This window comes from Aquarana catesbeiana, linkage group LG03 (assembly GCF_042186555.1).
Source record: "Aquarana catesbeiana isolate 2022-GZ linkage group LG03, ASM4218655v1, whole genome shotgun sequence".
Classification (NCBI taxonomy): Eukaryota; Metazoa; Chordata; class Amphibia; order Anura; family Ranidae; genus Aquarana; species Aquarana catesbeiana.
In genome coordinates this window covers 501,040,048-501,100,995 of record NC_133326.1, presented here as the reverse complement: position 1 = coordinate 501,100,995, position 60,948 = coordinate 501,040,048, and the positions used below count along the sequence as shown (strand labels likewise).

Below are 60,948 nucleotides of genomic sequence, written 5' to 3'. Positions count from 1 at the left end.
CTCTGACATTTTACCTCAGAACACCTCTTCCAGCTCACTTCCTCCAGCACACTTCTTCACTATCCATTTTTAGTAATCCTGTCACACCATCAGAACATGACTAGGCCTCACTCTGAATAAGTCCCAGTGTCTTTAATTGATAGCCCTTTGTAGGCTGGGGCCTGAAGTACCCCTTTGTGGTAGCATTCGATTCACTTGAGAAGAATAAATGTAGATTACTGATTACTGGAGTACTGATCCCAGCAAGTCTGACTGCCCTCCTGGCTGCAGCGACTTGACAAAAAAACTCCCACAGTCTCTCCCTCTGGCTCTACATCCAGCTCTCCTGGCATGCCTCCACTGTGCTTTCCACTCACCGACGCCTGCCCTGGATCCTTCCTGAATGACTTTACACCGGACGTAAGGACCAACTGTCTCCTCCAGCTCCTGTTCCAGGACACCTCTCCATGATCATGTAAGGAGAGGCTCCCTCCCAGCTCCCGAGCTCCCCGCCTGAGGTACACCCCCCCCCCCCCCCCAGAAAGGGGGTTCCCTCAGACACGACAGTCTAACACTCCATCATCCAGTTCACCCAGCCGACAACTCCTCCCCCAGCAGGCTGATCATGGGTATATGTAGGAGGCCTGCTCCCTGCCAATCCTAGTTGGGAATTGGTCAGAGTTCCTCACATGTACCCCATGTCACTCCAGCTCTCTGCCCTGCCCCTTTTCCAGAACATTCTCCCTGGAAACAGAGGAGGCGCCCAAGAGCCGAAGTACGTGCCAGTCACCTACTGCTATACTAAACCACTCCCCCCACCCCCAGATCAAAAACTAACAGGCCTAGCTCACAGGTCACAGCATAGGCCTGCTTAAATTTACCTGCGCTGACAGCTTACACAAAAACCTACACTAGCACCTACCTAAGGTAGCGGGTGCTACACACACAAGTGTAGCATAGCGTATGTGCATGTGAGGGCAGTCTTTGCCTGCTCAGGGGATGCACAGGTGTTCAAGCAGCTGCATGGACACAACCACTACACATAATTTGAGAGCTGTGTGGGTACACAGCCTCGAATAGCAGCTGTGTCTGTGCAGCTGCTGCATGCCAAGTGACATGAATGGGACTGCCTGTATGGAACACCTGTGCATCCCTGAGCAGGCAAAGATGGCCCTCACACAGACATATGCTATAAAACGCCCATGTGAACAGAACATGGCCTAATACTGCACCACCTTCTGCCACACCCATAACGCACCTGGACAGCAAACTACGTTGTGGTTGTGTTTTACTGCAGTGCACCATCAGTACATAGCTCCCAACTGTCCGTGAAGAACTGTTCCTAATTTGGAGCAAAGTCCCTCTGTCCCTCTTTCCTCCTCATTTTTCCCTCATTTTGGTCTGATCTATATAGTTCAGCCCTCAAAAATTCCACTCGCCTGCTCGCACTACTTACTGGTAGGGATGAGCCGAACACCCCCCTGTTCGGTTCGCACCAGAACATGCGAACAGGAAAAAAAGTTCGTTCGAACACCGTTAAAGTCTATGGGACACGAACATGAATAATCAAAAGTGCTAATTTTAAAGGCTTATATGCAAGTTATTGTCATAAAAAGTATTTGGGGACCTGGGTCCTGCCCCAGGGGACATGGATCAATGCAAAAAAAAGTTTTAAAAACGGCCGTTTTTTCAGGAGCAGTGATTTTAATAATGCTTAAAGTCAAACAATAAAAGTGTAATAACCCTTTAAATTTCGTAGCTGGGGGGTGTCTATAGTATGCCTGTAAAGAGGCGCATGTTTCCCATGTTTAGAACAGTCTGACAGCAAAATGACATTTCGAAGGAAAAAAGCCATTTAAAACTACTCGCGGCTATTGCATTGCCGGTCCGACAATACACATAGAAGTTCATTGATAAAAACGGCATGGGAATTCCCCACAGGGGAACCCCGAACCAAAATTTAAAACAAAATGACGTGGGGGTCCCCCTAAATTCCATACCAGGCCCTTCAGGTCTGGTATGGATATTAAGGGGAACCCCTGCCAAAAATGTAAAAAAAAAAATGACGTGGGGGTCCCCCTAAATTCCGTACCAGACCCTTCAGGTCTGGTACGGATTTTAAGGGGAACCCCGCGCCAAAAAAAAAAAAAAAACGGCGTGGGGTCCCCCCAAGAATCCATACCAGACCCTTATCCGAGCACGCAACCTGGCAGGCCGCAGGAAAAGAGGGGGGGACGAGAGAGCGCCCCCCCCCCTCCTGAACCGTACCAGGCCACATGCCCTCAACATTGGGAGGGTGCTTTGGGGTAGCCCCCCAAAACACCTTGTCCCCATGTTGATGAGGACAAGGGCCTCATCCCCACAACCCTGGCCGGTGGTTGTGGGGGTCTGCGGGTGGGGGGCTTATCGGAATCTGGAAGCCCCCTTTAACAAGAGGACCCCCAGATCTCACCCCCCCCTGTGTGAAATGGTGAGGGGGTACTTGTACCCCTACCATTTCACTAAAAAACTGTCAAAAATGTTAAAATGACAAGAGACAGTTTTTGACAATTCCTTTATTGAAATGCTTCTTCTTTCTTCTATCTTCCTTCATCTTCTTCTTCTGGTTCTTCTGGCTCTTCTGGTTCTTCCTCCAGCGTTCTTGTCCAGCATCTCCTCCGCGGCGTCTTCTGTCTTTTTCTCCTCGGGCCGCTCCGCACCCATGGCATGGGGGGAGGCTCCCGCTCTTCATCTTCTTCATCTTCTTTTCTTCTCTTCTTCTCTTCTCCTCTTCTTCATTTTCTTCTCCGGACCGCTCCGCACCCATGCTGGCATGGAGGGAGGCTCCCGCTGTGTGACGGCGTCTCCTTGTCTGACAGTTCTTAAATAACGGGGGGGCGGGGCATGACGGGACTTCCCTGTGGCATTCCCCGTGACGTCACAGGGAAGTCCCGTCAAGTCACCGTGTGTCAGAGGGGGGCGGGGTCACCGGGTGGCCCCGCCCCCGTTATTTAAGAACCGTCAGGCGAGGAGAAGCCGAAGAAGAAGAAGAGAAGAAAAGAAGAAGGTGAAGAGAAGAGCGGGAGCCTCCCCCCATGCCATGGGTGCGGAGCGGCCCGAGGAGAAGAAGATAGAAGACGCTGCGGAGGAGATGCTGGACGAGAACGCCGGAGGAAGAACCAGAAGAGCCAGCAGAACCAGAAGATGAAGGAAGATAGAAGAAAGAAGAAGCATTTAAATAAAGGAATTGTCAAAAACTGTCTCTTGTCATTTTAACATTTTTGACAGTTTTTTAGTGAAATGGTAGGGGTACAAGTACCCCCTTACCATTTCACACAGGGGGGGGCCGGGATCTGGGGGTCCCCTTGTTAAAGGGGGCTTCCAGATTCCGATAAGCCCCCCGCCCGCAGACCCCCACAACCACCGGCCAGGGTTGTGGGCATGAGGCACTTGTCCTCATCAACATGGGGACAAGGTGTTTTGGGGAGCTACCCCAAAGCACCCTCCCAATGTTGAGGGCATGTGGCCTGGTACGGTTCAGGAGGGGGGGAGCCGCTCTCTCGTCCCCCCCTCTTTTCCTGTGGCCTGCCAGGTTGCGTGCTCGGATAAGGGTCTGGTATGGATTCTTGGGGGGACCCCACGCCGTTTTTTTTTGTTTTTTTTTGGCGCGGGGTTCCCCTTAAAATCCATACCGAATTTAGGGGGACCCCCACGTCATTTTTTTTTTAAATTTTGGCAGGGGTTCCCCTTAATATCCATACCAGACCTGAAGGGCCTGGTATGGAATTTAGGGGGACCCCCACGTCATTTTTTTTTTTAAATTTTGGTTCGGGGTTCCCCTGTGGGGAATTCCCATGCTGTTTTTATCAATGAACTTCTATGTGTATTGTCGGACCGGCAATGCAATAGCCGCGAGTAGTTTTAAATGGCTTTTTTTCCTTCGAAATGTCATTTTGCTGTCAGACTGTTCTAAACACGGGAAACATGCGCCCCTTTACAGGCATACTATAGACACCCCCGAGCTACGAAATTTAAAGGGATATTACACTTTTATTGTTTGACTTTAAGCATTATTAAAATCACTGCTCCTGAAAAAACGGTCATTTTTAAAACTTTTTTTTGCATTGATCCATGTCCCCTGGGGCAGGACCCAGGTCCCCAAACCCTTTTTATGACAATAACTTGCATATAAGCCTTTAAAATTAGCACTTTTGATTTCTCCCATAGACTTTTAAGGGTGTTCCGCGGCATTCGAATTTGCCGCGAACACCCCAAATTGTTCGCTGTTCAGCGAACTTGCGAACAGCCAATGTTCGACTCGAACTCGAAGCTCATCCCTAAATACTGGTATTTACAAATTTAGGCAGTAGAGGGCAGCAGATCCCTACAGTTCCTTAACCTGAAAAATGTAAATGCATACAGCCACTACATTTAAGAACTGGTAATCTGCAATACATTAGATTAGATTTTCATGAAGACTTGTAAAAATACTGAGGGATCCACTTGGGGGGGGGGGTAGGGTGAAGGTGGGGCCTTCAGGTAAGGCACTGTTCTATGGAGTTGACTTACTAAAGGCAAATGCCCTTTGCTCTTTGCGAAGTGCATTTGAACTCTGCAAGAGCAGTTGTTTCACAGCTTGGTAAATGAGCAAAAGCTCTGCTGACCTCCATCATCCAATCATGTGCAAGCAAAAATGCTTTATTTTTATTTTCCTTGCACGTGGTTGGGTACTATTTGCATAGTGACGCTTTACCTCGTTTACTAAGCTCTGGTGCAAAGTGCACAGTCTATTTGCCTTTAGTAAATCACCCCCCCCCCCATGCTCCAAAAACTAACAATGTCCATCTGTGTTGCTCAGAACCGAAAAATCAGCCTGCCTGCCCTGACCATTGGCAATTATAACACACTGAAGTGCTATACACAGGATTTAATTTTGATTAGTTCTTATATGTATGTAACTAGTAAAAGAAACTCTGTTGCCAGACCTTTTATTTAAACAACAATCTTCTGTGACAAGACAGGGCTGTGTCACAGTGTCAGAACGGTTAGAAGTAAACCAGGGTTCTAAACCATGTGGTTGAGTGGCTGTGGGATGTTTGTTATGAGCTGAGAGAACTGCCTTTGCAGTTTTCTCAAGGATTGGTAAATCCTGGTATGGGTTCTGGAGCCCAGAGTCTTTCTTGAGTACTGGGCACAGTAAAGCCTCCAGCCCCGGCTCCACAATTTGCAACCAGCATTCTGATTGGGCAGGTGTGCTCAGCCCCTTTAGTATAAGTGGCAGCTATAACCCAGGGCTTCATTCTCCCAAAGGAGACCATTGTGCTGCCAGGGAGGTGTGGGATGCATGTCTGTCTGTACTGACCAGGCCAACACCTGGAGATACATTTACTGCAGGAGCAGCATGTGAATATTGTTGGTTTCTGGCATAAGTGTCTGTGTTTTAATAGGCTGTGAGCCAGTGTAGGCAACTTTATAACCATGGGGTTATTTTCGCTTTGAATGCTGTAAAGCATTTAGAATACGAAAACCCCTGTGTAACTATCCTAATATAGGGAAATTTACCTTTGAGTAAAAGTGGGCAAAAAGCTCTGAAACATTCTTGACTAGCTGGACTGGAGTTTATGAAAAGTTCTACACTTGGGGGGGCAGGAGGCGGAGCCTAGCGGAGCAGACATGCATTGTTAGAGCTCCACACCGCTGAGGAGAGAAGAGAAGGACAAAGCGGAGCCTGCAGGTTAAAAAGGTATCCATTTGAACCTTTTTGCCCCAGGGAACAAACTGTGAAAGTTTGGGCAGGAAATATGGTACTGGGAGGAAACCGTGGCAGAAATAAAAATCACCTCACAAAGAGCTCACAGGCACTCACTGCAGCTGAAGCAGCTCCAGTCACCTCACAAGATACAGCATCAGGGCGCTCTCACAGACAGAAAATGTCACAGCAAGACTCTCCATTTGAGTCAGATACAGAACAAATTCTCTCACAAACTTCTCCACAAGCCTCCTCAGTATCCCCAGTAATATTATTACAATTTGAAAAGATGCTTCATAAGGCTTTAAAACAAACCTCAGACCAAATAACAAAAAGCCTAACCAAAGAAATAAGAGAGCTGGGAAACCGCACCGCAGCCTTAGAAATAAAAATGGATGAAATTGAAATTACAACCCAAGAAAATATAACAGAATTGGAACAATTAAAAAAAGAGAATTTAATACTTCAAACTAAGCTCGAAGATTACGAAAATAGAGCCAGACGTTCAAACTTGCGCATAAGGGGAATACCTGAAACTGTGACAGACCTGCAATCTACTATTACTGCTCTATTACAAGAACTAAAGCCAGATATCCCTATTGAACGTTTAGAACTGGACAGAGTACACAGAGCCCTCACAGCCAAAAAGAAAGATGGACCCCCACGTGATATAATCACAAAATTTCATTATTACAGAACGAAAGAACAAATACTAATTGCTGCAAGAGAAAAAAAGGAACTTAATTTTCAAGGACACAATTATCAAATTTTTGCTGACCTATCCCAACTTACTATTACTAAAAGACGATCCATGAAACCCCAACTAATGGAACTGCAACGCCACAACATTATGTATCAATGGGGCTTCCCCTTTTCAGTCAGATTTAACTACCAAGGTACAATTTACAGAAGCAGATCAGCAGATGAACTACAACAAACCCTTTTAAAATTAAATCTGACAGAACCCACAAGCAGCAACACTCCCACACGCAGAAGAATGGCGTCATCTTCACCTCCAGGCAGCACCCAGAAAATTTCAGAACAAAATGGGAATCATCATTCTCACAAAAGAGGCCGTTATGCCACATCATCCATGGACCAAGAAGATTCAATGGACTGACATCCTAATTCCTGATATCTCTTCATTTATTATACTAAGAGATGGTTCTCTATAAAAAAACCTGTATTTATAACTGAATGTAACTGCATTCTGATAGTCACACACTGTGTGGGATCATGTTACATTCCAGTTATATTGCTTATTACTTCTGATTCATATAGCCTTAGAATATATAAGTGAAATAAGGAAATTCTTGTTCAGTTATATATTATCAGGTAATAACAATAGATTTATTACTTTTTAGGACAAATATGTTCAATAATCCAGAAGTAATGGAAGCTTTTTCTTTCTTTTCTTAAAACAAATATATTATTACCTAACTAGTTCCTAGAATTATGTTTTTGTTTATTCTAATCTGAAGCAATACAACCTCAATTTTATGAGTTAACATATCTAAACAGTTACATATGAATAAAATATGTAATTGTTTACTCTAAAAGGGTTAAAATCCCAAAATAATTCAAACTATCTTCATCAATACCAAAGTTATTAACAGTACTTTTCTAACTGAATTATTTAGCCTAGGGCAAGACTAACCATATACAACCACCCTGGAATAAATAATTTCAACAAAAACTATATTCTGCACTCCAATTAAGGAAACATCATTTTGATGTCTTTTGACATAGCACTTCTCTCCTGTAAGCAGAAGATCCGTGTACCCCCATTAGCCCTCCTCATTCTCCCAACCATATTATGTGGGAGTGTGACGAAGGCACTTATTCCCCTGAGAGAGATATTTATTCTCTTTCACGGGTAAATTGTGATTACTTGCAAAAAATAATTTATACAATGTATCATCTAATCTCATATGTTTTTTGTTTACTCTTTACTCCAGAATTCACTGGTTTCTTTTCTATCTATTCATCTCTTCAGTCCACACAGGTTGATCTGCGCAGTCAGCTCTGCATAACAAAAAGTAAGTCAAAACTATTTGATCTATTGCCATGGCACCACTGAATATACTTTCCCTGAATGTTCAGGGAATAAATGTCCCTCAAAAAAGGACCAAAGCCTTCCGTACTTTCCATAACAAGAAGGCTCACATAGTATGCCTCCAAGAAACACACTTCACCAAAGATTCTACTCCAAAATATATTTCTCCTTTTTATCAACAAATTTACACGGCTTCTGCCTGTACCAAGCAAAGGGGAACTCTAATTGCATTTCACCGATCCACACCATTTACCTTATCATCAGAAATTAAAGACCCAGAAGGTAGATACCTGATACTCATGGGTTATATAATGGATACAGCAATCACGGTGATTTCCTACTACGCTCCTAACAAACAACCTACACCATTCCTCTCACATATATTACAAGTGATTAATACACACAAAATAGGAACAGTGATAATGTGTGGGGATTCAAACCAGGTCCTCCTCCCATTTCTAGATAAATCACCTTTTACACCATCCAAAATAACCTCTAGATTACCTTTTTCTCAACTTCTTTCCAAATACAATCTGGTAGATTCATGGAGAGAAAGTAACCCAATGAAAAAGAAATTCACTTATTTCTCGCACCCTCATCAAACCTTCACCAGAATAGATCATATTTTTCTAACAATAGGAATGATACCAGAAATTATTGCATCAGATATAATTCCGATTCCGTGGTCTGACCATAATGCAGTATACACTACTATAGCCTCAGCCATACCAAAAGCGCATGACCCAACGTAGTACTTACCGGACATAATGCTCAAACACCCACTACATCAGAAGGCCATTGAACAAGCTTTAAAGGAATACATATCAATTAATAATACAACAGACATCTCCCCAATAACACTGTGGGAAGCTCATAAGCCTGTCTTGCCTGGTACAATACAAAGACAAATGGCACTATTTAAATGGGAACGCAAAAATCTAGCAAAAAAACTAGAACTCAATTTTAATGCAGCCTACATATCATTTCAAGATAATCCATCCCAGAGTACAAAATCTGATCTGGAAAAATCTAGATTGGAATACGATCTATTTCTCACTGAGTCAGTTGATAAATCCCTCAAACGCTCCAAACACAATTTCTACATGAATACAAACAAACCAGGTACATATTTGGCTCGGGCATTAAATTCAACTAACAAATCTTTCAAACCAATACGTTTGAAATTATCAAAAAATGTTTACACTTGTAATCCAGTTAAAATAGTCCATAAATTTCACTCACATCTCGCAACTTTATACAAGACAAACAATGAATTTAATCCTACAGAGGCTGAATCCTTCTTCTCAAAAATAACCTTACCTGAGTTATCTCAAAATCAAAAAAGCAGTTTGGATGAGCCTATAACTATAGATGAAGTTGCTAACGCCATAAAAGACCTAAAACTTAACAAAAGACCAGGCCCAGACGGCTACTCGGCTTTATACTATAAAACATTCTCAGAAATACTCTCTCCCATTCTCACTGAAACTTTTAACAAACTTCTAGATGGACATTCTTTTCAGCAAGAAACACTAATGGCAATTGTTTGTATGATCCCAAAACCCCTTTCTGATGATACTTCCTGTGTGAATTATCGGCCTATCTCTCTGTTAAACCTCGATATTAAATTATTAGCAAAAATAATAGTAAAACGCCTCAATAGCATTATAGGAAAATTAATACATAGAGATCAAGTAGGCTTCATGCCAAATAGACAGGCAGGCGATAATATACGCAGGGCAGTGTTATTGGCACATATTGCTAAAAAACGGAAAATCCCTTTATGTTTTCTATCTCTCGATATTAAGAGGGCATTTGACACAGTATCCTGGCAATATATGCAATATTCATTACAAAAATGGGGTTTTGGACCCCACTTTTTAACATGGATCAAAGCATTATATAATAAACCCAAAGCCTATATAAAATATGCTGGATACAAATCTGAAGCCTTTAATATCGAAAGAGGTACCCGACAGGGTTGCCCATTATCTCCCTTATTATTTGCCCTTATACTCGAACCCATGGCCCAATACATCAGAACAAACCAAACTATAACTGGCATTGAAGTAGGAGGTATTACACACAAATTATGTATATTTGCAGACGATATATTACTTTTTCTATCATCACCACAGGTCTCTGGTCCTAACTTAATACCAGCTCTTGATGGATTTGCAGCCCTATCCGGCCTTATGATTAATCCTAAGAAATGCCTAGTGCTTAATATTTCACTCACAAACATGGAATTGATCCCGGCTAGGGCTTCACTCCCATTCACATGGGCAGAAAAATCAATCCCATATCTTGGAATTCATTTAACAGCATCTCATTCTGACTTATTCTCAACCAATTATCCTCCTGTATTAAGACAGATCACAAATCTAATAAAACAATGGTCGCAACTTCCTTTATCCTGGATAGGGAAGATTAATGCAATCAAAATGACTATTCTACCCAAATTGCTTTATCTATTCAGAGTCCTCCCTATTCCAATTCCTTCCTATTTTTTGAGAATAGTACAAAAAAGAGCAACTTCGTTTATATGGGGCTCTTCTAAACCACGTATACCTATACACACACTACATCTTCCCAAAAATAAAGGAGGCCTGGGATACCCTAATTTTACTAACTACTACAGAGCAGCACATTTGGCCAGTCTGTCCAAATACCATGCAAAACAGGAAATCCCATTATGGGTATTTATAGAGGCTTCAGAAAATGACCCTCTATTAATATCAAATTTATTATGGCTTGATCCTAAAGACCGCTTTAAAATTCATAATCCCATAACTAAACACTTCTTATCTCTCTGGGATAAACTAAAAACCAAATATCAGTTACAATCTCCACACAATCCTCTCCTTTCTTTTATCAGAAATCCGGCCTTTTATCCGGCATGGATCTACCCAAATTCTTTTAAAGCTTGGACAACATCAGGCATTCAGACACTAAATGACTTCATAGCATCTAAATCATTCCTTTCATTCCCATCGCTTAGAGAAAAATATGATCTACCAAACTCTGCGATATTTAGATATCTCCAAATCAAAAATTTCTATACACCATTCCTAAAGGGGGATACACCATTATCCCAATTATCCATTTTTGAATCAATCTGTACAAAAGATCCATTTGCTATAGGTACAATTTCATCACTTTATAATCAATTATATGGAGTAGCAAATCTTAATAGACCCTCTTACGTTCAGAGGTGGGAGGAGGACCTGGGACAAACTTTAGAAGACACGGACTGGTCTAACATATGGCTCACATCTAAGTCATCTTCACCCAACATCTTAGCACTAGAGACAAATTATAAAGTCCTAACTCGCTGGTACCTTGTACCCGCTAGAGTGGCAAAATATTCACCTAATACCTCAGCTCTTTGTTTTCGAGGATGCCCAGAAATAGGCACACATTTACACATATGGTGGACGTGCCCAGTAATCCAAACCTTCTGGAAGGAAGTCTTCGTGATTGCATCTAAAATATTTAAAAAAATAATACAACCAGATCCATATTTAACTTTACTTAATCTAAAACCGGAATGGTTAACACTCTCTCAATTCAAACTTATGATCCAACTAATAACGGCTGCAAAACAAACAGTGGCCAAGGCATGGAAATCTCCTACATTGGTACTAGCAGAAACAATTCACAGAATGAATAATACAATGTCCCATGCTAAGATGGTAGCCATCGATCAAAATCAAATTCCAAAATTTGAAAAACTTTGGCATCCTTGGATAAAACAACAGTTCCTGTCAAACTTCAATAACTCTGTCCTGTTGCCATGGTAACAGATTAAATGACTTACAGAGACACCCATTCTAAGGCTTCAAAGAGAACTAAAAAGAATTACAAACTGACGAGCGGGACAACCTTGTGGACCATACCTCTGCCTTTCAACCCTTTTTCTTCTTTCTCTTTCCTTTTCTCCACCTTACGATTAAAGCTCATTATCAGAATTTATTTGACCTATATACACTCTACTTGTAAACAATATGTATAGTAGGTATAAATCATTTAAATACCTACAAAAGTAACTAAGGAAATGATATATATCTTTAATTTAGGTTTACGTGAACCCAATGTTTAATATTTGAAATTTCATGATATTTACCTATATAAACCCTACTGTAAAACAATGAGCTTACTTTATAGATCCTTGTAAACTTACTTTATGTATCTTTATAACATTGTATACTCAATAAACTTCTTTTGACAAGGAAAAGTTCTACACTTGAAGTAAACTCTCACTTCCCATAGATTGTATGTGCACTTAACATATTTTTTTTAAGAATACATTTTATTAAGTATTTACATGTAAATACACATACAAAAAAGACTCTATAAAAGGTGCATAGATGCAAAAGGTCAAAAGGTAGGAGGTTGTCTCAGTAGAACACCTTGATTTTGAAGCAAGTATAATATGCATGTCATACGAAAGACTAAATGCGTGATGAAGTAGAAAAGTCAATCTAATGCTGGCCATACACTAAACGAAAAATCGGCCGAAATTCAGTCATTTAGACAGGTCGTTCGTTTTTTGGCCAGTTAATGGGCACAAAATCGATAATCGTTGGGATGTTTTTGAGCCGAAAAACGAAGGACAAGTTTGGAAATTTTCTGCCGAACGAACGATAAATTGAAAGGTTAATGTGTTTCCTGTCCGAACTGTCTGCACTAGGTATATTTAACCACTTGACCACTGGGCACTTAAACCCCCTTCCTAACCAGACCAATTTTCAGCTTTCATTGCTCTTACACTTTGAATGACAATTACTTAGTCATGCAACACTGTACCCATTTGAAATGTTTGTCCTTTTTTTTTCACACAAATAGAGCTTTCTTTTGGTGGTATTTAATCACTGCTGGGTTTTTTATTTTTTGCGCTATAAATCAAAAAAGACTGAAAATTCAGTAAAAAAAAAGTGGCAAGTATTGGCAGAGTATTGGCAGAGTATTGCATAATATTGGCAGAGTATTGGGAGTATTGCATAGTATGGCAGAGTATGGGCACTGAGTAGCGCTGTCGGCTGGATCTGTGGTGCCCACAGTGCTACAAACAATCTCTCCTTCTCTCCTCTCACTCTCTCACACTGTACCGATCGGTATAGAGAGGAGAGGGAGGAACCAGCGTCATACCATGACGCCGGTTTGTTTACAAGTGATGCTCTGTCATTTGATGGAGCGATCACGTGGTAAACGGCCGCTGTCAGCGGCCATTTACCGTGATCCATGATGCGGCGGGTCCCCCGAACCCAGCGGTCATGGATGTTCCTGGGGGTAGCGCGGGAGCGTGATTCTGTGAGGACGTCCATGGACACCCACCCAGAATAAGCCGATCGCACTGTAGCCGTCTTTCGGCTATGGCCCAGTCGGCATGTGGTTAAAAAACAACTAATAAAAAATGCAATCATTATGTCCGCTGAACGATTTATCAGTCATTACATGATGGCACTATCGTTTGCAGCCGAATATTCGTTTATCGAAAATGGGTTCATGCGATTTTTCGTATAGTGTATGGCCAGCATAGATATACAAAATTTCCATGAAATTCAAGTCCCGGTCTTATAGGCTAGCTGTTGGGTCCCTTATCTACATAATGTGGTTAGGCTCCTCAACCTATTCTCGAGTGTTGGGGCTTATTGTTGATCTCCAATGCCTAGGGATCAGGGATTGATCTACAGATAGGGGTATCCTAGGAGGTGCTTCTTTGCCCTGGTAACTAAACCTGGGGTCTCTGGCCAGGCAGTGCCTGTGATTTAATGACGTGATTGAAAAATTGTTCCCTAATATAGTCTAATATCAGTGTTGTGATTGTTACATTATTGGGTGTTGTTGGTTACAATGTCAGCAAGCCCAGCAGACTCAAAGCTGTCACTCAAAGAGCTTCATAAAAGGTTATGTAGAGAGGTGAGGGGTGGGGTGGAGGAGCTGGGTCATTACAGAGTGTAATTAGACACTCCTAGAAAAGGAAAGGACTATGACTTGCAAAGTGGGATGGGTCTATACTAGGTAATTGACACTTGACCTGGAGTAGTCAGATTTTCTAGCAAGTTCAAAGCTACATTGCACAAAAAAGAAAGAAAAAGCGCTACAAGTTGCATGTAAAATACATGGTTTTCAGAGCTTTTACCTGCATTTTTAAAGTTAATTGAGTCTCATTATATGCATAGGGGCCCCATAAAGATTAAGGCCTAGAGATGGGAAGAGCTGGAAAAAAGAAAGTAAGTAAGTAAGATATCTATGACATGGCATTCAAACTTTATAACATTAAGACCTTAATGAAAGATTTCTGAGACTGTAAAGTCTTAAATTATTGCAAGTTCCCTCTGCTGAAGACAAGCAAATCCTGGAATACAGTTCAAGTAACACAGTACTTCACAATGCAGTTCTCAAACAAGAGAAATATGCATTTCTGCCACTCTGGGTACTGCAGGGGAAAGGCTCCAATTTAGTTTGCTTGTGGGCTCCATCTTGTACCTCCTACAGTTGGGTGATTGTTGGGCTACAGTAGATAATAGTTTCTGTTCTCTCAGGCCTTAATTGACAGGTAAGAGGGTACATTTGTCTGACAAATGTGTTTATCTTTTTTAACCTTTAAATGACTCCTATTAGTGTTCTCCTCCATCACAGCATAATATATGCCTATAGTATGCTCAGTAAACAGTTTTTTTCTTTTCCCCCTATCAATAAAATGGTGAGACCAACATCTAGAGCTGGGAAACATTTATGCTCACGCCAGGGTACTAGGTGTAATCCTAGACTCTGACTTGTCATTTCAGCCTCAAATCCAATCATTGTCAAAAGTTTGTAGACTTCACCTCCGTAACATCTCTAAAATTTGCCCCTTTTTAACAAATGAAACCACCAAGCTCCTCATTCACTCCCTTCGTATTTCTCGACTTGACTATTGCAACTCCCTTCTCATTGGCCTGCCTCTCCATAGGCTATCCCCTCTTCAGTCTATCATGAATGCTGCTGCCAGACTTATACACCTTACCAACCACTCAGGGTCTGCCAACCCTCTCCTCGAATCCCTACACTGGCTCCCAATCACCCAGCGAATTAAATTCAAAATACTAACCACAACATACAAAGCCATTCACAACTCTGCCCCGAGCTACATCACCAAGGTTGTCTCCAAATATCACCCAAATTGTTCTCTCCGCTCTTTTCAAGACCTCCTACTCTCAAGCTCCCTCGTCTCCTCCTCCCATGCTTGTCTCCAGAGCCTCTCCCATCCTCTGGAACTCGCTACCTCAACCTGTCCGGCTATCCCCTACTCTTGCTACCTTCAGGCGAACCCTGAAAACTCATCTCTTCAGCGAAGCCTATCACGTCTCCAACTAAACTTCTACCACTTTCATCAGCTCATTCCCCACAGTTACAACCTTTTGTTACAACTTGCCCCACCCTATTAGATTGTAAGCTCTTCTGAGCAGGACTCTCTTAATCCTCTTGAATTTTATTGTATTATAACTGTATTGTCTCCCTTTTATATTGTAAAGCACTGTGTAAACTGTTGGCGCTATATAAATCCTGTATAATAATTTCTGCTGAGAGAAAAGCTGCACTTTGCAAATGTTGTGAGAAGAAATATTCTTTTCCAAATGCTACAAGAATGACTGAATGAATTGATGAGGACCATAATGATAGTATGAATAGCTTTTCCCTCCAGAGCTCTTGTTCCAGAAATATTCTTTCTGCTGCTTTTGAATCATCACAATGGGGGTTATTTACTAAAAGCAAATCCACTTTGCACTACAAGTGTAAACTACAAGTGCAAAGTTCATTTGAAATTGCACTGAAAGTGCACTTGTAAGTGCAGTCACTGTAGATCCGAGGGGGACATGCAAGGAAGATAAAAAACAGCATTTTAGCTTGCACATGATTGGATAATAAAATCAGCAGAGCTTCCCCTCATTTCAGATCTACCCCTCAGATTTACAGCGACTGCACTTCCAAGTGCACTTTCAGTGCAAATTCAAGTGCACTTTGCATTTGTAGTGTGCACTTGTAGTGCAAAGTGGATTTGCCTTTAGTCAATAACCCCCATTGTGATGATTCAAAAGCAGCAGAAAGAATATTTCTGGAACGAGAACTCTGGAGGGAAAAGCTATTCACGCTTTCATTATGGTCCTCATCATTTGATTCCATAAAGTATGTTTATACTATACCTCCCCCCCCCCCCCCTGTCTGCTGGGAAACAAATGGATCCCAGAGACAGCAGGGACCATCCGGATTGCACAGCCGCAAGGCTTCACTTCCTGATTCCCTTACCGAAGATGGCGGCGGCAGCACCCGAGAGCCGAGCGACTAGATGCGTTTAGCGCTTGAGCGTTTTTCATTTCATTAGCCAGAATAAACTATTATTCTGGCCAATGAAATGAATAAATGCTCAATCGCTTGATGCACCTAAACGTGCTTGCAAAAACAGCTTAAAGCGGATTTCCACCCAAAAATGGAACTTCCGCTTTAAGGGAAGGTGACCCCCTGACATGCCACATTTGGTATGTCATTTTTTTGGGGGTGGAGGGGGATCGGAAACCCTCTTTTTAGAGGGTTCCAGCTCCCACTTCCTCCCGAGGCTCCGCGGCGCCGGAAACAGGTTCACCTCTACCCTCTCTCTCTCGGCAATCATCTGGGACACGTCACAGGTCCCAGATGATTGCCCAGTCAGTGAAGCCACAGCCGGGCGCCCACAGTGACAATGCTGGCACCACAGAGAGGAGGGGGAGACGAGCGGGGCTTCGTTCCCCCGCATTGCTGGACCCTGGGACAGGTAAATGTTCGATTATTAAAAGTCAGCAGCTGCAGTATTTGTAGCTGCTGACATTTAATTTCTTTTTTTTTTAAGTGGAACTCCGCTTTAAGTGCATTTTCAAAGCTGCTTTTCTCCTACTGGGAATAAAGTGTTTACAAGACCACCAGTGTCCATGTACCCAGGGACGGACTGACCGGACGGTCCATTCGGCTGTGGCCCAAGGGCCCGGGTGCTGAAGGGGGCCCTCTCAGAGCCATGTCTTGGGCCCAAGGCCTGGAGGGGAAGCTTTCTAACAGACTGTCTAATGGACACTGTTAGAGAGAGAGACCCGCCTCCAGGTCCCATAAAAAGAAAAAGGCAGAAGTTGTACTTTGTGCAAAATGTAGGGGCGGGGTCAGGGGTGGGTCATGGGCAGAGCCTGACATTGAGGGGACACTGGTCATGGCTGCATTGGGGACACTGGTCATGGCTGTATTGGGGACACTTGTCATGGCTGCATTGAGGGGGCACTGGTCATGGCTGCATTGAGGGGACAATGGTCATGGCTGCAATGAGGGGGCACTGGTCATGGCTGCATTGGGGACACTGGTCATGGCTGCATTGAAGGGACACTGGTCATGGCTGCAATGAGGGGACACTGGTCATGGCTGCATTGAGGGGACACTGGTCATGGCTGCATTGATGGGAAACTGATCATGGCTGCATTGAGGGGACACTGATCATGGCTGCATTGAGGGGACACTGGTCATGGCTGCATTGAGGGGACACTGGTCGTGGCTGCATTGAGGGGACACTGGTCGTGGCTGCATTGAGGGGACACTGGTCATGGCTGCATTGAGGGGACACTGGTCATGGCTGCATTGAGGGGACACTGATCATGGCTACAATGAGGGGACACTTGTCATGGCTGCATTGAGGGGACACTGGTCATGGCTGCATTGAGGGGACACTGGTCATGGCTGCATTGAGGGGACACTGGTCATGGCTGCAATGAGGGGGCACTGGTCATGGCTGCATTGGGGACACTGGTCATGGCTGCATTGAGGGGACACTGGTCATGGCTGCATTGATGGGAAACTGATCATGGCTCCATTGAGGGGACACTGATCATGGCTGCATTGAGGGGACACTGGTCATGGCTGCATTGATGGGACACTGGTCGTGGCTGCATTGAGGGGACACTGGTCGTGGCTGCATTGAGGGGACACTGGTCATGGCTGCATTGAGGGGACACTGGTCATGGCTGCATTGAGGGGACACTGGTCATGGCTACAATGAGGGGACTCTTGTCATAGCTGCATTGAGGGGACACTGGTCATGGCTGCATTGAGGGGACACTGGTCATGGCTACAATGAGGGGACTCTTGTCATAGCTGCATTGAGGGGACACTGGTCATGGCTGCATTGAGGGGACACTGGTCATGGCTGCATTGAGGGGACACTGGTCATGGCTGCATTGAGGGGACACTGGTCATGGCTGCATTGAGGGGACACTGGTCATGGCTGCATTGAGGGGACACTGGTCATGGCTGCATTGAGGGGACACTGATCATGGCTGCATTGAGGGGACACCGGTCATGGCTGCATTGAGGGGACACTGGTCATGGCTGCATTGATGGGAAACTGATCATGGCTGCATTGAGGGGACACTGGTCATGGCTGCATTGATGGGACACTGGTCATGGCTGCATTGATGGGACACTGGTCATGGCTGCATTGAGGGGACACTGGTCATGGCTGCATTGAGGGGACACTGGTCATGGCTGCATTGAGGGGACACTGGTCATGGCTGCATTGAGGGGACACTGGTCTTGGCTGCATTGAGGGGAACTGATCATAGCTGCATTGAGGGGAAACTGACCATGGCTGCATTGAGGGGACACTGGTCATGGCTGCATTGAGGGGACACTGATCAGGCTGCATTGCGGGGACACTGATCATGGCTGCATTGAGGGGACACTGGTCATGGTTGCATTGAGGGGACACTGGTCATGGCTGCATTGAGGGGACACTGGTCATGGCTGCAATGAAGGGACACTGATCATGGCTGCATTGAGGGGACACTGGTCATGGCTGCATTGAGGGGACACTGGTCTTGGCTGCATTGAGGGGAAACTGATCATGGCTGCATTGAGGGGACACTGGTCATGGCTGCATTGAGGGGACACTGATCAGGCTGCATTGCGGGGACACTGATCAGGCTGCATTAAGGTGGGCACAGATCAGGCTGCATTGAGGTGGGCACAGATCAGGCTGCATTGAGGGGGCACTGGTCATTGCTGCATTGAGGGAAAACTGACCAGGCTGCATTGAGGGGCACAGATCAGGCTGCAATGAGGGGACCCTGATTAGGCTGCATTGAGGGGACATTGATGAGGCTGCATTGGTGGGCACTGGTGAGGTTGCATTGAGGGGCACTGGTGAGGCTGCATTGATGGGCACTGAAGGGGGCAATTTCTAACAGACTCTCAAATAGACACAGAGAGGACCCTGCAAAAATGCATTCGCACTGGGCCTGCTGCAAACCTTCTAGTTCTACCGTCCCGGATAGGGCAAAGGCCGCTGCCTGCTTCCAAGTCCCTCCCTTGCCTCGACAAATAGTGCCCGGAACAGCAGAAGAGGAGAGGACACACCAGCCAGCCATAGCAGGGCCAGGGTGCCAGCCAGCGACGCCGGTGACCCACCCACAGCAGGGCCAGGGTTCCAGCCAACCACCCATGGAGAACCACCCACAGCAGGGCCAGGGTGCCAGCCAGCTACCCATGGTGACTCAGCCACACCAGGGAGCCAGCCACCCACCCACAGAGGACACGGGAACCAGCCAGCTATGTGTATACTATATAATACATATTCTCACACACACTGCTCAGGGAAGTGTATCATACCTCCCAACTTTTTGAGATGGGAATGAGGGACACCTATCAGCAAAAGTTATGCAGGCATTGGACACACCCCTGGCCACGCCCCCGTAAAGGAGAATTGTACAAAAAAACAAGATTGGTTAAACCCACAAGTGCTTTTTTTTTACCACTACTATTCCTTTATATTGGCTTTTGGAATTTACAAATGCAGCAATTTAGAAATCAGATAAAAGGTTTAGTGCTGGAAAACACTTTTGGATAGCTAAAAAGTGCATTTTATATACATCTATACGGATCAGACTAAAATGAGGGACAAATGAGGAGGAATAAGGGGCATTGCTCCAAATCAGGGACCGTTGGGACCTATGGTGTATTCGTACTGCATACACAGCCTCTGACACAGAAGAACTGGCAGGCAGTGATCACGTCCAGGTATCAATAGCTTAAAATCAACTTCCGCCATTTTGGTTACTGGCAAACCCTCAATATCTTCGATAACAATTTTTTAATCCACCCGAAACACTACACAATCAATTATCGCATATGTTTTAGTCACTAATATGTCACGTCATTTAATACAGCATGCGACTTGTTCGTTATTAAGAGTATAAAGGAGAGGTAGTGGTTTCCCGAGCACTTCCGGTGGAGGGAGTGACCTTTGCCCCCCTCCGCCTCTCTTCCTTCCTTTCCTGTAGCGGCTCCTCGAGAAGACGTAGCAGTAAGTGCGGCCTGTCCGTGTAATCCTACGGAATCTGGTGTGGTGGAGGGGCCATACCGGCTGGGTCCCGGTGCTTATGATGGGGGAAGGTCCCCTGTATATATCCCGGGGGGTATGGTGCTGGGGGGAGGCGGTAGTGGAGTTATGTGGGATCTAGAAGGCCGGGCCTAATGTAGCTTCACCCTGCAGGGTACAGCAGGCCAGGCCGAGTACTGAAGGGAGACTGGGCTGTATGAGGGGGTCTGCTCTGCTCTGTATGAGGGGACCTACTCTGTGAGAAGGAGCTGTTTATATTGTTATGGCTGGAAGTAGGCCTGTATACCTGGGGGAGATTTCATAGGGGTTGTCATGTCCCAACTACAACATGGACGTCCTTCTATTAGATGTATGTGGGAGAAGCCTGTCCACCAAGCTGTTCCAATTAGTTAATAAACAGATCTGTACTCCATTCAATAATGGAGGATGCTGGGCAGTGTGACTTTAATATAAAGGATTTATATAGTGCCAACAGTTTGTGCAGCACTTTACTACAGCATGAGGGTAGACAGTAAAGCTACTATACAATATAATACTAAGTATGTAGAGATTGAATCTAATATCTCAGTCCAGCTCCAACATGAATCCCTTTTTTTTCTATGGATTCAGCTTCATGTGGATTCTGGACCAGCTGCAACCTGAGGTTTAGCGCTGGTTTACACCATTTCTGTGTTTCTGCATGTGTTTTGGACCTGCATTTGGCATGTGATCAGTTGTGTTACACGTTTGTACATTTATGTTCACCGTGCATTCCATTGCAAAAAAAAAAAAAAGCTGCATAATGTATTTTTTAAATACCGGTAAACATGAAAGTACTGTAACAATGCGAGTTGGACTTATTGGAGTACATTCATCTTTCTTGGTTTTTAGTCTGCATTTAAAAATGCACTGGGGTTTACCCCAAATGTAGTGTGTGTGTGTGTGTATGTATGTATATGTATATATATATATATATATATATATATATATATATATATATATAATTAATTTTTGTGCAGTATTAACGTCTATATAAGAAAAGTGAATGTATTCGAATGAGCCGAACTTACACTATTTCGGTTATTTCACATTTTGTTTTTTAAAGACCGCATGCAACATTTTTTCACATGTACCTCCAGTGTAAAGAAAAAAAACATTGTAATGCCTTAAACAAAAGAAAACAAGAAAAACCCGCTACAAATGAATGTAGAACCAGACTGAACATGGAGCTTGATGTAACGGAACCCTTTAGTAGTGTAATAATTGAAAGCGGTGTTCCACTCATTTTTCTGTTTATTAAAAGTCAGCAGCTACAGAAAGTGTAGCTGCTAACTTTTAATAAACACTTACCTGTCCAGCGATACAGCCACCCAAAGCCTTGGTTCTCTCCCTGGTGCCAGCATCACCAGTGTGGGCACCCAGCTGTGGCAGCTTGCACTGCACGTCCTGAATGGACGAGCAATCTTCTGGGACCTGAAATGTGTCCCAGAAGATTGCAGGGAGGGGGAGAGGAGTCGTCGCCTAGGCGGCGTGAGCGTTAGTGGGATCTGGGTACCTGCCCCCCCCCAAAAAAATGACATCCTGGGGGGGGGGTTAGGAGTCCTTAAAGCGGAGGTTCCACTTTTGGGTGGAACTCCGCTTTAAATTTTGTAGGTTAACCGCTTGCTGCCTGCAGTAGTTGTACCGCAAACAGGCAGCAACTCCAGGCAATGTTCCTGTACGTCACAGGCTTTCTTTCAGGTTTGGGATGCGCATGCCATCTGCCGACCCGTGCTGTGATTGGACACTGCATGAGTTTGGCAGCGGATTTCAGCCAATCGGCTGTGGCCAATCAGAGTTCTGTGTTTACATACACACAGGACTCTGTGTATAGAGAACAGCCATCAGGGACAAATAACAGACTGATGGCAAAATAAAAGCAGCACTTGATTGCCCCTAGATGTTAACCCCTTCCCAGCCAGTTTCATTAGTAGTCACAGCGTACTATATTAGTGTCAGTGTGTATCTAAGCCAGCGTCAGCTAGCCTGCCACACTATCATTCCCACTACAAGTTGCTGATCACTGCCATTACCATAGTGTCATAGCTCTGTAAATTCCAGTGTGTATACATACCAGAATTTGTAGATGCCATCTTTCGTACAAACCAATTAAAGTGGAGTTCCACCCAAAAATGGAACTTCCGCTTTTCCGGTTCCCCCCCCCCCCTCCGGTGTCACATTTGGAACCTTTCGGGGGGAAGATACCTGTCTAATACAGGTATTTTGCTCTCCCGCTACCGGGCATAGATACCCGAGCCACCCACGGGTATCTACGCCTTTTCCAGCGCCTTCTCTGTCCCCCCCTGGTGTCTTCTGGGAGACACACAGGTCCTATAAGCCAGCAGGGACCAGTGGGATAGCACAGTGCGAGATGCGCAGTAGGGAACCAAAGCCGCAAGGCTTCACTTCCTGATTCCCTCACCGAAGATGGCGGCGGCAGCACCCGACAGCCGAGGGATAGATCGGCTTCGGGTGCCGACATCGTGGGCACCCTGGACAGCTAAATGTCCTTATTTCAAAAGTCAACAGCTGCAGTATTTGTAGCTGCTGACTTAAAAAAAAAAAAAAAAATTGGCGGACCTCCGCTTTAATACATGTTGCAGAATACATTCTTGCCAAAATTATTGAAGAAATTAGACTTCTCTTTTGCGATTAAAAAAAACACAGTGGTGATCAAATAACACCAAAAGAGCTCCATTTGTGTGAAGATAGGTTTCATTTGGGTACAGTGTTGCATGACCGCGCATTTGCTAGTTAAAGTAGCACAGTGGTGAATAGCAAAAAAATGGCCTGGCCATGAAGGGGGTAAAACCTTCTGGAGGTCAAGTAGTTAAGGCATCGGCTTTTTGATTCCTTTAGTCCCTTCCAACCATGACCTTTTATATCCTATCCTGTTTTAATATTTGTTGACATTGTGTAAGTGGGCACGAGATCCACAGGAAGGGCTTATTTTTCTATAAAGGACTTAAAGCGGACTGAAGAGTAGCAGACCCATTTGCCCTAATCTTTTTTTTTTCCCTCCCTCATCCTTTCTTTTTTTTAAACTCTAAGGCCCCCCTCAGTTCCAGGTTTCCTGCCCAGGAGACCAAAATACAAATCTTAAAGCTGCGATCCAGGGTGGTGTTTGCCTCTCTAAAAACCATGCTCTGTTTGCTTTGTCTTTTCAGAAATGGCTCCACGTAAGGGTAAGGAAAAGAAGGAAGAACAGGTTATCAGCCTGGGGCCACAAGTGGCTGAAGGAGAAAATGTGTTTGGAGTCTGCCACATCTTTGCCTCCTTCAACGACACCTTCGTGCATGTGACTGATCTGTCTGGCAAGTAAGTGCTGTTTTATGTCTTTTGTGGGGATCATTACTGCAATGGTACTTGTGGAGAGTGGGAGGAAAGTTATAAATAATGGCTTTCACTGTTAGTTTCTCACAAGCTTTTGTCTGCTATTTCAGAGAAACAATCTGCCGTGTGACTGGTGGAATGAAGGTCAAGGCTGACAGAGATGAGTCCTCTCCCTATGCCGCTATGTTAGCCGCTCAAGATGTCGCTCAGAGGTGCAAGGAGCTTGGCATCACAGCTCTTCACATCAAGCTGCGCGCCACTGGAGGAAACAGGTAAGGGCTGTGTGAACACGTCGTGCATATCAATCTGTCACTTTGGGTTTCAGACCTCTCATGAATAATCTACCCACAAATCCTGGGCATAGAAAAATGCTTTAAGAAAATGCAACTAAGGCCTAGGAAGTGCTGCAAATGGTTCCTAAAAAGTCGTTCCTTTTCAGGGCAGATGAATGTGTCCATAAGGAACGCTTAAATCTTGTGTGTTTGCTTTGAACATTGATTGTATCATAAATAATACTTTGTACAATGTGTTTGGTTCTTGGTACCCTCTCCAATTACATATACCCTAATAATGCCCAAGTCTTGACAAATGAGTGGTCATTTCTTCTTCCTTAGGAATGAGGTTTCCACCTGAAGTCTGGGTTAGAAGAATACCCACATTCTTTCATGGTATAGAGATCTGATTACACAGGAAGGATCCTTAGGTGCTGACAAACTGATCACCCTGGAGTTGGAAAGGGAATATTTTTTTGGGGGGGGGGGGGCGGTGTACCAAAAGGTACACAATGTGTTAATGTCTTAAAGTGGTTGGAAACCCTATTAAAACATTAAAAAGAACCTGCAAGACAAAGGCATAATGAGCTAGTTTGCTGAGATCGAAGCCCCCACAGCGGTCCTCATTCACCGCTCCGGCGGCCGACATCTCCCGGGGGTTACTTCCGGGCATTGCGGCGCTGTGATAGGCCGGAGTCGCGAGGATGTCACTCCCGCGCAGCAGCCCCCGGGAACGGCACAGTACAAGTGAAGCAACGGGGTACGTATGTGCCATTGCTTCAGTTGGCTTAAGTGCGCATGTGCCGATGACACCAGCACATGCAAATACAGGGATATCTCCTACACCGTGCAGGTTTAGGAGATATCCAGTGCAGCTACAGGTAAGCCTTATTATAGGCTTACCTGTAGTTTAATGTGGTTGTAAAGGGTTTACAACCACTTTAATAGTCCATGCACACTGGCTTGTGCCTTTGGCAGAAAACAATGCGCTTTTGAGGGGTTTTTTTGTACATACGTTTTTAGGCACATTTAGCTTTTTTGTTTTTCTGACAGAAAACTCTCAAACGCAAAACTAAAGTGGTGGTTTTGTTTTCCTGTGCTTAAAATATGCCTCTAAACGTCCTAACGTGCATAAAAACATGGCATTGAGCTGCTTCTACAGGCACTCCCTCCTGTTGAGTGCTCCCACAGCAAGCAGCTTCCTATGGGGGCACCTGAGCCAAGCTATTTAGACAGGGAGCTGCAGTTCTTTAAGTCTTGTGTCCACAATGTCAGTTAACTTGTTCAGACTTCCAATGTTTTGTACCAATGATGACAATATGTACTTCAGCTGTGTGTATCTGACCTTGCCCGCTGCCTTGAACGGTTCTTTACTATTGCTGAATAGATCTTGGATCTTAGGTCTGGGATCAGTTACACTATCAGCGGTGACCTGTGTTATTTCACACTGGATAAATGCCGGTCACCACTATGGCACAGAGAAGCAATTGTTTACTGTGTGCCCCATTCACAGCGCAATGCAGGTGTGAGCTGTGGTAAAATACATGCTGCATTTTTCCATAGGACACTGGATGACACTTTAGTGCCGGTTCACACTGTAGCGATGTCTATGCAATGCGAATTCAGCCATACAGATTGTATGGCTAAATTCGCAACGCATTCAGACCAAAATTGTGCAGAACTTTTTATTTTTTGTCCACACCAGAATCGGATCGCATGGGTGTTCACACCCTTGTCATCTGGTTCCTGCCTGAATTCAGTTCGCACTGCGAAATGCGAACAGATCTGGGGGTGTCATTACCTTTTGACACCCACAGCAGTTCGCAAAGGGCAGTGTGAACTGCCCGCAAGTTCTATGCCATGCGGGAACCCGCACTGGTGTGAACAGACGCTGAAACCTGAGTTAAAAGTAAGAAGCTCTGTCACACTTCAAACATAATTCAAGAAAAGTTAGCCGTGCAATTTGCTGAAAAGTACCGAAGTATATATTGCCTGTACACCAAGGATCTTCCAAACGTATACAGTGGAACCTCGGATTATGAGCATAATTAGTTCCAGGAGTATGCTCATAATCCAAAGTACTCGCATATCAAAGCGAATTTTCCCATTGAAGTCAATGGAAACTAAAATAATTTGTTCCGCAATGACTTCAATGGGATGCAATACCACATGTGGCCAGGGGGTGTGGGGTGTGCCAGAGAGCCTCGGAAACAGCCGAAAAGCCCAGAGGACACTTCGGCTGACCTCGGAAAGACTTCCTCCCCGAGATTTGCCGAGGTCAGCCGAAGTATCCTCGGGGCATTTCCGAATGGCGCCGATCATCTGTGATCGGCGTCTTTCGGCTCCGGCGCCCCCTCCCCCCCCCACCTCAGGCCAAAAGCGGTACTGCACACCGCTTTGGCCTGAATTATGCTCTCTTTGCGAGATAACACTCGCAAACTGAGTTACGATTTTTAAAAATACAGTGCTCCTATTGTGAAACGCTCGTTACTCGCAATCCGAGGTTCCACTGTATTTAGTGTTTTTATATGTGGGCAGTGTGGACATACTTGAAAACTTTCATGCTACACTTTCTTTATTCCCTGCTCTGTTTAGTTATGGAAGTTTTATCTTGCTAAAATGTAGTGTATCAAAGTGGCAAAAAAAACAAAAAAAGGGGGTGTGTTATTAAGCTACTGATAATTAAAGTTCCAGTGTTGACTAAATGACCTGAGCAATATAAAGAAAATCCTGGTGTTTTGATCCTTTATACATAAGGAGCTGTGCTAATGAGTTCATACGTGTACAAAATGTGTGTGGTGTTTGGCATTTCATTTCTTTTTCTCTTTTTTTTTGTTTTTTTCTTTTTAGGACCAAGACCCCTGGCCCTGGTGCCCAGTCTGCACTAAGAGCCCTAGCTCGTTCAGGCATGAAAATTGGTCGCATAGGTAAGAGCATAACATCTCTCCCCATTAAATGTAAAATATATTGTCTTGAGCTTGCTGTCCCTGAGTACTGTTGAGTATTGTCGTAAATCTTTCAGGCCGCCTACATTGTTTGTAAATTGGATATGACAAATAATGCAGTCCTCCCTTCTGCCAAGCTCTAAGAACTAGAACTATATATTTTCTATATACATATAGACTAGGTAATGGAAGTGATATATTAATAGCTGATCACGGTCTGCAAGATGTTAGGTGACCTAGTTGCTGCAGCTTAATTATGGTTGCACATGTGCTCGTTTTATCTGCTGCTAAATGGGGGAGCTAAAGCAGTCTGTTACTTTGAAGAATTTTTGTGCACCACAGTTCTGCTCCTTTTAGTTGCATTCTGAGTGATATTGGTATCAGGGAGAACAGGTCCTGGCTGTATATTAACATGAAAGTTGTGGCTACCTGAAACTCAAGATCTCCTCCTTTTCAATTACTTTATGCATACAACAAAATCATTCAATGTTTTCCCCTTTACAGCATCTACCAAAACCTGAAATGCGTGGACTGAGCTTTTATTTAACAGTTGGCTGCAAACTAGGAGCCCTAAATTAAGATGCTGCCGATATGATCCTTGAATCCATATTTTTACAGTTCCACTTTACTTGATAAGTTGAATAATAAAACTAAATTTGCTGTGGCTTCAAAGTTCACTAGCATCAAGTTGGCTAAAAAGTATCTCCTTTTCATGACAGCCTTCCCTAAAAGCAGTGATATATTTAGACAGGATGTTTCCTTGAGGCATGAAGGGCCAAAAACTTCTGAAAGTCATTTGCAAGTATCTAAATCTTGTTGCAATACTAGTGTTCTGAACAGGATGTCTTCTAATTTTGTGTGGGGTGTTTTTTAAATTTGTATAGCAGGCTGTCCAACAGTAGCCGACTGAACGTCTGGCTTCTGTCAAATGGGCATGCTGGAAAAACAGCTGCTGACCAGTTTGTTCTAGCAGATGGGCAAAACGCAATGGCTCAGGTGGGAGATTACTGTACTAACATCGCATAGTCCAACTTGGAAAGTCTGCAAACACTTAAAGCTGAACTTTTATTGCAGAAAAAACGCACCTGCCTGTTTGCAACATCTCCCAACTGCCTTTTTAGTTCTGTTTTAATCCCTACCTATGTTGTGATGTACGTTTTACCCACTTGTGCCATTAGGGGAAAATGTGTTAACCATAACATCACTTATTTGCTCCCTTTTTGTCATTAAATATACAATTTTTAAAGTGTGTATCTGCCAATAAACTTGTGAGCTGTAAACTCTGCTCTCTTCCTCTGCTGAGTTATCAGGGTGACAATGTTGCTTCTACATTGATACAGTACCCCCAGTGAGCCATCCTAGTACAGGAAGTGTTATTGAGAAGGTTACCAGGTGAAAAATTAAAAAAAGGGAAAACAAAAGCAGCCATGGAATAAATGGTATCCTTCGCCCCCCCATCATACTTAAAAGGCATAGGTGTGAACGTGACTTTTAGTCTAACTGGTACAACAATGTTTAGGAACTGCAAGGATTTCAGGACAAGTGTTTTTTTCTGTATTCCCTCTGCTTTTCTTAAAGCATAACTCCACCCCAACTAAATGAATACATTTAAGGGCAGGTATGCCTGAAGGGAGTGCACTCAGCAAGAGCACAGTGGCAAAACCTTCAGGTTTTTATTGCTTTTTCTGGTCCCATTGGTGGATTTCACCTCACATCCTGTCTCCAGTGACATGGAGTCACTTGAGTAGGAAGTGATGGTAAAATGTAATATAAATGTTAATGTACAGTTAAAACCTAAAAGAAAGGAGGGGGTTCAGGCTTTGTTGCAATCTTCTGTCTAGTGGCATCTAATCCCCCTTCCCTTTTCCTGTTGTCAGAGACAAATAGTGAAAGGCTATTAAGCCAGAAGGGAAAGCAACAAAACGCCCTTCTTCCATTATCCAAAATTAAAAGGAAAAAATTACCGTGGAGTTTTATTTGCACAAGAGAACATTCTAAAGGTGTATTTGAAGTGTGCTCTATATCAGGACTGCCTGTGTCTGAACAGGAAAATAGTGGAACTGAAGTGGTTGTAGGATGGTGAGAGATTTTTGCTTGCAATATGAGCAAATGATCATGGTTTACACAACATTCTGTAAATCGGCCCAAAATGTTAGGTTGCTACTATTTTCATACTTGTAAATGCTATATTTGGTTTAAATTCTGATCAGTATATGTTGCAAAGTGTAATTTTTCTAATGGTGACTTTTTTCACCCTTTTTCAGAGGATGTGACCCCCATCCCTTCAGACAGCACCCGCAGAAAGGGCGGTCGCCGTGGTCGTCGTCTGTAGTTCTCCTGCTTTTGTCTTTCAGTTGTTAATAAAATAATCAGATCAAAAATTCTTCTGTTTGATCTTTTCTTCAAATTACACTGTTAAAATCTCATGTAACCCATGCACACTGGCTTAAAAATTGCTGCTTCTACAGGAGTCATGTTTTGCCTGTAAAAGCAGGTCAATGTTCTACGTGTTCTATGTGCACATTAGGAAGGTTAGAGGCAGGGGGAAAAACCCCCTTCTGGTTTGCATTTCCGATTGGAGCTTTCTGGCAGAAAAAAAAACTAAAATTTGTACAAAAATGCGTCTTCCTTTTTTTTTTTTCCTCTGCCAAGGTAACTGGAGTTTAAAAAAAAAAAAAACTGATATATTCAATATTTGCATTCATATTTTCCACTGCAAAAGAATTAGGACAGCATTTTTCAGATTGTGAAAGTGGACCTGAGGAAAGGAAAATGGGCTGCATTTGTTAACAATTCTTTCTATACATTTTGATTGCCTGCCTGTTTGTTATTCCTGCCCTCTTCCTTCAATACGCAGATCCACAGCTGTGACTCCTGATCTTCAGATTTGTCCCAGATCTGTGACTTGGCACGTATATTAAGCTTATTAGGTTGTAATGTGTATCTAAAGTTGAAACTAAACATTTTGGATTATGTGGGGAAGCATTGGGACTTTGAGGTCAGTGTCTTTTTGATAGGAAGGTGTGTGGTGGGCTTTGTTTTTTTGTTTTTTGTCCTTGTGACAGTTTGATATAATTCCAAAGTGATATAAAGTCAACTCTTAACATGTCACCCTTTCAATTTAAAAGAAAAGTCCAGCCTGAGCTTGTTTGGCTGGGCTTCTCCTATGGGTCACAGGAGTGCAATTTAGTTTTACACTCCTGTGACCCATTTTCAGCAGAGAGCGGACTGAAGTCGGCTCTTTGCTGACATCGCAGGAATTGGCCCAGGCGCCGCTTCATCACAAGTAAAGACTGGATCCGCCAGGTGCCTGGACTGATGCCCGTCTTGGCCTCAGAGCCTGAGACTGTCGCCCGGTTCTCTGTGTAGGGGTGCCGGGGGACAGATGCAGCATCCACCTGGGTACGTTGAAGGGGAGGAGACCCATATTTTTTCATTCTTGATTTCTTCATTTTGGCCCGTTTTATATATAATTTGAAAGTGTTTTCTGTTATCAGGTTTTAAGGTTTTCAGGCTTCAGCTTTCTGCCTCATATGGTGTGCTGCAAACAATCCTGAAGCAGTTGGGCTAGGTTTGCACCTGTGCGGCTGCGTTTCAGCGCCCTACCTGCAGAAACAGAGGAAGTCTCAGACACTTGGTGCTATACATAAAATGTGCATTGTTGCTCTGTATGCACAGCCTATGGTGGAGTTTCCACTGTCGGCAGTTTCTGTTCAAATTTGAGTCTTGACACTGCGCAGGTAAACCGCTTCCAGTCTGGGCCAATTCTGTCATCCCTCTCCTACATGTAAAAAAAAAAAAAAAAACTTTTTTTCTAAAAACCCAATTTAGGCCCTAGAGAATAAAATTGGGTGGGTGTTGGATATGTCACATGGTATTTGTGCAGCAGTTTTCAAATGCAAATTTTTTGAAAAAAGATACTACTTTTTTTTTTTTTTTATGCAAAACAATATAACCCCCCAATTTCTGGAAAAATGTATAAGTGATGATCTACCGAGTAAATGGATACCAAGTATGTCACGCTTTAAAATTGCGTACGCCCGTGGAACGGCACCAAACTATGGTGCATAAAAAATATCCCCTGGTGACATTTACAGGTTACCAGTTTAGAATTGGAGGAGATCTGGAGATTTGTGGCGATACATAGTTCCTCTCTCTGTGTCCCAGGAACCAATTGCTTGGGAGAGCCCCTTTTAAAGGGGGGGGGGTGGTACCCCCTTCTAACACCTGTAAAAGTAATCAGACTCTTCTGATCCATTATGCCGTAAGGGATAGATACGGTATGGACTCAGCTACTTCTCCAAGCTCACAACCATGGAACGACTCCAAGGGTCTCAGTCCAACCCCCCCCCCCCCCCCCCCCTTTTTTTTTTTTTTTTTTTTTTTTTTTTTTTCCCCTTGCACTCTCGCAGTCTTTCTTGGAGTCCTTCCTTAGTTGTGAGCTTGAAGAGAAGTAGTAACAGCTGAGTCCATGCAGTATCCATCTCTTTCTGCATAATGGATCAGAGGAGTCTGAGGGAACAAGAGAGTATTAGAATTACATAGGTGTGGCCCTCAGGAGATTTGTGGAGCCTTTAAAATTTTTTGGGTGAAAACATTTAGGATAAACTTACGTTTCATGTTCTTGACCTCTTCTGCCACTTTCCCCAACAACTCCACTGTCGCTGGAAAAAGAAGCTGAAATTCAGAGAAGAGGAAGAGAACTTCAGTGTATATCCATATACGTTGAGGGGGATCCTGCAGGAGAGTCCTAGGAATATACTGGCCAGGGTGTTTTGGCAATATGCTCATCTGACCTTTCAGATGAGGTCCACAATATCTGGTAAGCCTGCATCTTAAATGAGGTGGTGGTGTTTTTGTTGATTCAATGCACTCTATTTCCATCCTATTACTTATGAGGACTTGATGCGCTTTATGAATTACCTATGAGGCGATTTGGTTTTCAATTTTTTTATGAACTTTTTTGCTTCTTTTGAGAACCCCATTCTATAACTGTGTACAGTGGAATCTCGGATTGCGAGTAACATGGTTTACGAGCGTTTCGCAATACAAGCCATTTTAACCACTTCACCGGGCACTTTCGTTATTCTTGCCCAGGACAATTTTCAGCTTTCAGTGCTGTCACATCTTGAATGACAATTGCGCAGTCATGTAACACTGTACCCAAACTAAATTTTTATTATTTTTGTCCCACAAATAGAGCTTTATTTTGGTGGTATTTGATCACCTCCTGGGTTTTTTATTTTTTGCTAAACAAACTAACGACCAACATTTTTGGGAAAAAAAAGTTTTTCTTAGTATTTGTCATAGATCTTTGTTTTCCCCTTCACTGACGGCCACTGATATGTAGAATTGATGAGCACTGATAAGTGCACTGACAGTTGGCTGTGATGGGCACTGACAGGTGGTACTGATTGGCCCTGATGAGATTACTGACAGATGTTACTGCTGGGCATTGGCACTGTGGTGGGCACTGGCACACTTTATTGTTGGGATGCTGATTTACAGGTGATTTGCACAACTGAGGGGGCAGTGCTGATAATCAGTGTGCTGATTATCAGCACAGACCCCCTCTCTGACAGGGAGAGCCGCTGATCAGCTCTCCCTGTCAGCGCGAACCGAGAAATGACTTTTACCGGCACTTCCTGGTTCACGCGATCAGCTGTAGCAGAGGCTCCTTATCACGATCGGAGAAGCGGTGTGTCAGAGCGACACGGTGCACTCATGATCGCCGCGCTGCGCTCCCCCACAGGCACGCGCCTTCATCTTATCCTGCTGGATGTTATGACGCCCAGTCAGTATAACAGAACCACTTCCCGGCTGTCATTCTGCATACGACGGGCAGGATGTGGTTAAAAAAAAAAAAAAAAAACCTGACTCTGCGAGCAGGATTCAAGCCGCTGGGGTGTACAGTACCGCATTTGGCCAGAGGTGCGGGGGTGCCGGTGACGCTAAAACACTCCATTCCCGAGTGTCTCCGGCGCCCCCGCACCGCTGGCCACATGCAGTACTGCATAGACAAGCAGTGGCTGTGGAACAGATTAACTGAGTTTCCGTTATTTCCTATGGGGTAACACTTTGATTTACTACTGCTTTGGATTACAAACATTCTTCTGGAACAAATTATGCTCGTAATCCATGGTATTACTGTATCTGCACTTGGACTTTGATGGACACTGGTGCTATTAACTGCATTATGTTATATATGTTGACACTGAGATTTACAATGTTTTGTTATATTTGAGTCATTTACTCACTAGATTATAGCATGGCTTTATTTCTCTTTTACTTATTGCCCACCTGTGATAATATCTCGCAGGATTGCTGCTGCCTTTTAGAAATTCTTTTCTACTGTTTTTTCAAGCGCAGTTTAAAGTACAGATAATATTTATGCAAATGGAGCTGGAGATTTGGTCAGTATCAATGGTGTCCTTAAAGTGGAAACTAAAACATTATAACACTGACCTAGCTAGCCCTGTAAAGAAAAAAAATCAGTATACATACTTTCTGCAGGCAATGCGACCCGATCTCCAGCGGCGGAAGCTCTGCTGAGTACATGTCCGACAATGGCTGTGACATGAATGGGAAGCGACGTCACCCATAGTTACTAAGGGGCTTTCGTTGACGGTCGTGTCCTCTGACAGCTCAGCATGGGATCCGAGCTTCCGCCGCTGGAGATTGGGTCAGATCGCCTGTAGAAAAGGTATGTATACTGAGTGTTGTGTTTTTTTTTTTTTTTTTTTTTTTTTTTTTTTCAGGGCTGGATAGGTTAGTGTTAGAATGTTGGTGGCTATAGATGCACGGATTTTAGTTTTTGCAAGGACTTTCACTTTAATGCTGAGAAATACAGGCAGATTCTTATTCATTATGTCATACCACCAGGGAGGCGTGTGATTGGCCCCAGACTTATTCTGCAGCAGGACAATGACCCCTAACATGCAGCCAATGCCATTACGAACTATCTTCAGTGTAAAAAAAGAACATGGAGTTCTGGAAGTGATGGTTTGGCCCCCCTTAGAGCCCTGATCTCAACATCCAGTCTGTCTGGGATTACATTAAGAAACAAAAGGATTTGAGGCAGCCTACATCCACAGAAGATCTGTGGTTAGTTCTCCAAGATTAGAAAATAAAGTATTATGTTTCACCACATGATGGCAATGTGGATACAAAATAATTTGTATGCTAATGTCCTAGATAGATTGGAAAGTTAATTGTATACAAGAACATGGATTTTATAGGCACACCCGTACAAATAGATAGAAAAATACATTTTTTATTTAAACATGATTAAGAAACAACATTGTTGACATACATATTAAAAACATAACCTGATTAAACCTTATACAGCACTCTCACCACATATATAACCAAAAATGACCACAGTACTAAGAGCAAGGATGATTCAACTTCAAATATAGCCATTTAACCACTTGTTTATTGGGCACCTAAACCCCCCTCCTGCCCAGACTAATTTTCAGCTTTTAGCGCTGTCACTCTTTGAACGACAACAACACTGTACCCAAATTACATTTTTATTTTTTTTCCCCACCAATAGAGCTTTCTTTTGGTGGTATTTGATCACCTCTGGGTTTTTTATTTTTTGTTAAAAGACTGTTAAAATATAAAATGGTTTTGTATTTTTTTTTTTTTTTTAATACATTTTGCAAACAGGTAATTTTTCTTCTTCATTGATGTATGCTGATAGGCTGAACTGATGGTGTGGTGCTGATGGGCACAAATGGCTGACACTGATGGGCACTGGTAGGTGACACTAATAGGCAGCACTGCAAGATGGCACTAATTAGCACCACTGGTGGGCATTGATAGGTGGCACTTACTGTGGGCAGTGATTGCTGGCACTGTCAGGCGGTACTTGTGGGCACAGAGGCTCTGCCTCTTCGGGACCGATGTCCCCTTCAAACAGCAGCCGGTGATCGGCTTTCTTTCTCCTCATGCTGTCAACGTGAGAAGAAAAAAGCGATTACCGATCCTCTGTTTACATCACGTGATCAGCTGTCACTGGCTGACAGCTGATCACGTGACTCGGATCTGTGATCACCTGAGTCTCATTGACTCGGGTGAGCACAGCGCGTGCCCTTCAGGGAGGCGTGGCCAGCTTTGAAAGGGGAGGCCCGGCAAAGCAGATCCGCGCTGTAGCTGTCATTTGGCTATAGCGCGGATCTGAAGCACACACACACACACACACACACACACACACACACACACACACACACCCCCCCCCCCCCCCCGTCCCTACCCATAGACAGCCAAACAAAGCAGCACACAACTGCAAGGGAACAAGACCTGGCAGGGGCGCATATAACTTTATAAATGTAATCCAACAAACTAGGTAACATAGGTAGGTAAAAAACACATATATTACTAAGTAACAAAGGTAGTATGGGCAGGGGGCCTGGCAGAAGAATCTACCAATTCCAGACTTTGTATGCCTTAACCGTACTGTAGATCTAAAGAGAAATGTATAACGGTATGTATACATCTGCATATAAAGAGCCCAAAATGCATTGCATATAAAATAACTGCCTATAACGGCCAGAGAGGGATTAATACAAGGGATTGCAAAAAATGTGCTTACCCAGGTCTCCTCAATATTGCTCAAGACGGGGGTAACCACCAGAAACTAATCAGCCAGTCTCAGAACCCTTCAAAAATAGTAATGACACTAGGATGGTAGCATATGGTTACAAAAAAAATGTCCCAGTTTGGGCTGTCCTTGTTTTATATCCAAAATGAACAAAATCCTGTGGGGGTCCAAGAGCCTTAAGGCTGAAAAGAGAGGAGAGAAAAATAATTAAGTGCAGGGTATATAAATTTCCCCAGACCCAGCCGTAAAGCAGCAGATGCAATTTAGTAAGGCAACAGCAACCTACCTAGTGCTGGTGGATAAAGTAGTAAACCCGCTGTCCGTAAGCTTCCAGAGTGAGGCTGTCTCTGGCCAGGAAGCACCGCGTCCAACTGTATATACGTCCCGACTGGACGTGCGTAATACCGAAATCGGAAATGATGTCGCCCGGACTGGCCGCAAACTATCGCGCATGCGTCCAACCCCCCTGCTGATGCGGGAGGGCGGGACCCTGCAACAGGAGCAGAGAGGGATCAAAGAGGACTTCAGTGGCAACCTGTGAAGTCTGGTGAACTCCATGCCCAAGAGGGTTAAGGCAGTGCTGGAAAATAATGGTGGCCACACAAATATTGACACTTTGGGCCCAATTTGGACACTTTCACTTAGGGGTGTACTCACTTTTGTTGCCAGCAGTTTAGACATTAATGGCTGTATGTTGAGTTATTTTGAGGGGACAGCAAATTTACACTGTTATACAAGCTGTACACTCACTACTTTACATTGTAGCAAAGTGTCATTTCTTCAGTGTTGTCACATGAAAAGATATAATAAAATATTTACAAAAATGTGAGGCATGTACTCACTTTTGTGAGATACTGTGTATACAGTTGGACACGGTGCTTCCTGGCCAGAGACAACCCCACTCTGTCTGGAAACTTAAGGACAGAGGGTTTACTACTTTATCCACCAGCACTAGGTAGGTTGCTGTTGCCTTCCCAAATTGCATCTGCTGCCTTTCAATACGGCTGGGTCTGGGTAAATTTTATATACCCTGCACTTATTACTTTATTATTTTTCTCTCCCCTCTTTTCAGCCTTAAGGCTTTGTTGTTCATTTTGGATATAAAACAAGGATAGCCCGAAGTGGGTCTTTTTTTGTAACCATATGCTACCATCCTAGTGTGATTACTATTTTTGAAGGGTTCTGAGACTGGCTGATTAGTTTCTGGTGGTTACCCCTGTCTTGAGAAATATTGAGGAGACCTGGGTAAGCACATTTTTTGCAATCCCTTGTATTAATCCCTCTCTGGCCGTTATATGCAGTTAGTTTATATGCGATGCGTTTTGGGATCTTTATATGCAGATGCATGCATGCATACTGTTATGCCACGTACACACGAGAGGCCTTTCCGGCAGAAAAGGTCCAACGGAACGAATCCGTCGGACATTCCGATCGTGTGTGGGCTTCATCTGATCTTTTCCTTCAAAATCTGACGGACTTTAGAAATAGAACATGTTTCAAATCTTTCCGACGGACTCGATTCCTATCGAAAAAAACGCTTGTCTGTATGCTAGTCCGACGGACCGAAAACGATGCAAGGGCAGCTATTGGCTACTAGCTATTGAACTTCCTTTTCTAGTCCGGTCGTACGTCATCACGTTCAAAACGATCGGACTTTGGTGGGATCGTGTGTAGGCAAGTTTGTTTCGTCAGAACTCCGTTGAAAAGTTCTTCGGAGTTCAGTCCGACGAGAAGTCTGCTTGTGTGTACGTGGCATAATACATTTCTCTTTAGATTTATACAGTTCAGTTAAGGCATACGAAGTCTGGGATTGGTGGATTATTCTGCCAGGCCCCCTGCCCATACTACCTTTGTTACTTAGTACCGTAAGTGGTTTTTACCTACCTATCCATGTTACCTCTGCTACCTAGTTTGTTGGATTACATTTATAAAGTTATATGCGCCCCTGCAGCCAGGTCTTGTTCCCTTGCGGTTGTGTGCTGCTTTGCTTGGCTGTCTATGGGTGGGGACACATACAGATGACATGATTATTACTAATTTATTAATATATTTAGCTATATTTGATCTTGATGTTTAAATTCATTGATTGTCTGTTTCTGTTTTTATTTTATGTACACTAGATTGCAAACTCCTGAAGAAACGCTTACAGGCGCGCAACATGTAGAGTCTTTTTCATTACACCTCTGCCACCAACCATCCTCTCCAATACTATTACTTAAAGCAGAGTTCCACCCAAAAATGGAACTTCTGCTTTTCAGATTCCCCCCCCCTCCGGTGTCACATTTGACACCTTTCAGGGAGGAGGGGGGGAGCAGATACCTGTATAATACAGGTATTTGCTCCCACTGTCCCAGAAGACAGCAGAGCAGGGACCAGTGAGATCGTGCATGCGCAGTAGGAAACCAGGCTGTGAAGCCTCAAGGCTTCACTTCCTGATTCCCTTACCGAAGATGCCAGCGCCTCCACCCGGGAGCCGAGGGACAGATCGGCTTTGTGTGAGTACATTGCGGGCGCCCTAGGCAGGTAAGTGTCCTAATATTAAAAGTCAGCAGCTGCAGTATTTGTAGCTGCTGACTTTTAATTTTTTTTTTTTTTTTTTTTTTTTTTTCGGCTGGAACTCTGCTTTAAGTTGAATCATCCTTGATCTTAGTACTGTGGTAATTTTTGGTTATGTAGGTGGTGAGTGCTGTATAAGGTCTAATCATGTTATGTTTTTAATATGTATGTCAACAATGTTGTTTCTTAATCAAGTTTAAATAAAAAATGTATTTTTCTATCTAATTTGTACGGGTGGGCCTATAAAGTCCATGTTCTTGTATACAAATAACTTTCCAATCATAGTTTTCCAAGATGTTTGGAACAACCTACCGAGTTCCTTCAAAAACTGTGTGCAAGTGTACCTAGAAAAATTGCTGTTTCGAAGGCAAGGGGTGGTCACGTCAAATATTGGTTTGATTTGGATTCCTCTTCTGTTTATTTACTTTCCATGTTGTTCATTGGTCTATTTCTGAAAGCATTCTTAATTTTACAGCATTTTTTCACACCTTCCTAAAACTTTTGCGCGGTAGTATAAATCCACAGTCAAGCACACCATCTTGAATGGCCTGGTATAGAATTTAAGGGTGACCCACACTGGTTTTTTTTTTTTTTTTTTTCTTATTTTATTTATATATATTTTTTTCCACTTTCATGATGTCCCCACTACAATTTTAAACCAAACGCGTTAATTTAAACTGCATTTTTTTTTTTTTTTTTTTTTTTTAATTGGTAAATGTTTGTTTTAAAGTTATGTGCATCCTACAGATGCTCCACTTCACACACAGGTTAAGGGCATCCCCAAGGCATGTTGATGAAGGGGATTTCAAATTTTTATTGTTTCACTTCAAGCATTATTAAAATTGATGCTCCCTGACTTTTTTTTTTTTTTTTGTGCTTTAGTACTGCCCTGGTGAACAGCCCCTCATGTCATTTTTTTTTTTTTTTTTTTTTGACAATTCCTTGCCTATTAGCCTAAAAAATGACCAGAACTGATTTTAACCACTTAACAACCGGCCCATAGCCGAGTGACGGCTGCAGGGCGGTTGCTTAACTCATATGACGTCCTCCCAGAATTCCCCGCTCGCGCGCCCCCGTGTTCGCGGCCGTTTACCATGTGATCGCTCTGTCAAATGACGGAGCGATCACACGTAAACAAACCAGCGTCATCTGATGATGCAGGTTCCTCTCATCCCCTCCTGTGTACCGATCGGTACACTGTGAACGGAGAGGGGGATGGATGGCTGCAGCGCTGTGGGCTGGATGTGTAGTGCCCACAGCGCTGCACAGTGACATCCATCCAGCCATGCTCAGCCATCCTTCACTACTCTGCAATACACCCACAATACTCTGCAATACACCCACAATACTCGGTGATACCCAGCGATACCCTGCCGTGCTCGGCCATACTCAGCTGTACTCGGTCTCTGTTTGTGGCCAGGCTGTGGAAGTCTCACACATGTGGTATCGCCGTACTCCGGAGGAGTAGGAGAATCTATTTTGGGGTGTCATTTTTGCTATGTCCATGCTATGTGTTAGAAATATTGTATAAATGGACAACTTTGTAAAAAAAAAAAAACACTTCCCGCCCGCCGGCTTTCATACAACGTCCTTGACTTTGTGCGGGGATATCTGAATGATGGGTGCAGCTACAGGCATCATTCAGATATCCGCTTTTTCAGCCGGCGATTCCCTACACCATAAGAACGATCATAGTGGCTATTCCACTGCTTGATCATTCTTACGGGAGGCGAGAGGGGATGACTTTTCTCCCCCCCCCCCCCCCAACCAACCCCCCCCCCCCCTTCCCGCCGCCCTCCGGTGCTTCTACTCACTCACCGCTACGATCTAAGCCAGGATCCTTTTTTTTTTTTTTTTTTTTTTTTTTTTTATTTCGGGCTTCCCAGCCTAGAGGTGAGATGTGGGGTCTTATTGACCCCATATCTCACTGTAAAGAGGACCTGTCCTGCCATATTCCTATTACAAGGGATGTTTACATTCCTTGTAATAGGAATTAAAGTGGTCAAAAAATTTTTTTTTTTTGGAAAAAAGCATCAAACTAAAATAAGTAAAATGAACAATAAAAAAAAAAAAAAAAAAATTTAAAGAGCCCCTTGTCCCTGTGTGCTCGCATGCAGAAGCGAACGCATACGTAAGTCCTGCCCACATATGAAAACGGTGTTCAAACCACCAATGTGAGGTATCGCTGCGATCGGTAGAGCGATAGCCATAATTTTGGCCCTAGACCTCCTCTGTAACTGAAAACATGTAACCAGTAAAACATTTTAAAGCGTCGCCTATGGGGATTTTTGAGTAGCGAAGTTTGGCGTCATTCCACAAGCGTGTGCAATTTTGAAAGGTGACATGTTGGGTATCTATTTACTCTGCGTAACTTCATCTTTCACATTATACAAAAACATTGGGCTAACTTTACTGTTTTGGTTTTTTTAAAGCACAAAACTGTTTCTTTTCCAAAAAAAAAGCGTTAAAAAAATTGCTGCGTAAATACCGTACGAGATAAAAAGTTGCAATGACCACCATTGTATTCTCTAGGGTCTTTGCTAAAAAACATATATAATGTTTTGGGGTTCTATGTAATTTTCTAGCTAATAGATGATGATTTTTACATGTAGGAGAGAAATGTCAGAATTGGCCTGGGCACTCCAGAACGCCTAAAGGTGCTCCGTGCATGTTGGGCCTCTGTATGTGGCCACGCTGTGTAAAAGTCTCACACATGTGGTATTGCCATACTCGGGAGTAATAGTAGAATGTGTTTTGGGGTGTAATTTGTGGTATGCATATGCTGTGTGTGAGAAATAACCCGCTAATATGACAATTTTGTGAAAAAAAAAAAAGTAAAAAAAAAACTTGATTTTGCAAAGAATTGTGGGAAAAAATGACAACTTCAAAAAACTCACCATGAATCTTTCTAAATACCTTGGAATGTCTTCTTTCCAAAAAGGGGTCATTTGGGGGGTATTTGTACTTTTCTGGCATGTTAGGGTCTCAAGAAATGAGATAGGCCGTCAGTACTTCAGGTGTGATCAATTTTCAGATATTCGCACCATAGCTTTTGGACTCTATAACTTTCACAAAGACCAAATAATATCCACCTATTTGGGTTATTTTTACCAAAGATATGTAGCGGTTTAAATTTTGGCCAAAATATATGAGGAAAAATTACTAATTTGCAGAATTGTATAACAGAAATGAAGAAACATGCATTTTTTTTTTTTTTTTTTACAGATTTTTCGGTCTCTTTACTTTTATAGCGCAAAAAATAAAGAACCCAGCGGTGATTAAATACCACCAAAAGAAAGCTCTATTTGTGTGAAAAAAAGGACAAAAATTTCATATAGATACAGTGTTGCATGACTGAGTAGTTGTCATTCAAAATGGGAGAGCACCAAAAGCTGAAAATTGGTCTGGTTATTAAGGGGGTTTAAGTGCCCAGTGGTAAAGTGGTTAAACATTCATCTCCTATTGATTTCAATGGGGTTTGGATTTGACACCAAGACTTCTGTAATCCTCGCTGAACGAGACCCGGGTAGGTTTGACTCATCCCTACTGCCAAGGTTCTGATGTAATTCTTCTCACCACAAGAGGGAGAACTTTACCAGCTACCTAAATTGGTAGGACAAAGTCATGCACTGCAGTTTTGTGACATTAAATTAGAGCAGCATTTAGAAGGTAGATATGAGCAAACTTTGATCTAATCATTTTTGAAATGTGGGAACAGGTCAGGACCCCTGTGAAAGTTATAACCCTCCCTTACTCCAAAATTAAAAACAAAACAAAACTTTTGCCTATAGTTCTACTTTAACCACTTCAGCCCCGGAAGGTTTCACCCCCCTTCATGTCCAGGCCATTTTTTTGCGATATGGCACTGCGTCGCTTTAATAATTGCGCATTCATGCAACACTGTACTCTAAATTTATGTCGTCCCCCCCCCCCCCCCCCCCCCCCACAAATAGAGCTTTCTTTTAGTGGTATTTGATCACCTCTGTGGTTTTTATTTTTTGCGCTATAAACAATAAAAAGGCCGTTAATTTTGAAAAGAAAAAACAATATTTTTTACTTTCTGCTATAAAACACATCCAATGAAAAAAAATTTTAAAAAAATTCAAATTTCTTCATAAATTTAGGCCAATATGTATTTTGCTACGTTTTTGCAAAAAAAATCCCTATAAGCGTACATTGATTGGTTTGCACCAAATTTGTCGCGTCTACAAACTATGGGATATTTTTTATGGCATTTTTATTTTTACTAGTAATGGCGGCAGTTTTTAGCGGGACATTGCGGCGGACAAATCGAACACTAAGTGACACTTTTTGGGGACCGTGACACTAATACAGTGATCAGTGCTAAAAAAAAAAAAAGTGGTAAGTGTGCTCCTAGGGGGAGTGCTTTCTAACTGTGTGGGGGATGGCTTAACTGGAGGAAGAGATTAATGTATTTTAATTGTATGGGTGTTTTATTTGTAGTGTAGTTTTAATTTAGTTATTTGGTGTTAATGGCTGTTATTGGTAATTTTGTTGCATCTTGTTCAGTTTATTGTTGTGATCTTGTGTTGTTTTTAAGTGTGTCTGTGGCGTAACAATTTCCCAATTTCCCTTTGGGATTAATAAAGTTTTCTGTCTGTATTCTGTAGATTTCCATCTTACTCTCTGACAGAATAGCCATTCTGCCTCTCCTGTGAATATTCGGCGGGTACCAGCTGACATTGTGTCCGCCGGACCCGCTGATTGGCTCCCGCTGTGTCCAATCACAGCGGGAGGGGGTCGCCAGCGCACGCACGCCCACCCCAGGCCTGGAAGAAGCAGCAACGTACAGGTACGTTGATTTGCGCAACCGGGCCGCCCTGGCGTAGTGAATATGCGATGGTTAACCCTTTCACTGCCAGTGCCGTTTTTGCATTTTTTTTTTTTTTTTTTTTTTTGCACAGGTTTAAAACAATTTTAGGCATGAAGATTACATAAAATCTCCAAACATATATTTTCTGAAAGCAGACCCTAGAGAATAAACTGGTGGCAGGTCCATTTTTTTTATATGTTTTATATGTTAGCGCATTTCAGTAAAAAAAAAAAAAAATACACTAAAGTTAATTGCAGTGTACATAAATGCACTTTATCACCCACTTTTAGGTTGCATTTAGTAAATAGATACCCAAAATAGAAAGAGGGTAGGGAGGCGCCCAGGAGCCCAATATAGTGCAACATGCCGGTTTATAGTGGAAAAGTATTAAAAATACTTGAGGTAGCGCACTCACATGGTGAAATAATTTACTGGCATGTCAGCGTGGTATGCTGTCCTTCATCCCAATGATTTTAGTTGTATATGATCACCTTTGGATTGGGATTGAGCACCTAGAGCAGGGGTCTCAAATTGGTGGCCCTCTAGCTCTTGCGAAACATGAGGCACTGCAAGACTGACCGTTACAAGCATGACTCCCACAGGCAGAGGCATGATGGGAATTGTAGTTTCGCAACAGCTGGAGGACCGCCAGTTTGAGACCCCTGGCCTAGAGCATAATCTTTTGTTTGCTTTAAATGGACACCCAACATGTCAAGCCTCAAAAATGCGTGCACCCCTGAAACAGCGACAAACTTTGGTACTCTATATTTTCATATGTGATGCTTTGAAAGCCCCTACGGGTCAGCAGTTCAGAGTCAACCATGAATAATAGGCCTAGAATTACTAATTTCATTTTTTAAACTTAGTGATACTAAAGTCTTGTGTTATGTTTGTTATTTTTAGCCAAAAAAAAAAAAAAAGTCATACTTACCTGCTCTGCGTAATGGTTTTGCACAGAGCAGCCCGGATCCTCCTTTAGTGCCTCCATTCAGACATGGAGCTGCGGCTCGGCCCTGCCCCCCCCCCCTCTCTCTCTCCTCTGGCCAACTTATTTTGATTGACAGCAGCTGAGCCACTAGCGCCCGCTGTGTGTCTCAGCCAATCAGGAGGGAGAGTCCCGAGTCTGTTGTGCAACATCGCTGGATCAAGATGAGGCTGTTGGGGGAGCTGCACACAGAAGGTTTTTTTATCTTAATGCAATGTATTAAGATAAAAAAAACTTCTACCTTTTAGAACCACTTTAAACTCCTATTCTTACTAAACTTTTTGCTGCAGAGACACTGGCTCACTTCCATCTGGCAGCCGACAGTCAGGTTGTCCAATCTACACACAATCCTGGTGACTGCAGCCGCTGGGAGTGTATATAAAACTCACTGCTGCCACTAACGTATGGAGGCACTAAAAGGGTTGAAGGGGCATAAATTTAAAAAAATCCAGCACTAATCTGCAAGTTCACCCCCCAAGCACAACTTCTTTTGAAAGCCAGAATTCTCTCCAAACAAAAATTCAACATTCCCCATCCTCCCAGTACAAATCCCCCGCCTCCTGAAATTCCCCCTCCTAGCACAAACGCTACCCCCCCAAATGCAAAAATACACACACCCCAATCACTCCTCCCAACAGAAATCCCCTTTCCCCTCATATCCCTTCTCATAGCACAAATCTTCTCCTCCTCAAATCTCCCACAACACAAATCGCCCCCAATACCCACCTCAACATAAATCCTCTCCCATGCCCCCCTTCTACTGTAAATTTCCCATCCCCCTAATCACAAATCCTCCCTCCTAGCACAAATCCCTCCCCCTCAAATCACACCCCAGCACAAATCCAACCTCCCTCTGAGCACAAGTAACCCCCTCCTCAAATCTCCTTCAGTACAACTCTTCTTCCCATATCACTTCTCCTAACACAAATCTTCCTTCCCCAAAATCCTCCAAGTGCAAATCCTCTTTTTCAAATCTCCCCACACAAATTCCCCAACTGCAAATCCCCTTCTATTCCATTCCTAGCACAAATCCTCTCACTCCCAGTACCAGTTTTAGTTATCTCCCCCAGTCCCTCTGTTCCCCAGTACACTTCCATCTCTCTCCCTAAACTTACATACCTGTGTCATGTGACACATCAGAGCCAGGGAAGAGCCTAGGGGAAGCCTTCCTTGGCTCTGAAGTCTGTGACAGGGAATCATGGCATCTGAAACCCGGGGCAAACCCGCAGGAGGTGCGAACCATGTGCCCTGGGTGCCCAGCGCTAGTCACTCCCTTGCAGAGTAAACTTATGAGATGAAGGGCTAGAAAAAGTCACACAGGCCTCTGCTACTAGACATGTGCAATTCGTTTCCTTCCAAATTCGGTTTTTAACAAATTTCAACAAATTTGTTAATTCGGAAATATCTGAATTAACGAAAACCCGTTTAATGAATTTTTTCGAATATTCGAAAAATTTGTAAATGCGTAAATTCGTACATTCATAAATTCGTGCATTCGTAAATTCGTAAATTCGTAGTTTCGTAAATGCGTACATTCGTAACTTAGTAAATTATTTATAATTAATTTGTTCCGTTCCATTTGCTTAGATGCAGCATTCGTTATTTCGGATAATTCGTAACTTCAGATAAATTTGTATTTGTTACGTTCACTAACAGCCAAATTTGAAAGGAAATTACAATACCTATAATTTAATAGTTAGTTACTATTTCAGATTTTCGAATTTTTGGATTTTCGAATTTACAAATTTCAGAATTTTCTAATTTACCAATGAACGAATTTACGAATTACGAATTTAGGAATGTACGAATTGTGATCATAACGAATGACCTGAAAAACGAAAAAAAAAAAATAAACGAATGAAACGAAAACGAATGAATTTTTGGGCAGTGCACATGTCTATGCTACTATAAGAGCAGTGTGTACAACAAGCTTGAAGCAGCTTTGGTAAGGATTTTAAAGAGCTCTTTCATGTTCCATGGGAAGGTTTAGCACAGATCATAACAGGACTGCTGGCTGTCACTTCAAATGGGTTACTAGCAGTCTTTTAGCAAGCTTTTTTAAAGTGCTGAAGCCTACTAGCAGCTGGCCTAAAGTGACAGTCAGCACTCCTATCTGCGATTTAATAATCACAAACTGGATCTGAATCCATATTTTAAAGTTGGCCTGTGCCTATATTATGCACAATAAGGTTTTTACATGTAGCACCCCCTAGCTAGTGTGCTAGACTTTTTGTTAGTGTAGGCAAAATGTTCAGGCTTGGCTGGCAGCCAAGCCTGTGTGTTTTTTTTTTTTTTTTTTTTTTTTTTTGGGTAAGGCTGAGAAACTCAGGGATTTTGGTATGACTCAGAGGCAGCATCTCTGATACCTCACCCTACTTTTAGAAATTTGGAGAAGATTCCAGAAGCAGTTGGGAGGAGTCTAAGAGGAGCAGCCTGGAGAGTATTCATGAGGGCCCTGACCAATCCCCCAACAGATTGGTTAGCAAGGGGCAGGCCCCCTCAAATACTCAGGGTCAGCCCAGCTGGGGCAGTGGAGTTTGGGTGGAAGATGGAGTGTAAGGCTGTCAGTGGCCCTTGAGGTTGGCCCCCTAGTCCGGGGCGGGGGTGACCTTGATCCTGGGCTCGGGTGCGGAATGGACCCTCTTCATGACACACAGAGGTGTCCTGACCAGTGGCACAGGAACAGGTGTGAGGAAAGCAGGAGGAGAACACCGCTGGGCAAATCTCCAGGGAGCAAGACAGCCAGGTGGGCTGGTGAGTGTTACAGTTGGGGAGGACAGAGAGGACTGGGTGAGAGAGCAGTCTGGGATGGATGCAGAATCGGTCTGGAAGGACTGTGGAAGTTTAGCCAAGAGGGCTGGAGAAAGGGGTAGCTGCAGCCAGGTGAGCTAGCAGTGCCTGAAGAGGTGGTGCTGGGATCGGTAGCCACAGAAGGACAGCTGGGCACTAAGACTTTGCTACACTACCAAAGAGACCCACGGTCCCTGCCTGTAAAGGGCATTTGCTACCGATCTAACAGTGCCAGCTGGTCCTGGGAATTGTAGTGCTTCAAGCAAGTGTTGTGCTGGAAGAAGCTGAGTGCAAATAGGCTGCACAGAAGGAATTTTGTCCCTGAAAGTTCTGCTAAAGTCAAGTGGTACCATTTTTCCCCATCCAAGTTAAACCCCCTAATAAAAATCCAAAACAAAGCGCTGGACTGTTCCTTGCCTCAAGTGTGCTGTGAAAATGCGGTGTGCCTGGCTGCCCAGGGTGGGGGATCCCTTTACACTTGTGGCTCCTTAGGGGGTGCACTACATACATATTCCTAACAAGAAGTTAAAAAGCTTTAAAGCTGAACACCAGGCACTAATCACTGACATGGACCCATGCTGGCTCTCAGTACCCCTGCCTCTATAAGCCTTGTGGGTCCACCACATCTGCCATGTCTCTGTGACATGGGCATAGCAAGTCCTGAGTAATATCTACTGAAGACCATCCTAGTGTTTTTTTTTTTATGCAGCAAACACATTCTGGTTCTACATTCTTCTAATGTGGGCTTCATATACAGTAGAAATCCGTTTGTTGTGTGCAACACTTCCACATTTCTAAGAACATGCCAGCATGCTTGCATCATTGTGTAACCATATAGAGAAGTTTCTGAAGTTTTCAACTTTGTAATATAAAAATAATCTGGGATGTGGGAGAAAAAGAAAACTCCCAGGCCTGTCCTTGGAAAGTCCCTATTGCTAATCTTTTGACGCTCAACCGCATGATCTCATTAGAGCAAGCAAACCAAATGTTCAAAATTCTAATAATCCCGAAGAAGGCAGCTTCTGCTGTTTGCAAGTGAATAGGGCCGTGCAGCAACTGTGCAACATATTGGCTCCCAGCTACCTGCCAATGTTCTTAAATGTGTTCTACTGTGTATCGCTTTTCAGAGGGGTGGCAGGGGTTGCCACAAATGTATAGTATAATATACAGATAATGGACAGATTAAAGCAAAATAGTGCCAGCACAGTAGCAGCTTTGGCCCCTTCACTACATCGACTGTTACTGATCATGAAATGAAGTGACAGGCAGTTAGTCTTGACCAATTGTGCTATCTCTCTGATTTTCTGCAGGTGTTTGAAGGTTGTAGCTGGACCCAGTAGACATACAGCAGGCCTTATGCTGGGTGTACATTGACTGACATTCAGCCAGTTCAGCGGGGACTGGCCACATTTCAATCTGTGTGTAACTCTCTCTGTTCGACAGAAGCTGATCATTCGATTGTACAGCTCCATTATACTCCACTTAGATGTCTGTCTTAAAGCGGGGTTCCACCCAAATTTTGAACATTATCTTTATGCATTCTCTTCCTTGCCTAGATGCTGACATGCTGTGTAAAAAAATTTAAATCGCCGTAATTACCTTTTTTTTCTAATCTTCTTAGCACTTCCTGGTTTTCCTCCCATGGGAGTAGGCATGTTTCTAGCCTCTCCCAGACCTCCCACAGTCCCCTGGGAGCTAGTCTCAGGCTTCCCAGCATGCATTGTGCAACAGCGTCATCACAACATCTCGGTGAATGCTGGGAGCACAGCATTCACTGCATCCAGGAAATACATGCTTGTGGGCTTCAAATGCCCACAATGAAGATGGAAACCGCCTTCAGTGAATTTTATAAGTTATTCTTTACAACGAAATCGGACACAGGCGGACTTATTACACAGAACATGTGAGTAGATAATCATGAGAAGAAAAGTTTGTGAATGAACTCCAAAAAAAAAAAAACGATAGATAGGTGGACCCCCGCTTTAATGAATATGTTACTCTCACATTTCATATTCCTGATATGTGTCTGCTGTACCATGTACTTGTGTTAAAAAGTATCCCGTTCTCTTTGTATTCCTTCCTTTGTGTGAAATTTCTGGAGTTCCTGCCAGTTCCCCTACTTTTCAAACTGACCATGCTAGGCATGAGAGCACATTCATCCCAGCGTGGCCAGTTTTATGACTGTACTGGGTGAACGGCCTGTCTGTCCTCCAATGATCAAACTTGTGCTGAAAGCTCCACCCTGCACAGCCATTCACTGGGAAGATTAGTGCACTGTAGTTTTTCCGCCCCAAACTATCTAAGCCTTCTATGCAGCTTAATTTCACATTTTTCATTTATGATATTTGAATACTTTATTGTTTGTCTTCTTATGTGAGTTTTTGATATAATTCTCACTCTTAATCTAAGTTTAGAGCAGCATCTTTCTTTCCATTCTATGCAGCTTAAAACAGAGATTATGTAATCACTTAAAGTGAAAAAAAGTATTTATGTTTATATATACACTCACCGGCCACTTTATTAGGTACACCTTGCTAGTACTGGGTTGGACCCCCTTTTGCCTTCAGAACTGCCTTAATTTTTCATGGCATAGATTCAACAAGGTGTTGGAAACATTCCTCAGAGATTTTGGTCCATATTGACATGATAGCATCACACAGTTGATGCAGATTTGTCTGCTGCACATTCATGATGTGAATCTCCCATTCCACCACATCCCAAAGGTGAACAGGTGCACCTAAAAAAGTGGTCATCTTATCTTATCTTATCATATTATCAATGATAATAGGACAGCTAATCCCACAAAAGAGATGCTGTCCCAGATGGTGACAATAGTGCAATAATGTCCATACAAAAAGTGCAGTAGTGATGAGTGATTTCCACAAAGAGTCTTTAGACACAGTGCAAAAAAATGTGCAGTGACTGATAATTTTTCTTCTATGCACGTTCTAGTGCATCTCCCCAGTGTTTCCCCCAGCCTCTCACCTCCAACAGCGGCCCCCAATGGGCCTAGTAGGGCGGGTGGATAATTCTAGGAGAGGATGTATTTAAAAGCCCATTTATTAAAAAAACATAGTAACTTACATTGAGATAAACAGCAAACAGTGTCTCAATGTAAGTTACTATGTTTTTTTAATAAATGGGCTTTTAAATACTACACCATGAGATCTTTTCTTTGCTCTTAAAAACTGCTGGGACCGCTGAGAGTGCTGAGAGCTGTGGGATGAGTTGCAGAGAGACAGACCTACTGGATGTTTGAAAGACACGCTGCAGGAAATACATCCTCTCCTAGAATTATCCACCCGCCCTACTAGGCCCATTGGGGGCCGCTGTTGGAGGTGAGAGGCTGGGGGAAACACCGGGGAGATGCACTAGAACGTGCATAGAAGAAAAATTATCAGTCACTGCACATTTTTTTGCACTGTGTCTAAAGACTCTTTGTGGAAATCACTCATCACTACTGCACTTTTTGTATGGACATTATTGCACTATTGTCACCATCTGGGACAGCATCTCTTTTGTGGGATTAGCTGTCCTATTATCATTGATTATTTCATTACTGTATTATTGTATTTTATGGCATGATTTTACTATTCAATTTGGTCGTTATTATACATTATTTTGCAATCTATGCACACATTTGGTGCTGATCTGAATATTTTATACTGCACTATATGTCACTTTATCACTGCCTAGATACATTTTTTAGCTCACCTAGAAGAAGTGACTTTATTTATTCTGTATCAGCGTCATTATTCATTATTATTTATGTTTAGCGATTAATTTTGAGTCACCGGCATCACTTGTGTATGAATTTTGGTTGTGAGCAATTTATTTGGGAAGGTATTTTTCTTATTCACAGTTATATTTCATTAAGCACTGAGTCACTTTACATCTAATTGCTTTCATTTTATATATGAATTTTGGTTGTGAGCATTCACTTGGGAAGTCATTTGTCCATATCTGCAGATTTTTCTTTCACCTATTGAGGGGTGATTGTTTATCTCATCTAGCACTGTGGCACTTTCTATTTAATTGCTTATATATATTTTTCTTATCGCAGAAGTGCATCCGCTTTTATTTGATCCATTTTTGTATGGTGGCATCAATCCGTGGCCATTATTCACGTTTGCTTGGCATATTACCACACGAGGTGGATTATACTCTGCCCACTTTACCACACTTTGTACTGTCACTGATTGATGGAATAGCGCCACATATTTTTACTTTTTAGTTGTTTTTTGGGGAACTGAGTGAACCTATCTATGTGAGCGGCTCTCCATCGGGTATTTTACCGTCAGTTTTTACTATCCTTTACTCACATTGTGGTTTTGCGCACTGGTTCTCATATATCCATTTCTGTTCACACTTGTCTTTGTACTCCTCACCTGGTTGCCGCCACACTCGCTTAACACCATCTGAACCAAATAAGTTTATCTTGGTCTCATCAGAACACAGGAAATGGTTCCAGTACTCCATGTCCTTAGTCTGCTTGACTTCAGCAAACTGTTTGCGGGCTTTCTTGTGCATCATCTTTAGAAGAGGCTTCCTTCTGGGATGACAGCCATGCAGACCAATTTTATGCAGTGTGCGGTGTATGGTCTGAGCACTGACAGGCTGACCCCCCCCCCCCCCCCCTTCAACCTCTGCAGCAATGCTGGCAGCACTCATACGTCTATTTCCCAAAGACAACCTCTGGATATGACGCTGAGCATGTGCACTCAACTTCTTTGGCGAGGCCTGTTCTGAGTGGAACCTGTCCTATTAAACCGCTGTATGGTCTTGGCCACCATGCTGTAGCTCAGTTTCAGGGTCTGGGCAATCTTCTTAAGGCCTAGGCCATCTTTATGTAGAGCAACAATTCTTTTTTTTCAGATCCTCAGAGAGTTCTTTGCCATGAGGTGCCATGTTGAACTTCCAGTGACCAGTATGAGAGAGTGAGAGCGATAACACCAAATTTAACACACCTGCTCCCCACTCACACCTGAGACCTTGTAACACTAAAGAGTCACATGACACCGGAGAGGGAAAATGGGCCCAATTTGGACTGTTATACAAGCTGTACACTCACTCCTAGCAAAGTGTCATGTATTCAGTGTTGTCACATGAAAAGATATAATGAACTATTTACCAAAAATGTGAGGGGTGTACTCACTTTTGTGAGATACTGTATAGATAGATAGATAGAGACGCACACAAATGTTTTGCCTTTCATTTCTAATTTAAACAGAATGGTTTTTTTTTACAATGTAAGGATTAAAATATGCTACCTTCCCATATACTACACATTTAACTACCTCCGGACCAGCATATAGTAAAAAGACGGCCGACCAGGAGTTTTCTAATTCTTGGTTAAATGTCATATGCAGTGGCATAGCGTGGGTTGTCAGCGCCTGGGGCAAGGCAAGTAATTTGCGCCCCCTAATGCGTGGTTTAGCACTCAATGAGTCCCTTCGACTAGTACAGTATAAAACCCCTTACCCCCTATGTCACAGATCAGCTGCAGAGCTGATCTGTGTCTTACCTTTACTGCTGTAGGTCGGCTGGCACCTGTTGTTCCACTTGCTTGAGCAACACTTGTTCCTGAGCACCCTTCCTTTAACCTGCTTAAACGGACTTCTCGTGAACTGATCCCTTGTGTACCAACTCGGCTAGTTCTCCTGATTATGTTGTCTGCTGCCCGCCCTGACCTTGGCTCGCTATCTGGCTCTCCTTTTCCTTCATCCATCCATCCATCCATCTGTGTCTGATAGTGTCTTCTGGTACTCTCCTTGTGAACAGGGTGAACCTGGGGGTCGTGACCTGGGGTCAGCATGCAGCTAAGCCCAAACCCTTGTGAGGGGGTCCCTGGCAGAATACCGGCTGTCCCTTAGATTCCACTCCCTGGGGGATCCCGTGTCACCTGCTCGCCTGTGGGCTCACATCAGTAGCATTGTGACACCCTAAGCAAATGCATCATATTCTATGAAAAATACTGATGTAATTAAAGTAAAAATGCATCTAATACAAGTTTATTTTCAAACACTTTATTGAGTGTGAAAATGCATCACGCAATCTCCACATATTCAACAGGTCTATCAATACATTGCAAGTGAAACAGGAATTATAAAAACTTTTACAAAAATAAGATTAGTGCACATAACTTTCCACTTTAAGATGGTACTAACAGAAAATTGTTGAACAGAAAGTTAAGCTCTGCTAGATCACTTCAAGCTGGGCCATTCTGCAGGTAGAGCTACAGTGGGTATTAAAAAAGAATCACCCCACCTAATCACACTTTGTTCCTTTGCAGCCTGAAATGGAGACAGACAGTTTTTGTTTTATCTAGCTGTATTTATTCAGTTCAATTTATAACAAAGTGTTGGACAAAGGATCCTACCTCTCCTAAAAATGACTTGTAAACTCAACCAGGTGTAGCTAATCATCTTGCCAATGGCACACAAAGCCATTAGACTTTCAGCTGTGGCCATTTTGATTAGTTCAGCATGTAAAAGAGCTTTCCTGGAACATTTCAGTCCCTGGTAGTGCAACTGAATAAAACAATCAACTATGAGTGGCAAGGCACATACAGTTGTGGACATGTACAAGTCAAGAGATGGATCCAAAAAAAAAAAAAAAAAACGAAAGGCTTTATCAATGCCTAGAAGCACAGTGAAGTCTATTAAGAAGTGGAAGGAACTTGGCACAACACAGACCCTCCCTTGATCAGGACGTTGCCCCAAACTGATGAAAGAACCAGCAGGTCAGAGAGGATTCAAAGAGGTCTACAACATCTGGGACTGGAGCACTGGTCCAAGTTAAAAGAAAAAAAAGATGGGGCAAAATACCATCAAATTCTTTATGAAAATCTGCTTTCTGCTGAGAGAAAGTTGTCAATGGGAAGAAAGTTTACCTTCCAACATGACAATGACCCAAAGCACACAGTGGTTGGAGGAGAAAGCAGGGAATGTCCACCAATGAGCACATAGAAGGTCCGTTTTAAAATCGCCTGCTTTTAATTTGTGCAAAATTTTCAACAACAGAATTAAAATCTACATTGAAGTCTCTCTCAATGGACAGTATTGCTAGGTTACTCAGTCTTTCTTGGCTCATTGTAGATCTTTGATATGTTTTGATTAGTTTAAGTTTTGAGAAACTTCTTTCACAACTGGCAGTAGAAACAGTAATAGTAAGAAAGATTCTTAATGTCACAACAAAGTTAGTTAAACTCTCTTGCAACTTCCACTTGTACACCCACCGAAGCAAATCTAAAGCAGACCAGTTTTCAATCTGCACATCAGGATTGACTTCCTTATATAAGACACTGTGGTGCCGAAGTCGACTTATTTCAGTGATCATAGATGCAGCATTCAACTCCGTGTACTGAGCACACGTGTGCTGAATTTGTTCATTAATGAAATCATCTTTTCTGGTATCCAACAATATTTGGATTTGCAAGAAAGCAAATCGCTGGTGAAACATATTCATCTGCATTGTACGCTTTGTAATTTCTGCATTAAGCTTATCAATTGCTTCCAGTTGTTCTCTGCTTGTTTCTTGTATTAAGGTCAAGCCAGCATCGCAACTCTGCTCTCCAGCCATCTTCTTACGTCTTCCAATTCTTCTCTCTGTAGAAATGCAATATGTTTTGCATACCTGCAGAGCTTTCTCAGTTGCCTTTGACACCAGACAATCTCGTTTTTCCTGGCAAAATAAAGCCAATGCTTTCAACTTTTGCACACATTGATTAAGCGCAAGTACTTCTTGCTGCAGGTAGATCTGAGTATCATTCACTTCGGTTAGTACTGGGCTCCAAAAATGCAAGAAAGAGAAAAAAACATAGGTCATGATGCAAACTAACAGACTTCCTGCATCACCCTTGGTTTCAGAGGTTTTTTCTGGCCCATCTCTCAACACTTCCAAAGCTTCTATTATTTCTTCTGGGTGCTCAGCTAGTACGCGTACAGCTTCATGCTTTGAACTCCATCTTGTGTCACATGATCGCTTGACATGAATTGGTACATGCTTCTTAAAGAGGAGTTCCACCCAGGGGGGCCGTCAAAAAAAAAAAAAAATTAAAAGTCAGCAGCTACAAATACTGCAGCTGCTGACTTTTAATTGGACACTTACCTGTCCCTGGGTCCAGCGATGCGGGGAATCGAAGCCCCGCTCGTCCCCCCCCCTCCGCTCGTCGGCGCCGGCATGTCAACTGTGGGCGCCGGGCTGTGGCTTCACAGCCTGGCACCCACTGCGCATGCACGAGCGGCACCGTGCGCCGTGATTGGCCGCTCAATCACCTGGGACCTGTAATGGGTCCCAGATGATTGACAGGAGGGAGGGAGCAGAGCGGAGCCCTTCCTGTGCCGAGGGGGAAGTGATGTCACCAGCCCAGGCAAAGGAAGAGGCAGACTACGAGGGACCACCTAGCAACAGGCATTTAGAGGTAAGTGAAAAAAAAATCCAAATTTTTTTTGTTTTTTAGAATTTTTGAGGTATTTTTGTTTTTTTGGGTGGAACCCCACTTTAAGGACATCCCACCTATGGGTGGAGCTTGAGAAGAATGCATACACTTTTTCCACAGTGCCAAAGAAAGTCACAGACTTTGTCCCAACACCAACTGCATGCACCCCAGCAAGATTGAGAGAGTAATTGTTACATGGCACAAACACTGCTTTGGGATTCATATCCAAAATACGTTTCTGTACACCACTAATGTGTCCAGCCATAGTTGCAGCATTGTCGTATCCTTGGCCATAGCAATGCTCCACTTTAAGGCCATCTGCTTGCAACTTGTCACAAATTTGTTTTGTAATGACATCAGCCGATTTCCCATATAACTGAATAAAGTCAATGAAAGACTCTATCACATGGACTTCTGTATCTGCAATGTGCACATATCGAATCACTTGGGACATTTGGTCGGTGTGAGAAATATCCGGAGTGCTGTCAAACATCATAGCAAAATACTTGGCCTTTGTGATTTTTTCAAAGATGGCTGTTCTAATGTGATCACCGAGCAGGCTAATGAACTCATTCTGGCTCTGTGGAGAGAGATAGGACACAACGTAGCCATCTGTCTGGTGAACTTTGTGAAGATGTTGTTTGGCAACTGGGTCGTATTTGGCAAGTAACTTGAAAGTTTCTAAGAAATTTCCACAGTTACCATCTGTGTTTAGATTTTTGGAGTGACCACGTAAGGGTAAGGTTTGCCTGGCTAGATACAGCACACAATCCAGTATTCTGACTAAGATTGCCTTCCATTTGTCAAATGACCTCCGTTGTGCAAGCTGGGTAGCAGCATCAATAATCTCCTGTTTCTGCAGCCGCATTTCAAATTCTTTCCACATTGTAAATGCACTGAAGTGATATGAACTGCGCTCGTGCTCTAGTAATCTGGGGTTTAGCTTTCTCCATGCATTAAAGCCACTTGGCTTTCCAAAACAACTTTTCCCTTTAACCTTCTGAAAATGTATGCAAGGAAAGCAATATGCAGCATTGTTTACCGGAGAAAACACCAACCATGTCCTTAACACAGTCTCACCATTCTCCAAATTCACGTAGAACCAGTCCTTGTAAAATGACCTGCCATGACTGTCTCTTGGAAACAATGCATCCTTATTCTGTAGTTCCACTGTTCCTCGCTTGACAAGTTCAGTTTTCAAAGTTTCATCCACAGTTTTAGGCCAATAGTTAATATTAGTGAAAACTTTTTCGTCAATAATATCTGGCAGAATATTTGGCTGAGTAGAAACATCCTCAGGCAAGGCTGTCTCTGCTCTTAAAGCAAGAACAGGAATGTCCGCAGAAACTGGATCAGGGACATGAGTCTCCTGTGGTGCTGCTAATGAGCATGCTGTAGTTTCAGCAGTGTTCACAACAAGAAACCCGTTAAGGCTTCCAGCTAGCTTAACTTGTTGCTCTTTCTCTAACTTCCTCCTTTTCCTGCCTTGCGCACCTGATTCTTTTTTGTTTGGCATGGTATATATTGAGTAGTATTTTGAGAAATCTAAAAAAAAAAAAATAAGGGTAATCACTTTCTTGCCTTGCTGCACTTTTACCACTCCTTCATTGTATAACTATTTCTTTTTACTTTCACTGTAATGTTTATTCACCTTTATGCCTATTGCCTTGCTCTTTTTGCTGCTGTACCTCTTCAGCCTGTGTAGACCACTGGGACAACTCACATAAAATACTTCACAGGTGGTACTACACACTATAGACCCCACATTATCGCCATGTTGGAGGGAATGCCATCATAATGGCAACCTGTTACATATAATAAGGCACTGCAAAGCCTTACAAACCTTCTGGAAGGATGTATTCTCCCTACTATCGAAGACTACCAAAACAATGTGTACTCCCACCCCAGCACTAGCGTTAATAAGCCTGGGGATAGATGCTTTTCTCTTCCTACACAGGAAAGTCATGGTACACATTCTGTTTGCAGCACGCATTTCCATAGCGAAAAAATGGAAGTCAACTACTCCCCCCCAACATTAGAGAGGATATTGATAGAGTGAACTCACAAAGCCTCATGGAAAGAATGCTAGGACATAAGGAAGGCAACTACTTTGCATGTCTTGTATACCATGAAAATTGAACCACTTAAAGACCGAGCCTCTTTTTCAGACTCGGTGTTTACAAGTTAAAAACAGGTTTTTTGCTAGAAAATTACTTAGAACCCCCAAACATTATACATTTTTTTTCTAACACCCTAGAGAATAAAATGGCGGTCGTTGCAATACTTTCTGTCACACCGTATTTGGGCAGCGGTCTTACAAGCACACTTTTTTTTGGAAAAAATTCACTTTTTTGAATTATAAAATAAGACAACAGTAAAGGTAGCCCAATTTTTTTTTTAGATTGTGAAAGATAATGTTACGCCGAGTAAATTAATACCCAACATGTCACGCTTCAAAATTGCGCCCACTCATGGAATGGCGTCAAACTTTTACCCTTAAAAAAACTTCACAGTTTAAAAAAATAAAAATAAATGATAATATACATATATATATATATATATATATATATATATATAAAATATAAAATTTACTAGACCACTGGGTCAACTTCTGTCAAGCCGGAACAGCCACATATGTCCCTTGTCAAAGTCAATTACTTTTCCATTTTTCTCCTCTTAACACATCAACTACAAAGACAACATCATGTTCATTTGCTGCCTAATATGTCTGTCCCACCCACTTTCAGATGCCATTGTAAGGAGATCAATGGCACGCAAGATCTGGTCTGCTGGTGGCTCAACTACACTGCCAACTGACCGCCTCCTCCCTGGACAATGCTCACCTAGAGCTCTAAAGGATAACTACAATGTCAGTACTGAGGGGCAGGATGACCTGTCCCCCTGGAAGTGCAGGTAAGATGGTGGCAGGAGAAGTGAGGCGCACCGGGCGGAAGTTCCCTTAAACTTCTAGGTGCACACACTGACTGCAGTCCCAGTAGTCTTTGTCTGAAGAGGGCTTCGGCTGCTGCTTCGGTCTGTGGAGAAGACACGCAACAAGGTCTCATTTACTGGTGGCTGACTATACCACACTACATTACACTGACCACCATACTACACTATACTGACCACCATACTACTCTATACTGACCACCATATACTACACTACAGTGACCACCATACTACACTATACTGACACCACCATACTACACTACACTGACTGACCACCATACTACACTATAATGTTGTCCACTATATACTACACTGACTGACCACCCCCTGCAGCCCCCACGCTACACCACTGAGAGGGACAGAGGGACTTTATTCCAAATTAGAGACCGTCCCTTGAAATCAGGAACAATTGGGAGCTATGCTATAGGTGCATATTTTATGCAGGATAATAAGCTGAAATCTGGTTGAATATGAGTCATGGCCCAACTTAAAAACAAATACCCCAAATGTGGACACCCCCCCCCCCCATTTCACCCTGACATAATTAATCATCGCTGTATTGAATCCAACAAGCCAACCAGCTCCTATATCTTTCTTTTAGCATCTGTAGGGGGTTATTCCCGATGGTGGGCCTGGGCATTTAAAAAGGATCAAGATACTATAATATTAAGCCTCTATGTAGGTAAGCATATAAACAATGCAGTCAAGACCAGCTTCAAAAACGAGCCTAAGCCTTTTGACCTTCCTGGGTGACATTGGATAAATTGTCTTGGGTCACACATAACATACACTAACAAGGAGGATAATGAAAGGGAAGAACTCCACGCTATGGGTGAAATGTACAAAACAGCTGCTCCCCTCAAAGTGCTTAGTGAGCAAGCTTTGAGCTAGTGGGGGGTGTATAAAAATAAGGGGGCGCTTAGTAATAAATAATAAATTAACAGTGATCAATAATACATAATCGTTGTGAACAATACTGAGCAGATATCAACATGAAATAAATATAACATAATGTGTATTTATTTCATGTTGATATCTGTTCAGTATTGTTCACAACGATTATGTATTGTTGATCACTGTTAATTTATTATTTATTACTAAGCGCCCCCTTATTTTTATACACCCCCCAACAAGGAGGATAAAACAATCCAAAATTCTATATACAATACTTGGTGCTCCTGGAAGTAAGAGATACACAGACCAATATTATTATGGTAAGCTGCTGCTTAATCACTTCCTGACCGGCGCACGCCGATGTACGTCGGCAGAATGGCACGGGTGGGCAAATGGGCGTACCTGTAAGTCCCATTGAATTTCCCGACGTGCCATTGCGCGTGCGCCACCGCCGGTGCGCGCTGTCCGGGAGCTCCGTGAGTCGGCTCGCGGGTCCCGCGGACTCGATCGCCGCACGAAGAGGACGAACGGGGAGATACTGATATAAACAAGCATCTCCCCGTTCTGCCTAGTGACAGTGTCATTGATCACTGCTCCCTGTCATCGGGAGCAGAGATCAGTGACGTGTCACAGCTAGCCCATCCCCCCGCAGTTAGAATCACTCCCTTGTACTGACTTAACCCCTCCCCTCCCCCTAGTGGTTAACTCCTTCACTGCCCGTGTCATTTACACAGGAATCAGTGCATTTTTATAGCACTGATTGCTGTATAAATGACAATGGTCCCAAATATGTGTCAAAAGTGTCCAATTTGTCTGCCATAATGTCGCAGTCACAATAAAAAATCGAGCAAGAGACTCCTGCGCTGCTAGCGGACTCCTAAGCTACCAGGGGGACACTGCTGCAACACCTAAGAGACTGCTCCACACAGACAAAAATGCATAAAGACTAGAGGGGGGTTGGTAGTTGCGCTGTGATGGGAAAGGGGATGGGAACAAAAGGGGGGAACTACACTAAAGTGGATCTGGCAACCATGCCAAGTGACCTGAAAGCAAGATAAATATATAAAACGGACACAGCACACTGGTGAGTGTGTATAATAAATAACTGGAAGAGTGACTAGTGCATATAGTGAACAAATAGATAGGCTGCACTAAATAGTGTGAGTATAAAGACAAAGTAGTAATGAATCACATAAAAGTGAGCAATGCACATGATAAAAAAGGCAATCACACTGGTGACATATAATGCATATCTCACTAGATACACAAAAAAGCTAGTGAGTAAGAAATAGCGAATGGTCTTAAACATGAATCAGAAACGCTTGACCAATAAAATACAGAGTGCAACCTAAGAGTATATCAAATCAATGAGTAATGATTGAATAATAATAGCAAAAGAGGATATAATTCCAAAACATCAAAAAACCGTGGATCTCAAAATATATATAAAAAAAAAAAAAAAAAAAAAAAAAGGAAAATTGTGTTAGTGGTGTTGAATATAAACGACAGTCCCACCACCAGGTGTAATAATGCTGGATCACAGTCCAAACAAATTGACAGGTGAAGAAGGGGGGTGGTCTTTGATGGGGGCACCTCAGTGAACACAGGCCCCTTACCTTACAGCTGTAAGGTATACAGCATAAATGTTAGACACTCAGTGGAATATGGAATCCAGAATGGTTGCAGCTGACCTGTGTGGATGTGGGAACAATGTGGCTTTCCCATACCAACAGCAGTGTCTTATGGCTTATGCAGCATTCAGTTTGTCCCCAAAAAGGAATTAACACGTCTGATCACCTTTTGACAATATATTTTTAACATGAGCAGCCCTTCTAGCTGGAGCTTTGTTTCACATATAAATTAAATATATATTTTTTTCTATCTTTCTTTTTCATAGTGCATTTTTTGAGGCCCTTATAGCGGTGTGACTGCTGACATTTGGGTCTCACTGTCCTCTGCCAGTTATGTTGCCTTGTCGCAGTATGTTGCCCTTATGGCTGCGTTCACTACCAATATGTCATTCTGCCCGTTTTTATATATCTCTATAATATTATTTTCTAATTTGTTTTGATATATATGACCCTGGGAAAATGGCCGCTAGGCATTGCATTACTTTTCACTATCAGCGTCCTCCGGGAAAATGGCCGCCGTGTATTCATTACGCAGGGACCAT

General features: G+C 43.1%; 1 protein-coding gene across 1 annotated transcript; it reads left to right on the top strand.

Moving 5' to 3' along the window:
- The first annotated feature begins 20,026 nt into the window (after nt 1-20,026).
- Nucleotides 20,027-29,103, top strand: RPS14 (ribosomal protein S14). Its single transcript, XM_073621095.1, has 5 exons — nt 20,027-20,118; nt 23,340-23,490; nt 23,616-23,777; nt 26,628-26,704; nt 28,987-29,103. The coding sequence occupies exons 2-5, from the start codon at nt 23,342-23,344 to the stop codon at nt 29,052-29,054; spliced, it is 456 nt and encodes a 151-aa protein (XP_073477196.1). The 5' UTR covers nt 20,027-20,118; nt 23,340-23,341; the 3' UTR covers nt 29,055-29,103.
- Nucleotides 29,104-60,948: the final 31,845 nt, after the last annotated feature.

Bases quoted from the DNA above. Each gene is read 5' to 3' on its own strand.
- RPS14 (XM_073621095.1), top strand. From the start codon at position 23,342: ATGGCTCCACGTAAGGGTAAGGAAAAGAAGGAAGAACAGGTTATCAGC. The intron at 23,778-26,627 runs GTAAGGGCTGTG...TTTTCTTTTTAG, and splicing joins CGCGCCACTGGAGGAAACAG to GACCAAGACCCCTGGCCCTG. The intron at 26,705-28,986 runs GTAAGAGCATAA...ACCCTTTTTCAG, and splicing joins CATGAAAATTGGTCGCATAG to AGGATGTGACCCCCATCCCT.